At 40.2% G+C, this 70,877-nt stretch overlaps 4 protein-coding genes and 1 long non-coding RNA gene across 6 annotated transcripts; 3 read left to right on the forward strand and 2 right to left on the reverse strand.

Moving 5' to 3' along the window:
- Positions 1-15,090: 15,090 nt before the first annotated feature.
- LOC146522012 (uncharacterized) lies at positions 15,091-19,440 on the forward strand. The gene is made up of 5 exons (XM_085149934.1): positions 15,091-15,349; positions 16,946-17,040; positions 17,224-17,324; positions 17,997-18,152; positions 18,251-19,440. The coding sequence occupies exons 1-5, from the start codon at positions 15,204-15,206 to the stop codon at positions 18,725-18,727; spliced, it is 975 nt and encodes a 324-aa protein (XP_085006060.1). The 5' UTR covers positions 15,091-15,203; the 3' UTR covers positions 18,728-19,440.
- Positions 19,441-20,287: 847 nt separating this feature from the next.
- LOC146522013 (uncharacterized) lies at positions 20,288-42,021 on the reverse strand. The gene is made up of 8 exons (XM_085154117.1): positions 40,494-42,021; positions 40,017-40,111; positions 39,735-39,879; positions 39,296-39,402; positions 38,757-38,843; positions 33,727-33,742; positions 23,601-23,810; positions 20,288-23,257 (listed from the first exon to the last, which is right to left on the reverse strand). Exons 1-8 carry the CDS (start codon positions 40,705-40,707, stop codon positions 23,118-23,120), a joined length of 1,014 nt encoding a protein of 337 aa, XP_085010243.1. The 5' UTR covers positions 40,708-42,021; the 3' UTR covers positions 20,288-23,117.
- LOC146522014 (uncharacterized) lies at positions 33,753-37,879 on the forward strand. Its single transcript, XM_085149989.1, has 5 exons — positions 33,753-34,021; positions 34,256-34,335; positions 34,523-34,623; positions 35,596-35,751; positions 35,849-37,879. The coding sequence occupies exons 1-5, from the start codon at positions 33,885-33,887 to the stop codon at positions 36,296-36,298; spliced, it is 924 nt and encodes a 307-aa protein (XP_085006115.1). The 5' UTR covers positions 33,753-33,884; the 3' UTR covers positions 36,299-37,879.
- A 175-nt stretch (positions 42,022-42,196) lies between the features above and the next one.
- LOC146522015 (uncharacterized) lies at positions 42,197-46,813 on the forward strand. The gene is made up of 2 exons (XR_014872232.1): positions 42,197-45,135; positions 45,717-46,813. It is a non-coding gene; the product is annotated as an uncharacterized LOC146522015 (long non-coding RNA).
- A 154-nt stretch (positions 46,814-46,967) lies between these two features.
- Positions 46,968-58,955, reverse strand: LOC146522016 (thialysine N-epsilon-acetyltransferase-like). 2 transcript variants are annotated; one of them, XM_085150166.1, is made up of 6 exons: positions 57,949-58,955; positions 53,383-53,434; positions 50,285-50,368; positions 48,852-48,953; positions 48,720-48,760; positions 46,968-48,561 (listed from the first exon to the last, which is right to left on the reverse strand). In XM_085150166.1, exons 1-6 carry the CDS (start codon positions 58,009-58,011, stop codon positions 48,394-48,396), a joined length of 510 nt encoding a protein of 169 aa, XP_085006292.1. In that variant the 5' UTR covers positions 58,012-58,955; the 3' UTR covers positions 46,968-48,393. The 2 variants fall into 2 exon arrangements, with proteins under 2 accessions (XP_085006292.1, XP_085006300.1); XM_085150174.1 differs by lacking the exon at positions 57,949-58,955 and adding an exon at positions 55,689-56,343 and having other exon boundaries at positions 53,383-55,448.
- Between the last annotated feature and the right edge of the window lie 11,922 nt (positions 58,956-70,877).

Below are 70,877 nucleotides of genomic sequence, written 5' to 3' on the forward strand. Positions count from 1 at the left end.
TGCAGAGCATTTTTGAACTGAAATAAAATGAAATGTAAAAAATATAGTTTGAATATATGTAAATCAATTACCTGGCTTCAACACAAACATATTAGTTCATGTTAATTTGGTTCGATGTGAATATATTAGGTTGGTTAAATTTCAATATATTAGCTTGGTTCAATAATTAAAATATGGTTCTATGTAAAAAAATCAATTTGGATCAATGCAAAATTTAAAGTTTCAGTCAAGTCTAGTAATATTGTTTATATCAACATAAAAGTATCAGGTCATATCAAGTGACTCAATTTGGATTCTATGAAGTCAAATATTTTGGATGTGACAATTGGACATCATTTTTTTTAATTTGAGTAGGGTTATTCTTTTTACAGTGTGGGAATGCATGTCTGTGTCTGTGTGTGCCTGTTTGTCTGTGTCTATATGTCAGGTCGGGTCTCCCCTCACCACACTCCCTGCCGGTGACTGATGCCCTCAGGGGTCGGTGCATTGTTGGTTCTTGGTGTCCAGGGCTGGGCGCTCAGGTCATGTGCCAGCTCACTCCCGGTGGCTACTTGGCGGGGCCTGGCGCCTGCTGCTCGGTCAGGCCTCTTCCGGGGCGCGGGGGGCCCTCGGGCCTCCGGCCTCTGTGCCTGCGGCTCGGTTCACTCTGGCACAGCTGGCTGCCGGCGGAGCCGGCGGGCACGCCGGTGCAGCCCCCTCTAGCTTCTGCCCGGTGGCTACTGGGTGACCCCTCATCTGGGGATCCTCAGCCCTTCCCATGAAGGTGGCACGGATGCCCCTCCGGTGGTCCTCCTTGGGCTCTTGCACTCTGGGGCCTCTGGATGTCTGGGGCCTGGATCTCCTCCATGCCTGCTTCATGCCCTGGGGGACGGGGCTATGGCTCTCTACATCCTCTAGCAGACCATTACATGGGGAAACCATTTGAATACAAGCGCGCCGATCCACACAGGTGTGCACATGGGTGTTCACTGTTCGTAGACTTAAATCACACCTTTCTTGGCTGCTACTTCAAAGCACATTGTGCGCTGTCTGTCCTGCGTGCTGCACAACAACATTCAATATTTAGTATTTACTGCTGTTTACACTTAGCTAGATTAATGCGATGGTGTTGTGTATAGTATGTTGCATTGTTTTGTTTTTTTTGCTTGTTTTCTATTCTTTTTCTCTCAACAGGTGATCCCGGAGATATTTTTTCTTCCCCCCTTTCTCACTGTCCCTCTCCCCTTCTGTTTTTCTTTTCCTTCCTCTTTCTTTCTCCCTTTCCTATCCCTCACTCATGTCTGTCCCGTCTGTAACAACTGAAAATAAAATAAATAATAAAAACAAAGGTCGATCAAATGGACCAATACGGCAATGCCATGATGATCCATTTGGCAAAATAAATCCATTGGGTATCCTTGTTGGTCTTCAGACAACAATTCTGACGGCTAAAGAACCAAATGGGACAGGCGAAAAAAACAAAAAAAACAAAAAACCAATCCTCTCCACACAGACAAGCTTAAACACACTCGATTATCACTAAATCAAATTTAACACAAGTTTGTAATGATGCTAATTCAGTTTACAATAGGGTTCATTCGCTCAGTCAGCAGGTGGCGGTATCCTCGTACACTGGGGAGTACACTGCCATTAAACGAATAGAAGAAGAAGAAAACCCCTGCACATGCGCGGTAGACCCGATTTGTACGGTCCAACTTTGCACATGCGCAGTAAGAATCGGGAGTTCCGATCTGTCATTATCTTCTTATTTTTTTTGTTTTTGTCTACATTATATTAAAGGTTTCATTATCGGAAACATTTTAAGAGATACTTATTATTCTTAACATCTTAACAGATACTCTGACCTGTAACTATCGTAAAACGCTTCGACTGGAAGTAGACACCTTTCGCGCATGCGGGGTACCGATCGGGTTTTCGGTACGGATCGGGTAGTGACACACTTGGGGCCTTTCTCAATATTCGTACTTGTGCGTACTTGCGTTCTCGTGTACTCGTGATACGTCATCAGTCGGAAACCAAGTACTGTTCCAATTTGAAGTACGCATCAAGCCGAGAACGCGAAAAAGTCCCGGATGTGTTCTCGCTCCGCCCGTTTTATCGAGCATGCATCGGTAGTGACTTGTGTGGACTTGGTACAGCTAAATATCCCAGAATGCATTTCGTCCAAAACTCAAACGCGGCAATGGTGGACGAGCGGGGCTAAAAACTTTTAAATATTACTCTTTCATGGGTCACAAAATAAACTTTTAAGTTCTTTTCAAGCGAGAATGTAACTGTGTAAACTTCAAATATCTGCTCGATTTATCAAGATATCATATATTTCCAAACACGCTCCGACGTTTTCGGAGACGTCTGTGACCCGCCAGCTCCAGAGCAGACAGCGAGGTCGAGGATCATTACATGCGGCGAGAACAGCGGACTCCCGGCACATCGTTTTCAACCCCCCCCCCCCGCGGTCTTTTCGCTACTCAGGTTAAACAAACCCCAAACCCCAGTAGCTGTCTATTGTATTGAGTGTCAACTAAAATAAAAATAAAAGCGTTCTAACATCTCACTTGCTTGTTTTTATTAAGGTATGTACACGTATGTATATGTACACTATTTTTATTAATAGAGATTTCACTACTGAGGTTAAACATGATATATAAGTCACTTAGATCACTTCTAAATGTTAATGTTTGGTTTATTTCAGTGTTTTATTTGTTCCTGAGTAAACCGGTTTGGCTGTGATTAAAGTTAAGCTTCATAACATATTACTCACAGTTAAATTAAGAGGGGACGGCAGTAAAAACTCCAGACCTGTGACATCATCAAGTACGCTGGTGTTCCAATTGTACAAATCGCGAGTCCGTACTCCCGTGCGTTCTCGGCAGGTACGTACTAGCCGAGAACGCGAGTACGTGCTCGCATACTTGAGAATTGAGAAAGGTCCTTGTTAGCATGTTTTGGTTCGTGTAACTGGTCCGTCCGGTTATTGTCTCCCCAGAAACATTTCCGTTGTGCTTTGTGTGCTTTTGCAGCGTTTTTCTTTTTGCAGCATTTTTCTTTTTGCAAGTGTTTTTCTTTTTGCAGCATTTTTCTTTTTGCAAGTGTTTTCTGAAGTTGCAGTCCGTTTGGCCTCTCAGGGCCACCGTAGAAAACATTTGGAGATTACTATTTTAGTGCTGCAGCGTTAGTCTCGTTAAAATGACGTTAACACCATAACTGTATTAACGCGGAAAATCTCTGTTAACGAATTACCGCGGATCGGCCCGTGCGTGGGGCTGCACGGTGTCAAAGCGCTGCGGTTAGTGGTTAGCGGTTACCTCCGTGACGCCGTGCAGCTGGCACTACTAGTATTTTCACCATTTACAATAGCGCCATAAAGTGCAAAATGAAGAGTGTGTGAAACTGTGCTGTATCCCAGACGGCGAAGTCTCCCAGCCTCCTGCCCCGAAACAAACTACCTTACAAAACTCATATACCGTATTTTTCGGACTATACCTTACCTTACACTAAAATCCTTTTGTTTTCTCAAAAATCGACAGTGCGCCTTATGTATGAGTTGTGGTTGTGCTTACTGACCGCGAACTGATTTTCTCAGTTCTCATTGCTCAGCAATGTGTCAAAAATGCGTGTTTTGGAGTTTTTATGTGCTTCTGAGTTTTTACGTGTTTTGGTGTTTTTACATTTGTACACTGAAGAGAGCCATGATATTATGTTCTTTACAAGTGTATGTAAACTTTACATAGATTCCTCTACCAATGTGACTAACCAGAATCACTACTTCATGATAGTGCTTATCCAATGAATGAGGAATTTAACTCACTTATGTTGCAGAAGAAGGAACTCACAGGGGATAAAGGCAGGGGAAAGCAAATCACGAAGCTAATTAAATGAATTGCCTCATTATTAAGACTGAGAAATAATGATATTGCACAGAAATGTGTGGAAATGTAAATGTCTGAATAAAATGCTTAAAATTCCTGCTTTAAGCATGTTTAGGTGTATGTTTTATTTCATCAGGGGCAGATATGATGCATCACAGATTATCTTGCAGTATTAGACTATGTTTCACTTAATTCTTGTATCATGATTGCTACTGTGCAAAATGTATTTTGATAGCAGTGCACTGTAAGTTTTCCGCTGTGTGGCATTCTGTGTATGTTCACATCTTTGTTTTTGTTTTTACCGACAGCCCAGATGTGCAGAGCAGATTCTCGAGGCTTTGGATTCTGGCAATCGAAACAGGACGCAGCACCCAATTGATATGAACGCCACCTCTTCTCGTTCCCACCGTTCAATCTAAATACCCAGAAATCATAAACAGCATGAAAGCAACAGGTGTTATTGCGTTACATCAGAACGCAGTTTCAGAATGGCCTTAATGAAGTTAACCACTAACCGGCCTGAGACGCCATACGTCCGGCCCCCACCCATACACATCTGGGTGTTAAAATTTGGCGACCAGCTCAGGGTGATCAGCTGGGATATCCAAGATGGAGTGGTTAAACCACTGCTAACCAAAAGAATAAGATGGCAGCCATCACTGATGGAGAGACAGTGATGAAAATTACTCTGTTTTACTTTAGACGAGAATTCTTCAAAGAAGGCATGTCTTACATGATGAGGGGGCATGAGCTGAGGAGCCAAGCTCCCCATTATCTGACCAATATTACAGCAAGGACCCAGTTTTTTAAGGCACCTGCCCTTACAGTAACAGAGGCCCTCATGAAAAAAGCAGAGGAGCTTCTTCATCCACCTGTCCCTGCAACACCACTGAAAATGAGTGTAACGTTTGGAGGGCTTATGACAGTGGAAGGGGAGGTTGTGGAGGTAAATATTTTTGGTTCCATCAAAATTGATATTTCTTTAGGTTTTCAAAGAAACCATTACTTTTTTATGTCTTTAAAAGTAAAAATAATAATTTTTGTTGTTGTTGTCAAACAAACACTAAATTGTGAGAACAAGATCAACCGCTGTTATTTTGTAAATGGTTGTAGATTTATCATTAACAACAATAATAAAATAATAGATGTAGTAAGTCAAGAAAGAAACGCCTAGATCTACACACACAGGTTTATGCAATCACTATAACTGACATTAGATTTTAATTGAATTTTCAGTGTTCAGCAGTGAGGAAAGTTGTTGCAGGCAAACAACAAGTGCCTATAAGAAAGCTGCAGCTGAAGCAGGTAATGGTGCAACTAAAGTGTAATATTGAAAATGGTGAAATTTAGCATATTTGAGATTGGTGTTAGATGAGCAGATTGTATTAGCTTGCAGGCTTTTGGTAGTTAGTGACTGTTTGTATTAATGAATAAATCTTTCATTCTGTCATGTTTGTGATATCAGGATGGGCACGACACCATGACAGTCTCCTTGTGCAGGGAGGCATCAATTCATGATTTTCATGTAGGAGATCACATAAAGGTCTCCCACGTCAAACTGAACCGCTCAGCTTATGGTCTACAGCTGCAGACGACCTGATATACAAAGACTGAGGTATGACGAAGCCATATGTTTGTACCAACATGAAATAGCAATGTCATTTACCAAAATGTTTAGAGTTATAGGTGTTCCAAAAGATTGACTCTGTTCATCTGGACGTAGCGTTTTCAGTGGGAAAAACCTTTCGTCACTCATCCAAGTGACTTCTTCAGTCTCAGCTGACTGCAGGTCTCAGTGGTCTTTGATCAGTGGTTGATGATCAATGGTCATGACAATTTGCATATTATTGATCAAGGAACTGACCTCCCAGCCCATTGTTCCTTCAGTGGTGCTAGTTTCAGTCATTGTGCAAATGTATTGTTTATAAAACTGGGGAAACCTGCAGTCAGCTGAGACTGAAGAAGTCACTTGAATGAGTGACGAAATGCTTCTAATAATGCAGAGTTCATCATATAGAAATAAAAAAAAGTGGTGCGCTATTTTAACACCTTGCCTGCCTGCAGCACTAAAGGACTCCGTGAGAGATGTCTGTCTCGCTCTAGCAGCACCTGTCCCTGTCCTCCTCTTCAGGTCGCCTCAACATATGCTCGTCATATTATGTGATATGATTACCGAATTTCAGTGCACCTCCCGAAAATCTCCCGGTAGCCACCATTCTCCCGAATTTTTTCCGATTTTTCACCCGGACAACAAAATTGAAAAACCATATCGCAGAATTTATAGCGCGGCCCAGCTAATTCCAGTTTCCAACAATGGCTACTACTACTGCAGCTACTTAGTTTTAATATTACTCTTATTTCTCTTGCTAGGTTGCAAAAAAACTTTTAACATATTTTCAGGTGAGAATGTAGCTGTGTAAACTTCAAATATCTGAGCCGATCAACACATCGTTTTCAAACTCCCGCGGTCTTTCGCTACTCGGGTTAAACATGATATATAAGTCACTTTGATAACTTACAAATGTTATTGTTCAGCTTTTTCAGTGTTTTATTTGTTCGTGAGTAAATCGGTTTGGCTGAGATTAAAGTTATTAGATTAGATTAAATTCAATTTAACTTTATTAATCCCTCAGGTGGGTTCCTCTGGGGTTTTCACACAGCTGAATAAACGTCAAACAGAAAACTGATTAAACAGAAGTGTGAGACGGTCGAGAGTTTAAGTCAGTGCCTGGTTATATTTTAGATAGCAAGGAGCAGACGGCAGAGTTTCAGTCCACCGAGGGAGCTCGTGACGTACTACCCAGCTTTCTTTAGACCGCGAAGGCCGGGTCCTCAGGTGGAAGCAGCCTCTGAATTTGGACACCCCCGCTGTTTCTAGGCCAGCCAATAATAACGGTGACATTTAACGTATTTTATCCGATAAATAAACCCTGAAAAATGTATTTATCACACACACCCCCAACAGCCCTTTTGAATGTCTCCCTAGCAGTGTTGGTCAAGTTACTTGAAAAAAGTAATCAGTAATTAATTACTGATTACTTCCCCAAAAAAGTAATCCCGTTACTTTACTGATTACTTATTTTCAAAAGTAATTAATTACTTAGTTACTTAGTTACTTAGTTACTTTTTAAAAACATGATTTACAACCTGAATAGGTGATAAAGCGATAGATCTTTCAGCCCAATTCTACTTTTTCTACATAATCATCATACAAAATGTAATCAAATGGAAAAGTCTCTTTTTAAAACTTGTTTTACTAGTTTTAATCTTTTAACTTTATGCATGAAGCAAAATTTTAATTATATGCAACATTATCTGACTGGAAGAAATTAGTTTAACATTTAAACCTATTTTCTGCACATTCCAGCACATAATATATATATATATATATATATATATATATATATATATATATATATATATATATATATATATATATATATTTTTTTTTTTATTTTTTTTTGTGTTTACACTCACTCTTTCAGATGCAAGTAAAACACAGCAGAAAATAAATAAAGTCAAAGACTAGCGGTCCTTTTGCTCTATTTTCACCTGTAAAGCAGGAGTAGAGTAGGCGGAGGTTTATCCTGGTGCAGGTGTGCCGCAGCGGTCAGTGGAAGGATACCGCAGTTTCTCTGTGAGTTTCCCATTACGTCGTAGCTACTCGGTGCTTGCTTGGAAGTTTAGGGGGTTTTTTGCTGTAAAAAGAAGTTTTCTTCCCACGCACAGCGGACACTAATGTTTTTGTCACTTTTTATGGAATCAAACTCAAAATAAGGTCAGTACTTCCACGCTTTAAACGCTGCACGCTCATACTCTCTCCGCACTCCATATATGATCCATTGTTTATCTGCCTACAGCTGTTGTCACTAACGTCGCACTCGCTTACGTCACTGTCATGAGACATTCTCGCATGAAAATCACGGTTTTAGTAACGCAGTAACGCAGCGTTCCTACGGGAAAGTAATGGTAATCTAATTGCCGTTTTTGCAATAGTAATCCCTTACTTTACTCGTTACTTGAAAAAAGTAATCGGATTACAGTAACGCGTTACTTGTAACGCGTTACTGCCCATCTCTGCTCCCTAGTATGGCCACAACACCTCACTCTTGGAGCATACATATATGCCACATATATCGCAAACCACGTCTCAGCTGTTTGTGGAGGTAAAATACGTCCACACATGACTCCAATTACACTCAGCCATTGTTGTGGGTGCGCACTAGGGGTGGGTTTTTATAATCAATTTATCGATTAAAATTCTGGCTTGGATAACGTAAAATCGATTCATTAAAATCCTGAATCGATTTTTTAATATACATTTATTTTTCCCGAAATGCCAGAATCTCTTGTGAAATCTCACAAAATTTCAACAACCACCAAACAGCTAAGACAGTAAATGAGAGCAGGAACACGGATTCTGCACAAAGACGTAAACACACAGCGCGGACCCGCAGATCAGAATCAGTTAGATGTCACCTTTCTCACAGTCGGGGCTGAAAGCCGACAGCTCGCTGATTCTGATCTGTCGGCGGGTCCGCGCTTTGTGTTTACGCCCTTTATGAGCTGATTCTAAAGCTCTTAGTTTGATGTCTCTCCAAACAATATTGACCGAACCAGCAGCAAAAGAAGATCCAAACTACGCGTCACATAAACATCGTCATGTTTGATGTTTGTCACTCTTACTTTTACTATTTTGCTTCGACCACAATGCACAGCTCTCTCTCTCGCTCTCTCCCTCTCCCCCCTCTCTCCTTACTGTTTTCTGCATTATTCGCTTGCTTGTTACGCACAAGTCTACCATTGTTTACAGCGCTGTCAGCCGACGTTTTTTTTTTTCATTTTATATACTTCCGAAAAGAAAACCCAATTTCTGCCGTTCAATACTGAACAAACTTAAAATTTTTAAAATTATGCAAAATGCAAAACGCTTAGCCGTGTCTCTAATAAAACCGCTGTAACTTCAGAGGTAATGTTCATGTGTTGATTAATGGTTTTCTTTCGTTTTTGATGTACTGCAGAATATTTTTATAAAATCCCAGGCCAGGAAAATCGCCTTTATGTTTTTCTGTGTTTCATCTTCAGCTACTTTGACACAAAGGCATCTGCTGTGATGCTTACACCTTTGATAATGTGTCAGCTTCCTTTTTATAGATACAAAAATATGTAAATGTACTGATCTGAATTATAATATTTCTGACTGTCAAAATTTCCCAGATTCGAATCGAATCGAATTGAATCGAATTAAATCGAATCGTGAATCGAATCGATTCGGGACCTTGGGAATCGGAATTGAATCGATTCTAGAAATCAGTGACGATACCCAGCCCTAGTGCGCACGCCAAGGGGCTGCGAGACATTTATACAGCCGTATTTCGCACATGACTATGAAAGGCGGAAGAGGAAGTAGTTCCTTTGAATGTAGACAATCCGAATGTTATAGTTTCTTTCCACTGTGTTCCTGTTAATGATAAACTACAAATTTACTCTAAATTACTAAAATATCGATATTTTAATGTGAGAATCGATTCTAGGACATAAATGATTGGTATCGGAGGAATCGATATTTCAGGATCAATCCACACATCATTAGTTGGGAGCCAAAAGATCCGGCTCCCTTTAGATCTTTCGGCTCCCATCACTAGCAGCATGGCCCTTTCTCAATTCTAAGTACGCGAGTACATACTCGCGTTCTCGGTGACACCGGACTTGCCGAGAACGCACGGTAGTACGGACTTGCCGAGAACGCGAGCAAGGCCTTGCGATTTGTACAATTGGAACACCAGCGTACTTGATGATGTCACATGTCTGGAGTTTTTACTGCCGTCCCCTTTTAATTTAACTGTGAGTAATATGTTATGAAGCTTAACTTTAATCACAGCCAAACCGATTTACTCAGGAACAAATAAAACACTGAAATAAACCAAACATTAACATTTAGAAGTTATCTAAGTGACTTATATATCATGTTTAACCTCAGTAGCGAAATATCTATTAATAAAAATAGTGTACATGTATGCCTTAATAAAAACAAGCAAGTGAGATGTTAGAACGCTTTTATTTTAATTTTAGTGGACACTCAATACAATAGACTGCTGCTGGGGTTTGGGGTTTGTTTAACCTGAGTAGCGAAAAGCAGTAATTTCTTCTGCTTTGGATAATTTCACGCTCTTCTATACACATTCCACATCAGTGCGATACACATTCTTCTCCACCCAAATCAACAATGCAGCCATATGATGGCACTTATCTTTGCCAATCGGGCACTCACAGGAGCTGAACCTCACTGACTGACCCTCAACATGCACGTACATTGAAAGAAAGTTAATGCTTACCCTAAACATTCTAACAAACACTTGCAGTGCTGCTGTGTGTACTGGCAACACTGTAGCTTGTCACCCGGCAGATAGATAATCTCAACTAGGCTAACATAACTAACTCTCCAAAAAACTCTGTTATGGAGATTTTCAATTTTGTTTACTTCCACTGTTTTAGCAGTGTTGTATGTGTGTTTCATTAAATACATTAGCCGGTACAAAATATATCATGTCAGCTGGCTAGCTTACTTCTAACTCACCTCAACCTTATAAATCTTCTTTTTCATGGATGCCTGGATACTACCCTTTATAATACTGCCTGGGAGAACAGTAACACTGACCACTTTATATCATGGCCTGGATCTGGGGACCCAGGACTTATGTCTTTTTGTACCTCGGGCTGGCGATCCTCATGGGTCGTCCTCCTCGGGAGGTCCTTATAAATATGTTTATTTTCCATGTGTAGTAGTGTTTTGTTGTTTTCTCTGCTTTCCCCCGTCTCTGTGTGTGTGGTTATTTGTGTTTATGCTTCCGGATGTTTTGGATCTAATACAATTATTTAAATATGTTTTGGAGTCTGATTCACTTTCACATTTTTCCTCTCTTTTCTTTTATACATAAAGAATGAACTCGTAAGCTGTACAGACAAGAATACTCGTGATTGAATTCGAATTGAATTGAAATTTTTATTTCAGTTATTTCACAACAACAACAACAGATTATAATTGCCCCAGTTGTTCAACACATGCAGTGTGATGGAGTGGATGACATCTCCTTTGTGATCCTGAGACACAAAAAAAACCAAGATGGGTTAAAAAGAGTTAAAAAGTTTTTTAACTCTTGAAAGGATGGTAAATTTAGGAATACTGTGATTACTATGAGGGAGGATATACAGATAGCAGCGGGTGCTAATCTTGAAGTACTCTGGATTGAAAAGTCTATTTAATAATAATACATAATAAACCGGCATTATCTGAGTAATTTTCAGGGAATATATTATGAGCTTCATATGATTTTCATACCTCACTCATGAACAGGGTGGAAAAGTCCATTTTCAGCCCTCCAATACTGAAAATCAATCCTGGTGGATGAAGAGAAACAGAATAAGAAGAGAAGCTTAATCCAGAAGAAAAGCACGTAGTACTACCACAAGGCCAGCAGGAGGACCAAAAGTCCCAATGCCTTGATGGCTCTAAAGAGACCTCTGCTGCTGTCACTACTGTAGTCAACAAAATCATCAGTGTTGTAGTCCACAGTGTCACGGTCGTCAGTGTTGTATTCAACTGTGTCTTGGTCATTATTGTCAGGGACTGGACGGGGCCGTCGCCTTTTGAAAATTCTGCACAGAAAAAACAAAATCACGTAAGAAAGAATGTACATGGAAGAACAAATGGATTATGATTACAAAACATGCATCTATGTCAGTGGATGACAACAAAGAACATGTAGACCAACACTAACCTGTGTAAAGTCTCCTTGTAGGAGATTAAGGGCTCTCCTTGGCTGCCGTAATAGCCGTTAGGACACGAGCCAAACATTAGCGGGCATCATTCTAGCTTATAATCAACAGCGGATCCGGGTCGGATGATCTGGGAAACGACCGGATCCAAATCAAGTTCCAGACTCGCTGTGCAAGTGGATTCCGATCCGGACTCCGTTCACGGATCTGTTAAAGAGCCTGCAATGTCTTCTTTATTTTGGTAAAACACATTAGTCCTTCTACGCCAACTAAAATATCTTTATTGTTATATTTGTTGCCATTTCTGCTATCCTCTTGCAGGGCTCTAGAGTGCGACCAATTTGGTTGCAAATGCGACTAAAAAAAAATATTATCAAAGGATTGATCTTAAGTGTGCCGTATTTTCCAAAAAACACGGTAATAACGACAGCCCTAGCATGCGCTATCAAAATAGTGCTTTGTTGTGTATCTGACGGACGAAAGGTAAGCCAGTTCCACACCACTGAAGTTGCAGCATTTTTACAAACCAATTCTGGTTCATCCGTTTCATTCTTCTTCATTCAACGATCTACTTTCGCTCCTCTCATTCTGCGTCGCCGCCATGTGCGTATGTAAACAAAGGCACTGGGCATGCACGTTTTACCCATATTCTATCGCGATATTTCATTTTCTTATCATTGCCCAACATTACACCCGTATTATCGTGAATGGTATGATATGGTCCAGCCCTACCCTGGAGTGTGTCACGGGTTTATGTTAAATTGTTACTTCTCTTCTTCTTTCTTTTGTTTATTTTTCTACAGTTTATTTTCTATTAATTGCAACTGAGAAATAATACTTACCTCTTTAGCATTTATGGAGCCTCACGTCTTCAAAGGGATAGAAGGGATGATGTCATTCACGAGGAAACATTTGACATATGTTTCATATATTCTATACCAACAAGTCATTTACAGTAGAATAAATATGAACAGACAATCACTTTTTGGTACAACACCGGTCCAGAGTCATTTTGCTATCCAGGCTGGGCTGGATCACCCAAAGGGCATGCTGGACACTTGCCCAGGGGGCCATGCACAGTTGGGGGCTCATCCAAGAGATTAATGACAAAAAGATCAGAATTATCTCAAATATTAGATGTTGAAAAACTATTATCAAAACATAGAGATATAATTTTTTTCTTAACACTTACATAATTGGTAGAATACCATAATGTGTATTCCACGTGCACCTTTCTGCCCTTCACTGCTGAGGCTGATGGTCTCCCTCAGAGTCAGCTTGCTGGTGGATATGATATTTCCAACATGAATGAAGCAGCCAAGACAGGAAACGGCAAAAATAGGGAGGCGTAACTTTTATAAAACTGCCATTTTTATTCAATCAATTCAGGATGAAAACATTGACATTGACATTACAGTTTCTGAGATCTTCTGTGTGATGATGACATGCGAGCTAATCCAGAGGTTAGCAACTCACAATATGACCTCAAAGTCTGACCAAATTTAAATGAAGGAGCCAGGCTTCCCTCATCAGTACACACCCTGCTGCACCTCACTACCATAGAAGCAAAAATCCAGGAAATATTTCTGTTTTACCTACATTATTAGTTTATTTCTCACTTTTGTTTTTAAACAAGAAAAGAGTGCCTTTTATTAGTGGACACATCCCAAATGTACTTTTTTGTGATAAAAGCTTCCTTTGTTCTACTTCATTGTTGTTTCATCCAAGAGTGGGACTGTGGTACTGTCGGGAGGTGCTGAAATAAGGAAAAAGAGGAGGAAATCGTCAGGGGAGAAGACAGAGAGAGAATGAGAGAGGAAGAAGACGACAGCGGCCATGTTCATGTTCGAATGTGTGCTAAAACTGACATTAAATATTATTTTCATTTTAAAGTACATGAAAAACAAAGGTTCAATTATATTTAATACAAGGTACTTTAGAAGTTTTAGTTAAATACTACTGTTATGGTTTCATTTCATTCAAGCTATTCTGTGTACATGTATGCACACATTGCAGTATGATATGTGTGATTACTCAAGAAAAAAGCAAAAACAAAAAAGTCTGATCCTCCAAACATGGTGGTTAGGGTTTCCTGTGTTTCTCTGTTTCTTCCTCTCTATGTGTTTGATTATTGTTTGGTTGAAATTGTTCTTAAACTCTGAAATATGAGAGTATATTCTTTAAAGGTGTATACCTCACAGGAGGCTGTAGGGGGAGCTGCTTATTCAGATGTCCTCATATTGCACAAAAGACTTATTGGCAGACATCTCTCCAATTATCACCAGGATACAAGTTTGCATGTATCACTGGTTGACTTGGCTTCATAAGACAGTGCTGTCTCCTCCCAGCATCCACAGCCAGCTTGGAGGGTTGTAGTACATCAACCAGACGTCCTTCCACCTCCACCTCTTCAATTTGATGGCTTCAGGAGCCCACCATCTAATACTACGCATCTACAACAAAAGGGGGATTATTTCTTTTTTACTGTTACATGAAAGTATGAAAATCATTTCCAAAAGGCTGTTAAGGGTTGTCCATTCGTTGTTTCGTTTCAACCTGGAAATAACTTTGTAAACATATAAACATGGTATTGATCTGATCTGATCTGATGTTAGTCATTTTGTATAACCATATAAAAAATTTAAACATTTTAACATCCAGTTTGATGCATATTCAGAACACCACAATGAGAAAAACAACACATGAAGCCCATGCACAAACTCAGATAATCCAACCCAGAGTCTCTGATCTGTAGATCGGGTACTTTCCTCAACTTTGGCTGCATGATGCAAGGTCCCAAAAGTAGTGCAATCAAACCCAAACAGATTTATTTCTAAAATGAATAAATAAACCTCAAATTCCAGTAGCACTAACACGGATTATGTGAAATAAAAGTGTATAAAATAATCAAGAATTCTAATCTGTAGTCACGTGACTTCTCATAACTGCTGGGTTGAAATCGAAAGGAAAAAATATCAAAACAAAAAATCTTAGGGGCATTCCCTGGTGTGTGCAGAGGGTAGGTTTAGTGTTTAATGTTTCTTCAAACAGCTGAATGGATAACTGGTGAAATCCAAATGAAACGATTGGGAAATCAGTTTTCCCAGGAAAACTGAGAGAACAGGGGAAGGAGGGGGGAAAGGGAAGGACTGGGAATTCACCCTCTTGATTTTTCAAGAGTTAAATAAAGTGTGTCATCTATTTACTGTCTTTAAATTCACTTTCATATAATCGTTCACAAAGGTTCTACCACATCACACCTTTTAATGCTGGCTGGAGGATTTAATAATCTTAATGAAAGTCTCAAAAAGTTTTATATCCCAGACTTCAGGTAATTGTTTTTACTTTTTGCCTTGCATTTACCAGTTTGGTAAGGACTTTTTCTTCGCTCTTTTTAGAGGTCCGAGCCTGAAACACACATAGGCGCGCACGCGCGAATAGAGAGAGGGAGGAGCATCGCTGCCTGCATTCAGCGCAGACAAAAGCAACTCTCAGTCCGTCGCAGGATATTCTTCCGTGACCAGAGACAGAACGCCGTGACAGTAAAATCCAAGCCAGATGTTCAACCGGACCACAGGTGTGCCTTCACCTTACCCAGATTTAGGTGTTGCTCCGTTCATCAGCGTGCCACATGTCTATCGCCTGTATCCAGAGTTTCCCGCGTACAGAGCGACGATGGCCCCATACCCGGCTCCGCAGCACAGGTAACACTGCGTGCACCTGTTGCTCTGATTCCACGGGCTTTTTTTGTTATTGTTGTAAACTGCGCGATGTGATCGTTCAGTGTCACAGTCTGGCGTTACAGCAGAGGCGGAGCCAGACACTTTATACACCCGTGGCTTAGCCCTAAAGGGTAGTATGCATGTGGGATTGGGGGGGGGGGGGGGGGGGGGGAGAAAAACATGCTGTGAAGTTGAAGATTTATTAGGCTGTGTTTTGAGTTTTGTTCGAAATAGAATAACTTCATATAAGAAAAAGAATATCACACATGCATGACATATGTGTACTTGTATATCTACTTTTTCTACCTTTTCACCATATATCTACTTTTTAAATTAGGCAGCAAGGGAGAACAAAATCAGGGCTTTATCAAGGCACGAGGACTAAACCCCAATTCAACCAGACCCAGAACTGATCTGGAATTAAAACGGGACTACAACAGTTCAAAATCAGGACTACTTAGGACTTAAAACTAGATGATAGTCGCACTGAAAATCATTATAGACCTGCACTACAGTTATTTTTTTAATTCTACCAAAGTCCACTATTTAGATTCAGAAAAGTTTATTTAACTATTTAGCCTTGTTGTGCTTATCATCAACTTATCATAAACCAGATTTTTACATACTCTCCGGATAAAAACACAAACACTTTTTTAATTGTAAAAAATCAAATCAGTTTTGGTTGTTATCTCTTGTTATCTCTGGATTTTCCCATGTCAAAGAAACGGGCTCTGTGTTTTGCCTTATATGCATCCACAGGTGTGCCACCAATTTACTCACATGGACTTTACTCCTTTACTCCTAAACTTAGTGTATATGTACTCTTAAATTTGATGAAAGTGATACAAAAATAGACAGCTCTGTCTCTCTTTATTCTGACATTTAACTAATTTAAAGGTATTTAAATATTTATTTATCTAAAACAAAAAAGTTTACTCTAAATTAATGTTTAACAGTAAAAACACTTCCCTAAAGTGTATGTAAATATCTTGTTTCAATTGTGAATATACTGCTGTGTATTGAAATTTCTCTTGTTTTGCATAGAAATGTATTGAACAACATACAGCATAATATATAAAATAACAATTACCTGAGTAAGGTAAGGCTGGGTGACCCCCTGGTAGGGTCTCCCATGGCAAATTGGTCCTGGGTGAGGGACCAGACAAAGAGCGATTTAGAAGACCCCCATGAACAAAACATCAAGGGAACAGTTTACCCTGCCCGGGATACCGGGGCCCCGCCCTGGAGCCAGGCCCGGGGAGGGTGCCCAAGGGCGAGTGTTTGGTGGCCAGGCCTTAGTCCATGGGGCCTTGCCAGGCACAGCCGAAAAGGGGACATGGGCCCATGCTCCCGCAGGCCCAACACCTGCAGGAGGCGCCATAGGGGCCAGGTACATTGTGTGCCGGGCGTCGGCCAGGAGCGGCGTGATGCCCGGCTGCCAAGACTGGCAACTGGGAAACACAAAGCCACTGATCACAAACGTCATGTTAAAAAGAAGTATCTGCCTCTAGGAAAAGTGTTCTTCTTTGAAGTCCAACTGGAAGTGTTCATTCTGATCTGTTTGTTGTTGTTTCTCAGTGTGATGCCTTCAAGCGTGCCAACAAAACAGGAGAAGTGTTACAACCCTCACGACCCCACACTTACATTTGTAGCTGGAGAGGATGATTTGGACTGTAAGTATCATGTGGGCACTTTTCAAAGTGACATCGAACCAATTCAAATCTAAAATGAAAAATAAAGAAAAGAATTTTAAAAAATAGTTTTACGTGTTTTCACACTAACCAGAGTAAAAAAGAATGCATGCGCATTTATTCGTGTGTGACATTGATTTTTTACTTCTGTGTGATTGTTCTCAGTTTTGTATGAAGGCTTCATATCTCGCAGAGCTAAGATGTCCTGTGGTCACGCTGTGACCCCGACCTCTCTCACCAACTGGTGTCGCAGGTTGTTGGACCAGGTAGGCCACTAAAGGTTGGCTTTGTTAAAATACACAAGCAAACAAATAAAAACAGCATCCAGCAGGGTTGCGTTGATTCTTAACAGGACTATGTTACATCTACGTGAATAAATAAAGAATAATGAAAACAGTGGCCAATACATCATTGTTTTTTATTGGTGTGACTGTAACGCTTAATGCCATGTAGTGGAGACAGAAAGAAGCTACGCTGACTGAGATCAACACACAGAGCGTTGAACTGCTGTAAATTCATGAACTTCTCTCAGCAGAAACCTGCTGTGCTCTCAAGGAAATAAATAAAACAGTCAGAAATGTTCAGCTTCTGTCTTCTCTATTGTAACTTGTAGCATTTAAATGATTTAAGTTAAATTGCCTCTGCACTAAACCTGTAATACATCAGTGAGGCTTCAGTGTAGCTTTGAATTCCACCTGTTCTGTTACAGCTGTGATAATTTCAGTGTTTCTCTAACGTAAAGAGCATAAATGACTTTCAGACAACATATAGCAACAAAACTCTGTGTTTCATCAAATATTTGTACATATAGCAGGACACTTCTGATGTATAATGAAATATTTCTTAATAATGTAACTTCTTGAAAAAAACTCATCAACTTGTTTTCTTTCCGACATGTGAGTCTAATCATTCTCTCACCTCTCCATATTTTAATAAAGGGTAGAAGCAGGTTTGTGTGTGGTGGGTCTGGTTGTAGTGCTGAGTGGACTTTTGCAGAGGTTTGTAAAATGGCTCTTCTGACCCCTGAAGAAATGGAGTACTTTCAAAAAACCATGGAATTCAATGCTGCCAGGCAGACACTTACTACTAAGTTGGTAAGGGTTTCATCAACATGTTATTATATACTGTGAATTTAGACTTGATAGACATTTTGCTATTTATAAAATGTTGCCCCACCTCTGTCTCCATGTAGTGTCCTGGATGTGGATTCGCTGTGACGAGAGAGAATGGGTCAGATTTGAATGTCCTCTGTAAAGTGTGCACAGCAGTAAAAGGACGGCTGTTTGAATTCTGCTGGCAGTGTTTGAGGGAGTGGAAGGGTGCACGGCCTCGGAAAGACCGCTGTGGAAATCGTGGCTGCTGCAACCCGTCACTAGAAACACTAAAGAAATGCCCAGATATCACATTCCATGGGTATGACGATGAGTTTGAGTCCGAGTATGAGGATGACGATGAGTTTGATTCTGGAGTCCTTGTTTGTCCCTCGGTCCGTGCCTGTCCTACCTGTGGTTTGCTGTTGGAGCACAGCACGATGGCTTGCCCATCAGTTGATTGCCCTCGATGTAATGTGACATTTTGTTTTGTGTGTCTGAAAAACTCTGGCGAATGTTTGACCAGTTGCATTGCTGCCCCCAGACAGACCTCTATACCTGTGTGGAAGAAGAAATAATGGGAAAGAAACAAGGCTGATAAGTTTTACTTTCTTTTATTGAGAGTGCCTTTTCTAAATGAATTCACTATGCCATGTTTTAAATTCTCTGCTTTGAATAACATCACATAATAAATAAAAATCGTTGTTTTATTACTGAGAAATTTACTACCAGATGTGATCTTTACAGTTGTGTCATGTCTGAAGTCTAATGATAAATCTGAAAAATGTTGTTCATTTATAAACTTAGAGTAAGATTAAACATTCTGTGTGCACATTTTGTCCTCTGGTTAGTTACATATGTAACACAGGTTGTTGTCTCCTAATCACACATTTTGATTGTATTCCTAGCTACACATTGATAAATTGCTTAGAGAAAATGTTTCTTTTAGTAAAATTTAGTTATGTTTAATCAGTATCAATGTGTAAATGTAAATAAAAATGTATCTCTTGGGAAGAAAAGCCAACAAAACCAACTTCAATAAAATCCTGTGGATTTTTATTTATTCCTTAGGTCTTGCAAGTGAACACTGTCATGTAAAATGTGATCCTTCATTATAGATTATATAAAAATGGTCCAAATGAAATATTGACTTAACAGTTAAATTAATACAGTAACTGAGTTAAAATGCAGATATTGTCATTATTGTTAGGTTGCTTATACAGTATCAGTAGGAGAACACTTCATCACTTTGTTCTGCTGAGTTGGGAAATGCAGGAAAATCAGTTTTCTTTATTCTTCATTTGTACAAAAAAATGATAAAGACAATATAAATATATTTAACTCTTAATCTGATTAAAGTTTAGTTAAATTTTTTAGTTTCAGTGTGATTCCAGAGGATCAGTATTTTACTCTGTTTAAGTTATTTAAAAGCATTGTTAACTTATTCACATGGATTGCGATGAGGTAAACATTTTGTAGAAGAACTTCTATTACCCCAAATCCAAGTTATGATATGTGATATTCAAAGGAGCAGCTTCCAGAGCAAAGGAGCTGAAAGGTGTCTCTTTCTCAAGACGATTGAAGTTTACCGGGTTAGCCAAAACATCTGTTCTCCTTGCTCCCAAAGTCCCACTGCTCTGCTCATTTCCTGCTTGGCCACACCTGCTTTGACCTCTTCACTTTGACCACTTTTACATGGTCTTGGTCTTGTCTCGGTCTTAGTGGTCGGGAGATTTAGGGTCAACAGTATCCACGACACACAACGTAGCGTTCGATAATGTGTCGTGCGCAAAAGCATCAGCTCTAAGAGCCGTGCTTAGAAGAGTGTAGTGAATCAGAACAATCGACTCCCATTGAGCGAGAGCCAGCTCCTCACTTAATTTCTTTTTGCTGCTCAGCTCTCACACAGTGGCTGAGCTATGCTCCAATCCCTCCATATTGTGGCCTACCACATGCGTGGGATAATATCATTATGTGAAAAACAGAAAGGGTGAGAAACGCGACAGTCAAGTGGAGCGTGCGTCTGTCCTCTCAGTAAGTGAGTGAGACAGCAGACAGCGGTGAAGAGGAGTGCATCGCAAAAACACATAAATATGCCTGACACTTGTAAACGAAGCAGCATCTGGCTGCAGTTTAAAGACTTTTTTGTCTCGGTCTTGGTCTCGTCTCAACTTTGTCTTGGTCTTGACTCGGTCTGTCTTGGTCTTGTCTTGGTCTCGATACCCTCTGGTCTTGGTATTGTCTTGGTTTAGGCGGCCTTGAATACAAGTCTACCTCTTTGCCCCATCACCAGGTTGCTCACCTGGGCCTTTAGTCTCAGATGTCTACTGGAAACTAGAACTGTCCATGTCAGTGTTTGGTATGTAACCAGAACAATGTTTGGTTTGGTTTTTTTGCTTCTTTACATTCTGGTTTTTGTGCCAAATGAAGGCTAGGAGTGGATTCATAAGTCCTGTTGTACAAACATTCATATTAAATATTTTCAACACCCAGTTTGACACACATTTAGAACACTGCAGTGGCAAAATTAACACAATAATCCTCCAAACTCTCCAAATAAAGTAATAACTCTACATAATGGTAGAAACTCAGCGCCACTGGTCAGATCAACTTAACTGTGTGGTGCAAGTTTACCAAAGAAAAAGTGATAAAACCCATTAATCATCACATAAATAAATAAACCTGTAGCCTTAGCAGCAATAACACTCTGATTGTATCAAGTAATATCATATGGACTGATCTGCTGTCATATGACTCCTTGTAACTGCTGGAGAGAAACTGAAAGTGAAAAAAACAAAATAAATAAAACGATTTTGGGGAAGTTCCCTGGTGTGTGCAGAGGTCAGTTTCTTTGTTTACTGCTCAAACCTGAGAACGATAACAGGTGGGATCCAAATGAACAGAGTGCGGATAATTCTGGGAAAACTGGAATTTTTAATTTGTCCCAAGATGATGTGGTTTCACTATGAAAGCAATAAAAGTTTGACTTCTACAGTTTAGCATGTTGTTGTTTGCAGGGCAACATCTAAATTAATTTTTCCTCTTTTTTGTGCAGGTAATGAACGGCTTTACTGTGTTGTGAGCGATGCACCGATTACACAGTTTAACCAGTTAAAGAAGTAGCAATGTTTTAAAGATCCTTTCACACATTTTCACTTTACATCAGGGACTGTAAGGCCACAAAAGCTTCAGCTTTGTCTTTTGGAGAAGGAATTTTCAAAACAAGCTTTTTCATAGCTCAATCATTTTCCAGGTAATGAAGCTGAGTAGGAAGAAGCTGGGATGAGAATCAGCACCTCCAAGTCTGAGGCCATGGTTCTCAGCTGGAAATGGGTGGAGTGCACATCAGCACATGTGGTCAGGGATGAGCTGCTGCCCCGAGTGGAGGACTTCAAGTATCTCGAGGACTTGTTCATGAGTGATGGGGGACCGGAGCGAGAGACTGACAGGCACTTTAGTGCTTTACTGGTCAAGTGTGGTGAAGAGAGCTGAATGTAAAAGTGAAGCTGGTGATTTACATGTTAATCTATGTTCTTCCCCTCACCCACGGTCATGAGCTGTGGGTAGTGACTGTGAGAGTTAGACTGTGGATACAAGCCACAGAGTTTTGTCTGAAGGGTGAGGGCTCAGCCTTAGAGATAGAGTGGTATCATGGTTGTTGTTATCGTCATTTTATTAGAATCATGCAATAATAAATGTGGGGAATTCCAGTGGTTTTGTAGATGGGGAAATAAACATGACAGAGGTTTTTAGAGTCTCAGGGGAAATCCTGTGTTTAAAGTACTTTCACTATCACTTTCTCTTCAGACATTTAGAATACATCACATGAGTTACTGTTAAATAATTTGTAAAAGCTGAGCATTACATGGTCAGTTTATGTCATTATTCAGTTCGTGTAACTAATGTTGCACCTTTTAATATTTTACTGAATATGAAAGACTTGCACGTAACTGTAAAACATATTATTATTATTATTGATATAAACCTGTGGCTTTTTCTTCCTTCCTGCCTCGTTATTCATCATATAATGATCATGTAAAATTAGATTCTTTATAATTCTTTATAATTCTATTTCTTCATTTACACCTGAGGCATTTCACATCTGAAAAAGATTTCCTGTGTCTTTGTAGTGGAACATAACATGTCACAAAATAATAAACAATTAGATTTAAAATTATAATCCAAGATCGTTTGTGAACCAAAATGTTCAAATTAATCTGAAACACAGAAATAATACTCATCACGATGCACGGCAGATCAGTTTAGAAATAATTTATTAAACATGATTTGAAAATTATTTAAAATGTTGCCATTGACATAAAAAACCGGAAACTACCGAACACAGGCTACAAGAATCCTTCTTCTATTCATGTACATCATAAAAGGATAATGTTGTGTAAAATAGGAAATTGAAAACAAATTTCTTTTTTCAGCTTTTACCTTGTGGATGTTGCTCTGTGTACTGCTACATTTATTTTCATTTCTTCCTAAAATTATAATATATGAGGTTACACACACACACACACACACGTTTAAAATTTATATTCGATATAAAGGTGATATTCTCTTTACTTATTGTTTAAGTGATTCATGTGAGCGAAAAGATCAGAAATGTAAAATGCTCTGTTTCAGACTGCGGATCTGTGTGATGTCAGTGAGAGGAGAAAATCCTAATTTGTCATCTCTGGAACAGAAGCCCCACCAACGTATAAAATAAAATACATTTTTTTTTTTAAAAAAAACTTACGGGGGCATTAATCATTGTATATTCCGAGCTCCTCCTGAGAACCGGACTATTCATTTATGCGTGCGAGTGAGCGAGCTCCATGTAAAAGCCGTAAAATGAAGAAATGATGAGAGAAGGAAAGTCGGAGATGCCAGACTTAAATCAAAATGATGCGCTTTCTCCTCTGCGCGTATTTATAATTCAGTCCATCCTGTTACTTTGACGTGGTCACATGAACTCCTTCATCCTCCTTGAACCTTCCTCACCACCTGCACAGTCGAGCCGGCTTTGATTCCACAATCGGCCAGTGATGCAGAGGGCCTGTCCAGTGGCTTGCCATCAACGTGCAGCTTGACATTTTCCTCAGTGCATCCTAAAACACCTTAAGACAGGACAGAGAGGATTTTACAGTATCACACTGATACATATTTAAGTAGGCTAACTGCGTGTGTAACATTTCAAGCAAAACAAATCAGTTTAAGATGTTTGCGCGTTTGTTCCACATTTTGCCCACCCCCCCCCCCAAAATAAATAAATAAATAAATAAATAAATAAATAAAAAAATAACATAAAATAAAATAACATAAAAGCATACTAACAAAAACAAACAAACAAAGTAAACAGAATATGTTTTATAATATTTGCATGTAGATACTATGCTATGAAACTAAGCACTGATAATTACATTTTTAAATGTATTTGTTCTCACATTTTAGGTCATTTACCTAGGATGACGAACGTCTTCAGCACTTCCACTATGAAAGAACTCACAGCCATATTAAGCATTTCGGTGGGCAGCGGCATCAGATGCCCCTGACCTGCAGGCGTGACAACGACGACTCCTGCCATTGCTTTGTTTATGAGGCGAATGTGCCTTCCTTCCAGCTTCTCCGTCCAAAGATTACGCAAGGTGTTTAGGCTACTTATACCTCCCACTCGGGGTTAGAGGCAGGCTGTTGTCAGTTCGTTGTTTCGTTTTAACAAGGAAATAAAATGCTAACGTATCATCATTGGGGTTTTTTTCAGTTATGATGATATTCAAGCCATTATTAACATATTTTTTAAAAAACGAAGTGAAAGCATTTCTGTCTTCTTTTGTATTGTTTCGCAGGCAAAAATGTACATGTACAAAGACATGGGTAATTAGGTAAGATAGTTTCAGTTGTTTAATCATTCCTTATTTATTCTTATTTAATGTTTTTTCTTTATTTCCATGACTATTTACATTGTAGATGAACACATATGGAATTATGTGGTAACCAAAAATGTGAAATAACTTAAAATATGTTTTATATTTTAGATTCTTCAAAGTATCGGCCCTTTGAGCTTCATAAGGTAGTCACCTAAAATAGTTTTCCAACAGTCTTGAAGGAGTTCCCAGAAATGCTGGGAACTTGTTGGCTCTTGCCCCTTAGCTCGATCAATCTCATCCCAAAGTAATTCACCTGAACAGTAGCGGTTTTTGACATGGGCGACATGGGTCGTTGCCCAGGGCGGCATCGTGGTGGGGGTGGGGGGGGGGGCGCCATCACGGGCATGGGCATAAAAAAGTTGATTGCACCCATGCTGCACTGACATCATGCCAGCGCATTTTTGGGATTGCATGGTCACCGATCGGTTTTCTACCGCGCATTAAGGGCGCCGTCTGTTTGCAAGGTGCGCCTGCTGCTTGCGGGACAGGGCGGTGGGGGATTCTCTGGCTGGCTGAAGCGGCATCTAATAACCAGCTCGCAAAATAAAACAAAATGAAAACAAACAAACACGAAACCACCCAACATTATGATACAGACTTATATTTTGCATTTAATGATGGCCCGGCTAAACCGGATAGGATGGCATGTTGCTGCAGGATAGCAATCCTGTGGTAGCCATGCTAGTTCAGTGTGCCTTCAATTTTGAATAAATCCCCAACAGTGTCACAGACAAAGCACCCCCACACCATCACACTTCCCCCTTCATGCTGGGAACCATACATGTAAAGACCATCTGTCTGGGCCGATTCTAGAGATGCATATATGAGCAGGCAAACAGAAATGTAAAAGAGGCTCATGGTAGCAACGGAGGTGAGAAAGGAGTGGGGTGCACTGTATAACTGTTTTTATGTAATTGGATTGCACTTTGTCTCGTGTTGACAGTGCTGCAATATTTCCGACAGGGGAAACAGAAGCATGTATCCTATACAACTGAGTACTCCAGCCACTGTCGAGTGCAGTACCATGCAGGATTGAATGATCTTAATGTTGTACCACCAAATACACATTTGGGGTAATTGCCCAGTATTTGCTGGGATGGTGTATTGCTATTTCAGTCACTGGGTAGCTGAGTGGGTTGCTTTGGGTTAGCAATTTCTTCATTTTGCTCTGCCCTGCCTACTGAGAAACCTGACACATACTAACAGTGATTAGCCGAGAGTGATATGTTTAGCCGCGTGTTCTCCTTAAATTGCTGGCTGTCTGAGTGGTGTCCAAAAAATTATGTACAGGGCTTTATAGGTAATTGGGAAATTTTCTGGAGGAAACCTGGTCTTGTTAGCACAGTCAGCATCCATCCCACTTTGGATGGAGCAGCTCTCATTTCTAGAAATCTGGCCTCCCCAAAATATCACTATCCAGAGTTGGGACCAGGAAGCAGAGTTGAAGTCTTACACGCCTCTCTGCAGCTTCTCTCCTCCTGTCCCCCCCCCCCCCCCCCCCCCCAACCCTATCCCTATCCCTGTCCCTTTAGAGACTGTGTCAGCTCCCAAACAGACAAAAAAACAAACTAAAAACCAGCAAAAAACAGACTTAAACTTGACAAATTACAAATAAAGAACAATACAGTACCCACATCTACACCAAATAGTAAAACAGTAAAATGTGGATTAATAAACCGTAGTTCTCTCTCTTCCAAATCTCTGTTAGTACATGTGTTAATAATTGATCAACAAATTGATTCACTCAGCCATACAGAAACCTTGTTACTGCAGGATAATTATGTTTGTTTAAATGAATCAACACCGAGTAATACTAACTATCAGCACCACAGGCCTTCAAGCTGGCAGCAGTTAACCCGTTACTTCAAAGGCCATTTCTTGACCCAGTGGTCTAAGCCTTCCTTCCTTTCATATTAAAAATTCTTGAAAGAATAGTTATCAAACAGATCTTAATGTCAACGTCACGTTAGGTCACAGAATTTCTGCTATTGTTCAGATTCATGTTCATGCTCACGTTTAGACTTTTTTTTCAACGTTTATGTTTGCATGTTCCTGTTATATACTATACTGTTGATGGACATCTGTTGTTGACACAAAAGATTTGTTTTGATCAGACACTGGCAAGATTAATATTGCTTTTGGAATAAGCCACATGCAACCAAATAGATCAGGGTGAAAACCCCCCAAAAAGTAACGACTTTTCTCTTTTCTTTTCTAACTATAGGGAATGTTCTCTGAATTCCTATTACTTCATGTTCATGTCTCCAAAGAAATTTTGAGAAAACTGACTTTATTCTCACACCCAGAATCTGTGGATGAGCTAAAAGACATTATAAAAGAACAGTTAAAACTTGACTATGACTTTAGCTTATCATACGAAGACCCAGACTTTGACAGGCAGCTTTGTTCACTTCTAGATATTGAGGAGCTTCTGCAGAAAGCTGTTGTAAAAGTTGGTAGACCAGATAGTGGAACTATCACCACTATCTGGTCTACCCCATGCCATGACTCCAGACAAGGTTTAAAGATGGCCTCAGGATTTCCCAATTCCTACATTTTCCTATGAGATAGAACTCGTTCTTGGTGAGGGTGATGTTGCTTATGAGAGAAAAGGAAAGGCTCTCAAGTTGTTTAGGGAACAAAAGCATGACATTCTTGAAATTCTTGCAGCTAAAATGCATAGTTTCAATGCATATCCCAGTGATCGGGACGTATCAGTGGTAGCTGAAGCTCTTATCACTAAGCATCCTTGTCTAAAGGAGCCTGGATAACAGACAGGTCGGCATGGGTGCAAAAATAGGATGTTTAAGATGGGGAACTTAATGCTAAATTGAGTTGGGTTTAATCTGTAAACCTAAAAGTTCAAATAAAGGTTAAGCATGTAAATGATATTCACCACAATGCCCATTATTCAGTGTAGAAATGAATCTCCTTATTAAAAGCATGATTTCAAATGTTGTTCAGATGAATACTGGAAACTACCTAACACACCCTCATCAGTTTGATATGTAACCAGAACAATGTTTGTTTAGTTTATTTTTTTTGCTGCTTCACATCCGGCTTGTGCCAAATGATGGCTATGAGTGAATTCATCAGTGCTGTTGTATAACCATATAAAAAATAAGACATTTTAACATCCAGTTTGATTCACATTCAGAAAACCACAATGGTGAAAGCAACACAACAAGCCCACAAAATCTCCAAGTAAATCACCCAGAGTCTCTGATCTGTAGATCAGGTACTTTCCTCAACTTGACTACATGGTGCAAGGTTCCAAAAGTAGTGTGATAAGACCAATAAAGTCATAAAATAAATAAATAAACCTTGACTCTCTGCAGCACTAACAGGGATTAACTAAAATAAAAGTGTATAAAATAATCACGACTTCTAATCTTTAGTCGCATGACTTCTCATAACTGCTGGGTTGAAATCGAAAGTAATAAAGAACAAATAGAAAAAAATCTTAGGGGCATTCCCAGGTGTGTGCAGAGGGTGTTTACTGTTCATTCAAACAGGTGAAAGATTAACTGATGAAATCCAAATGAACTGATTGTCAACAATCCCAGGAAAACTGAAAGGACAGGGGAAGGAGAGGGAAAAAGGAGGGACTGGGAATCTGCTGACAGAAAGAGAAGTGAGGTGAGGCAGATGGGGGTGTGCAGTGAGGAAAGAATTTGGCAGGTTGACACAGCCTGGTGAAGCATTAGCACCATAACACCAATGCCAGCACACAGAAAACTGTCAATAGAAAACCCAATAAAGATCACAGCACAATGGCAAGATGAGAAGATTCAACAGCGAGATAAGCCTTCAAATTTGTCTGAAGATTATGTGGTTTTGCTAATGTTATGGGAATTTTAACAGTAACCTGCAAAACACCCAGTGAGCATGATTCGAAGTGCGTTTAATAAACGCACTGCAATGTGGAGAGAAACATCCCAGCCAAAACACTAGGATCATCTCTGCCCATGGCTGCCACCCTGAACTCTTTTATACACACACAGACAAATACATTACATGCTGGCCCATGTCACGGGAGGCTGTACCTTCATTTTGTGCAGGTAATCAACAGCTTTACTGTAACATGAGGTGTGCACTGATTACAGTTTGGCCAGTTAAAGGAAGAGGAGTAATTATAATAGTGTCTGACATATTTTCACTGATATGCAAAAGTACTGTGAGCTTCAGCATATGTTATTTTTTTGTGTAGTTTTTATTGAAGTCTAATGTCTGCCTTGGTTCATTATTTGGTTCTAGGAGTCATCACATTCTCAGTTTTCAAATTTACAGGCCGTAAAAGAACCTCAGTATTTTCACCCTGAAGAACAAAGAGTAAAAAGTGTTCTTTCATCGAAAGCTGAACGATGAGTTCACTGCATTCAAATCACCCCTTTCTGAAGTTCTGAAGGTAAAAGGGGGTTTAATCCTGTGAGTGTATGTGTCTTTCTTAAGAGCTCAGCTCACACATTGGTGTACAAGCCCCACCTTCTGGAAGAAGGAAAATAACTATTTTTTTTTGGTACTCCGTTAACTAAACAAACGGTTGATTCTGTTCATGTGTATGTAATGCTTTTAGTGGGAGAAATGTTTTATCATTCATCCAAATGATTTATTCAGTCAAAAGACCGAAGACTGAATAAGTCAATAAGCTAAAAATGAAAGTTCACTGCAAAAAGTGGCATCAGAGTTCAACTGTTTGAATCATAATCAAAGGAAACTGAGAAGAGTAATAACAGAATTCCCTCATTCAGAGGATTTTAAATGAATCTTACAGCTTTTAGTGTTACCAACAGTGAGGACAGGTGTCACAAGTTAATCTGGCTGTGTAATAAACAGATAAAATGACCAGTGTTGTCTTTGCTTAATGACTGGTTCTAGTCTTGACAATCCACATTGCTGGCATTGCATCTTTTAACATGTTTATGGGTAGATTTGAATGCACCAGATGTAAGTGCAGCCACTCAGCCTCTACTCAATGTGGTCATAGAAGCAGGTGCAAATGTGTCACAAGTTAATCTAGTAGTAGGCTATGGCACTTGGCCATAGGTGGCAGTAGTGGACTGACCTCCATTTGAGAATGCTCCAGCTGTTATGTGATAGTCAGTGAACCTGCTACAAATTGAAGATCATATGCACATTTTGGAAATTAAATCATGAATCATCCTAACTTAGATTTAAAACAAAAGATTTCAAACTCTCCTCCAGACTCGATAACACATGACAAACAAACTGACACACCTAAGTCACTCACGTTCTTAAATCCACTCACTCTCACAAGCTCTACTAAATCACAAAGGCGCTTGTTTATTACTAATCACTGTGTAACTGCTGTAAATCCACGAGCTTCTGTCTTCTCTATTGTAACTTGTAGCACATAAATCTTCTCTTTGCAATATAAACCTGTAATGTATATATCAAATGTTGCACCTCTGTCTCCATGTAGTGTCCTGGATGTGGATCCACTCTGACGAGAGAGAATGGGTCAGATTTGAATGTCCTCTGTAAAGTGTGGACAGCAGTAAAAGGACGGCCGTTTGAATTCTGCTGGCAGTGTTTGAGGGAGTGGAAATGTGCACGGCCTCGGAAAGACCACTGTGAAAATGAAGACTGCTCAAACCCGTCACTAGAAACACTAAAAAAAATGCTTGTGCAGATATCACATGGTATGGGTATGGAGTCCATGTGTGTGCCTCTCTGTCCGTGTCTGTCCCACCTGTGGTTTGCAGCAATTAGAAATGCCCATGTACATGTTTGTTAACCAGTTGCATTGCTGCCCCCAGACAGACCTCTATACCTGTTTGGAAGAACAAATGATTGGAAAGAAACAAGGCCGTTAAGTTTCACCTACTTAGTATTGAGAGTGCCTTTTCTAAATGTAAATGTCAGCATGCTGTGTTTTAAACTCTCTGCTTTAATAGTGCTTTAATCTTTAGTAAGATATGATCTATACGGCTGTGTCATGTCTGAAGTCCAGTGATAAATCTGCATAAATCTAATGTCATCCATTTAAAAAATTTAGAATAAGGTTAAACTTTCTGCGTGTATATATAACACATGTCGTCTCCTTATCACACATTTTGTTTGTATTCCTAGCTACATGATGATAAATTGTTTAGAGTAAATGTTTGTTTTAGTAAATTGTAGTTATATTTAATCAACGTCAATGTTTAAATGTAAATAAAAATGTATCTGTGGGGGAAGAAAAGCCAGCAAAATCCTGTACAATAAAATATTGTGGATTTTTATTTATTTCTTATATCCTGTAAGTGAACACTGTCATGTAAAATATGATCCTTCATTAAACATTATATAAAAAAAATGTTATAAATGAAAAATTGATGTGACAGTAAATAAATACAGTAACTGATTTAAAAGGCAGATATTTTTATTGTTGTTAAATTGCAGTATCAGTAGGAGAAAGCTTCATTACTTTGTGCTGCTGAGTTGGGAAATGCAGGAAAACCAGTTTTCATTATTTGTTTTTCATTTGATAATAGACTACATTTAACTACATTAACTCTTAATCTGATTAAAGTTAAGCTGTTTAAATGTTAACGTGAATTTCTAGTCTTAGTGTGATCCCAGAATGACTATATTTTTTACCCTGCTTAAATCATTTAAAATCATTGTTAACGTATTCACATATACAGGGTGGGCCATTTATATGGATACACCGTAATAACATGGGAATGGTTGGTGATATTAAAGTCCTGTTTGTGGCACATTAGTATATGTGAGGGGGCAAACTCCTCAAGATGGGTGGTGACCATGGTGGCCATTTAGAAGTCGGCTATCTTGGATACAACTTTTGTTTTTTCAATAGGAATGGTCACCACCCATCTTGAGGAGTTTACCCCCTCACATATACTAATGTGCCACAAACAGGACTTTAATATCACCAACCATTCCCATTTTATTATGGTGTATCCATATAAATGGCCCACCCTGTAGATCACTGCATGAGGTAAACAATTTATAGAAGAAATTCTGTTTGCCCAAATCCACGTTATGATATATGATATATAATACACATATATAATACACATGTCAAAAGAGCAGGTCTGAGATTCTGATTTGAAGCTAAACTCTAAATCACTGCCTTCAGAACCTGATTATGGTGCCACAGATAGCGGCCATCGTGCAGAGTCTGTGGGCAGCTGCTAAGTAGATATTCCAAGGAGCTGCTTCCAGAGCAAAGGGGCAGAAAGGAGTTTCACTCTTTCTCAAGATGATAAAGGTTTACCAAGTTAGCCAAAACTTCTACTCTCCTTGCCTCCAAATTCCCACTGCTCTGCTCATTCCATTTGGCCACACCTGCTTTGACCTCTTCCTGAAGTAGGTGGTAGGTGGTGTTCCTTTTTGCCCCAGGCCTCTAGGCCCATCATCAGGTTGCTCAAGCCATCTTAGACCATTTGTCTCAGATGACCATGATGAAGGCCTATGATTCCATGATAAGCTTATGAGTTAACCACTGTAAACTTATGTGCTTGTATTCCCAGCATGAATGCTCTCCTTTTACCCTTAATGCTGGTTAAGTGATACATTATGAAGAACATTACCTGCATTGCTTTGGTTCCCAGCAGAAGAAAATGTATAACAGAAAATACGCACTAAGATTTAAATATCAGTGTTTGTTGTGTAACCAGAAAAATCTTTGGTTTGGTTTTTTGCTTCTTTACATCCTGGTTGTTGTGCCAAATGAAGGCTAGGAATGGATACAGTCATATGACTTCTTAAAGCTGCTGGGGAGAAACTGAAAGTGACAAAAACAAATGAAACAAAAATATACTGGTGACGTTCCTTGGTGTGTGCAGAGGTCAGTTTCTGTGTTTACTGCTTAAACCTGAGAAGGATAACAGGTGGGATTCAAATGAACAGAGTAATTAAGAATGATTAATTGGTAAAATTAATTACCAATTAATCATTATTTATTTTGCTGTATTACCTGTTTTACTGCTGCCGGACCCGTGGCAGCCCCTTTAACTGTTTTGCCATAGTTGCGGCCATAATGACTGTCTTCAGCCACCGCCAGAAGTACGGTTGGTTTTTCTGTTTTTTGGAACTATTGGAGTCAGACTGTTTTTTGGGGGGCGGAGTTGCTGATCAGGATCATTGGGAAAGCTATAGCAGTATGGCTGAGTGCTCCTCGACGCTGGATTATTGACTACCCGTCAGTGTTTCAGCAAAGTCTGTGAGTGTGAGTCTGTAGCTATTTAGGTGTGTTAATGGCTGTCTCTGTGGATTTTCCATCAGGAGTGCGGGAACGAGAAGGCAGTACACATGAGAATCACAGGAGTGGTGACACATAACATTTATATATGCACACACACACACACACACACACACACACACACACACACACACATATATATATGTATGTATTCATTCATCAGTGAGGGGACGTCCCAGGCCTGACTATCTCAAATTCTGAAAGTCCGTCCAATGGGAAGCAGCATATACATTTGTTTCCAGCATGCACATTTGAAAATTAAATTGCACATTAGGTGAGTTCCTGACACCAGCTCGAGTGGAGAGCAGGTCAGGGGTGGTAGCCCTGCCAGGGCCAGGTGACTCAGGAGCCCAGTGGAATTTTCCAGCCAGGCTCTGCCAGTTCCTTTTGTTTGATTTACATCTTTCATAATTTTCCTGAAAGTAGAAATGTGTCTGTGTTCTTATTGGTTAACATTGTCATGGCTGCTTCACCCCCTAAAAAATGCCTGTGGAGTTGAGTGGATGAAGCTGTACTTCAGAATTGGTTTTAGTTAGAAAGAAATAATTTCTCGCATAAACATAGTGTAGTGATCAGTATGAGGATGCTGAAGAGACCATGCAGAAAGCTGCATCAGCTGGTCAGAAAGAACAAAGTAAAACAAACTAGAAGATCTGTGCAGAATGAAACAGCTGCAGTGGATAGATGCAAGGATATCAATGGCTGATAGACTCGTGCTGTAAAGAGAGTGTATGTTGTATGTGGACCCAGGGCTCCAGTGGTAATCTGGCACTGAGAATTTGCTCTGTGGGCCGATGGGTCAGTTAAAGGGCCCACCAAGGGTGAGCAGCCCATCAGTTCATTTTCGTTATCGACACTGTATTGTCCAATCAGATCTCTTTACACCACCTCCCCTACCTTCCCCGTGGATCTCGTAGAAGAGAGTTTAGTGTGGAAAAAATTGGCGAAAAGATGGAGCTGAAATGCAGAAATAAAATAAAAATGAATTAAAAATAGATGTACCAGATGTGTCAAATGAACTGACATGGGGATGTTTCTTCACCGTCTTCAGCAGCATCAGCAACAAAAGAGTGGAAGAGACGAAAGAGGGTGAAAATAAAGGGGTGGGGAGATAAGTGACACATTCAAGGTTCACTAAAAGCTGAAACGTACTTAATCATTATGCGGCACTGCAGTGCAACTAAGAATTAATTCAACAACAACCAATGTGATTTTTTACCTTGTTTTAAACGTAATTAATTTTTAAACTTACTCAATTAATTAATTAATTAATTTTATTTTTTAATTTTTTGCTGAGCGGTCATGATAGGCCTTCTGGGCCAAAGGCTAATTTTTATTTGTATTTTTTTTGTTCCAGTCCAGCCCTGTGTGAACCAAATATCGTTGTTGTAAAATCAGGTGATCAGCCTAAACTGGAATTTCTTCACACCTTCAGAGGCATTACCCTGAAACACACGCCCGAATAGAGAGAGAGAGGGAGGAGTATCGCCGCTTACATTCACAGCGGACTAAAGCGACTCTCAGTCCATCGCTGGATATTATTCTGTTAACAGAGACAGTCCGCCGTGACAGTAAAATCCAAGCCAGATGTTCAACCCGGCCTTACGCGAGCATTTATGTTTCCGAGATTTTTCCCCGAGACTTGCTTCGTCCATCGACGTGCTAGTTGACTATCACCTGTACACAGCGACAGTGACCCCAACATTCCCGCCTCCGCGACACAGGTAACACTGCGTGGTTCACTTACTGTTGTGTGTGTGTGTTTTCATCTGCTGCTCTGATTTCACTGACTTTTTCTATTGTTTTAAACTTCGCGCTGATCACAAACTTTATGTTAAGAAGAAACTGTGTGCAACTATCTGCCTCCAGCGAAATTATTTCTCTTTGAAGTAAAACCGAAAGTGTTCATTTGAATCAGTTTTTTTGTTTTGTTTTGTTTTGTTTTTCACGCCCTCAAGCGTGCCAACAAAACAGGAGAAGTGTTACGACCCTCACGACAAGACACTTACGTTTGTCGATGGAGAAGATGATTTGGACTGTAAGTAGGCCTATTACCTGGGCACTTTTTAAAGTGACTTCGAACAGGCATACATATACATACATATTATATATATATACATTATATTAAAATATTTTACCTGCGTTGGCACTAAGGTTAAACAAAACGCATTAGCATTCATTTATGTTTGACATTGATTTTTTTGCTTGTGTGTGATTGTTCTCAGTCTTGTGTGAAGGCTTCAAATCTCTCAGAGCTAAGATGTCCTGTGGTCACGCTGTGACCCCGACCTCTCTCACCAACTGGTGTCGCAAGTTGTTGGACCAGGTAGGCCACTAAAGGTTGGCTTCATTAAAATAAACAAGCAAACAAAGAAATAAATAACAGCGTCATGCAGGGTTGTGTTGATTTCTAACAGGATTTTTATGTTATGTCAACGTGAATAAATAAAGAATAATGAAAACAGTGCCCAATATGTCATTGTTTTTTGTGGTTGTGAATTGGATTGCAATGTTTACTGTCATGTAGATGAGAAAGAAGCTACGCTGACTTAAATCAACACACAGAGCGACACACTGCTCTGTAAATTCATGAACTTCTCTCAGCAGAAACCTGCTGTGCTCTCAAGGAAATAAATAAAACAGTCAGAAATGTTCAGCTTCCGTCTTCTCTATTGTAACTTGTACTTGTGCATGTTGGCTGACTGATCTGCCCTCTGTGAGGCCTCAGTGTAGCTTTGAATTACACCTGTACTGTTACAGTTCTGATCATTTCAGTGTTTCTATAGAGTAAAGAACATAAATGACTTTCAGACAAAATATAGCATCATAACTCTGTTTCATCAAATATGTACATAATTTGTACATATAGCAATACAGTTGTGATGTATGAGGAAATATTTCAGTGTTTGTAGTTTTAACCCTTTCATGCATAGTGGCCAGTTATTCAAAGGCTGTTTTTTTGTATTTGTGTCAGTCTTGATGGTATACTTGCACATATACCACTACATTGGACACTGATGTGTCACTTCATAGTCAATTCATAAGTCAATACGTATATTGAGTTTATAAAAACTCTTTCAAAAAAGAACATGTTTGAAAAAGATGAAGGTCAAAAATCTTTTTTTCATGCCTGAAGATGAATAAAAATACTTAAGAAAAAAAAAATCCAGATTCAGGTTGTCATAATTCATGCATGAAAGGGTTAATAACCTACTGAAAAAAACTCATCGAAGTGTTTGGTGTTTTGTTTCCAACATGCGAGTCTATTAATTCTCTCACCTCTCCATATTTAATATAGGGTGAAACCAGGTTTGTGTGTGGTGGATCTGGTTGTGGTGCTGAGTGGACCTTTGCAGAGGTTTGTAAAATGGCTTTGCTGGACCCTCAAGAAAAGCAGTACTTCAGAAAAAACATGGAATTTAACATTGCCAGGCAGACACTTCCTACTAAGTTGGTAAGTGTTTCATCAATATATTATATATACTGCGAATATAGACTTGATAGACATTTTGCTATATATCAAATATTGTCCCACCTCTGTCTCCATGTAGTGTCCTGGCTGCAGATCCGCTGTGATGAGAGAGAATGGGTCAGATTTGAATGTCCTCTGTAAAGTGTGCACAGCAGTAAAAGGACGGCCATTTGAATTCTGCTGGCAGTGTTTGAGGGAGTGGAAGGGTCCACGGCCTCGGAAGGACCGCTGTGGAAATCGTGGCTGCTGCGACCCGTCACTAGAAACACTAAAGAAATGCCCAGATATCACATTCCATGGGTATGACGATGAGTATGAGTATGGAATCCGTGTGTGTCCCTCAGTGCGTGCCTGTCCAACCTGTGGTTTGCTGTTGCAGCACAGCAAGAAGGATTGTCCATCAGTTTTTTGCCCTCAATGTAATGGGACATTTTGTTTTGTATGTCTGAAGCACTCTACTATATGTGGGAGGATCAGGTGCACTCCTGCCCCCAGACAGACCTCTATACCTGTTTGGAAGAAGAAATAATGGGAAAGACACAAGGCTGATATGTTTCACTTTCTTTGTATTGAGAGCGTCTTTTCTAAATGTAAATGTCACCATAGCTGGACTGGCCATCGGGCATACCGGGCATTTGCCCGGTGGGCCGCTGGCGATTTTTTGTTTTTATGGGCCGATCGATTTTTAATTTTTTTTATTTTTGGAAGGGTATAAATAATCAAAGGTGTTGGATTGGCCAATTGGTCATGATCGACTCTGGGCTGGACCAATTACAGCCGAGGAGGTCGGATGCACCCTCCCCCTTGTTTAGCAATCTTATAGGCCATCCATCGGCTCTTTGTTACTTCGGAAACATGGCTTAAACAATTTCCACGACGTAATCCGCCGTAAACTGATCATAAACTGATCTCTTTACCCGTCGGCTTCCCGTGGATGTTATGCAACAGGTGTTGTGCCAAAAACTGATTGCCTGCCAAAAACTGATTTCCAATGTTTGCGTGTATTTTTTATGTGTAATATCTATGTTGGTAAATAGACTTCGGTGAACAGCGTTTACAAAGGGGCTATATATGGAATTAAAAAATTATCTGTTTTTTCAAGTATCTTTACAACTCTGTGTTATTGTACTTACATTATAACCAATCCGGTCTATTATCCCCACTTTAAATATTTTTACAGAACTATTGTAATATTTGAGCCATTTCTGCTGTCCAACTACTTCTTACAAAAGACATTTTTAATGTTAATTAGACTTTTTTTTAACAGCATAAATAAAGGTTATATAAAAGTCACTGCCAAAGACTGCTTCTACCTTGTTACACTAATGTTGTTTGTAGCTCAATATGACTTTATGTCATCCATGAGGGATGCATTTGACATATATTTCACATATTATAGCCCAACAAGTTACTTATAGCAATTAAATACGAGCAATCCGTTTTTGGCAAATACCGGAAATCAGTTTTTGGCAGACAATCACTTTTTGGCACAACACCGGCTATTGCAGTTAATAATACAACAGTTTCTTGCCATTTTTTGTGTTTCTTTTTATCGCTGTGTAACTGAGTTCAATTGAAAGCCTGCATGCGCTAGTACAGCTTGCCACAAGTTCCCAGAATCCTTTGCGGTTTTACCCCTGAATGACGTCACATTTTTGGTGGGCAGGTCTCTAGTCAAAATGCCCGGGCCGATTTTTTGTCCCAGTCCAGTCCTGAATGTCACTATGCTGTGTTTTAAATTCTCTGCTTTAATAACACCACTTTATGAATAAAAATTGTGTCTTATTAGTGAGAAATTTAATATCAAATGTGTTCTTTATAGCTCTCATGTCTGAAGTCCAATGATAAATCTGCATAAATCTAATGTCATTCATTAAAAAAAAACTTTAGAATAAAGTTAAACATTCTGTGTGTGCACATGCTGTCTTCTGGTTAGCTACATGTATAACATATATTGTCTCCTTATCACAAATGTTGTTTGTATTTCAAGCTACATGGCGATAAATTGTTTAGAGCAAAGGTTTCTTTTAGAAAAATTTAGTTATGTTTAATCAACGTAACTACTAAAATGTAAATAAAAATATATCTGTGGTAAAGAAAAGCCAGAAAACTCCTGTGGATTTTTATTTATTCCTTAGTTCTTGTAAGTGAACACTGTCATGTAAAAATAAGATCCTTCATTATACATTATATAAAATGTGGTACAAATGAAATATTGACTTTACTGCTAAAATAATTCAGTATCTGAGTTAAAATACAGATATTTTCATTACTGTTAGGTTAGGTTACTCATACAGTCATTGTGAAACCTGGCCCCACCTTATCATGCGAATTCCTGAGGTCAGATGGCCCAGGATGTGAGTGGGCGTTAAGGCGTCTGGGGAGGGAACTCAAAACTGGATTATAGATGGCAGACAGTTGGTGTCGTAAACCACCGCCTCTGTTCAAAGATGGTCGCTCACAGTAGACATAGATGGCTTCTTTCACTCCTCTTTCAAACCATCTGTCCTCTCTGTCCAAAATGTGAACATTGGCATCCTCGAAAGAGTGTCCTTTATCCTTAAGATGCAGATGGACAGCTGAGTCTTGTCCTGTGGAGGTGGCTCTTCTGTGTTGTGCCATGCGTTTGTGAAGTGGCTGTTTGGTCTCTCCAATGTAGAGGTCTGGGCATTCCTCGCTGCACTGTACACCCACTCACATCCTGGGCCATCTGACCTCAGGAATTCGCATGATAAGGTGGGGCCAGGTTCCACAATGAGCTCACCCGAAAACCTGGCTGATTGGGACCCACACCCAGTTTCACACCTTGGCTTAGGCGATTAGAGGATCATCAGGGGGTCCTTTTGTCCCTTTGCGGGGGGGGGGGGGGGGGGGGGGGATACTCCCACTAGGTTTATATCTGGGACTCTCCACCATTTGACCTTAGAACTGAAGAAGCTTCTCGGGTGAGAGGTGAAACGTCTTCAAGTAACTTAAAGAAGTCCAGACGCTTTTCTTTGCAAGCTCCTTTGAATGCCGAGTTTACAATTTTCCTTGTTTAGGGGGGAAACTTGTGATCTTTCCAGGTTCTCTGTCTGAAGGTTATGAGAGGTAACAGTTAGTACCTTTGCTAAACAGCGCTTAACATTTTTTATACCACATATCATGGAGACAAAAGAAAACGCAAATATTTTAGAGACATGTCACCGCTTTTCAGTGAGCCTTCGACGTCCAGCTATTTTGAACTGTAGTGAGGAACTTCAGACTTAGTTCATGTTTTTTAAAAAAATATGATATTAAAATAAAGATGTCAGATAAAAATGTTCACTTCAATGAATTATTATCTATTCAGTTTAATACAGAATTAGCATAAGTATGACAGGAGCCGTAAAATGCGACAAAAGTGCAAAGGGGAGCAAAAGCAAAAGATGCCACACTTCAATCAGAACCGTGCATCTTTTTCTTTACGTGTATTTATGATTCATGAATTTGATGTAGTCAGATGAATTAATGATGGACTCCTTCACCCTCTGTTAACCTTCCTCACCATCTGTACAGTTGAGCCGGCTTTGATCCCGTATTTTTTCACTGGTGCAGAGTCATCATCCAGTGGCTTGCCATCAACCAGCAGCCTGATATTATCCTTATTGTATCCTAAACACACATAACACCAGACAGGGAGGATTTTACTTTGCAGCCTTTAAACTAAATATAGCTACAAATGTGTCATAAATAATTATATTATGTTCCCTGCATGAGAGATTGATTGTAAATAAAGGTGATCCTTAGCAGTTAGCAGTTGAGCCGTTTTATTAGTAACTATAATATAATATAATATAATATAATATAATATAATATAATATAATATAATATAATATAATATAATATATGAAGAGATAAAGAAATTATTAAGAAATTTGAATATAGTTTTTAAGTGCTGATAACTATAATTTTAATGTATTTATTTTCAGTTTTACGTTACTTACCTTTCTTGATGAGCATTTTCTGCACTTCCTCTTTGAAAATGCTCACAATCATTACTTGCAGCTGTATGGCGCTCAGGAGCATCAGACACCTTTGACCATTAGCCAAGATAACGAAGATTTCACACATTGCCTTGGTTAGGAGCATCTGAAGGTTATGAGAGGTGACAGTTAGTATCTTTGTTACCATGTAGTATTAAATCAGTGCTGAGTATAGGTGTGACAGGAGCCTTAAAATGTGAAGAAAGCTCAAATTAATGATGTACTCCTTCAGCCTCCATTTACCTTCCTCACCATCTGCTCAGCTGAGCCAGGCTCGGCAGTGGACAGTGGTGCAGAGTCATGGTCCAGTGACTTTCCTCCATATTTCTTAGTGTATTCTAAACACACATAGCACAGAACAGAGAGAATTTTACTTTGCAGTTTTTAGACTAAATATAGCTACAAATACGTTTTAAATAATTATACCATGCCCCCTGCATTAGAGTGAACCACAACAGAGAATATTTTAAAAATAAAAAAAAAGAAAATAAAGGTGACCAGTAGCAGTTAGCAGGTCAGCAATTGTATTCATATTATCTGATACCTAAGTGTATCCGTAGGTACAATATTACAAAAAACAAATATGTGAACGTGCTTTCGCTTCACAAAATTTCACAGATTTTTTTGTAAATAGCAAACAAACACATTTTCGGACATTTGAATATAGACTCATTAAATTACTAATAATTACACATTTATTTCAGTTTTTATATTACTTACCTTTCAGCAGATTTTTCTTCAACCCCCACCGGTAGTGGGGGTTCATAGCATCGACTGCCGTCATTGCTTTGTTTAGAAAGTGAGGCTGCGATCCTTTCAGGTGAGTCGACGGCGTGTTTATATTATTTCTAGACTCGGGGTGGGTGTTGCCTGTTCGTTGTTTCATCTTCAGAGCTAGGGAAATAACATTGCACACATTATCATTATCATTCATCTGACTCTACTGTGGGTATTATCAACACACCTTTAAAATTCAAAGTGAAAGCATTTTTGTGCATTTTTTCTGTTGTTTCCCATACAAATAGTTTCTTAGTAAATGAAAAAGACATGAGTAATAAGAAAGACATTTTCAGTTGTTTAAACAGTGCTTATTATGCCATGTGCCATAAGAAAGAAAACGCAAACCTGTCTCTGCTTCTCAGTATGTCCTCGATGTGCAACCATTTTGAACTGGAGTGAGGAACTTACACTCACTTCATAGTTTTATACCAAAATATGACGCAGCACATTGGACTACTCTGAAAAGCCAGAAATTAATCAAACACAAAATTCAAACACTGAAAACATTCAGTTTAGCAGTTCAGGCAAGCAACTATAATTTGGGGTCTTATAAATAATAATAGTGTTTTATTATTTTTTCTTACTTTTTGTAAAACAGTAACTTAGCAAACAATGACTGAGAACCTTCACAGACATATTTCACTTTGGGAGGAACACCCTTCAATTGGTGTGGAAGTATGAAAAGGAATCAAGGAAACTAGCGGATTATAGGAACAATCTCCGCATCAACCTAAGATACAGACAAACTAGAGTCGTTCCCAAGAGTTTGTGCCTTGGATTCATGGTCAGGGGACACAGAGCTGAGTTGATTCTAGGGAGAGCACAAAACAACTTCAAAGTGAAAGGATAAGACAGGTTCATTTCACTGTTGATGCCCTCCGGAACAAAACTAGCCAGACTCTGCAGGAACTGAAAACACTTCTACCCTCCCCTATCTTGTAAACAAGGCTCAGCAGGCCCACCTCACTAAAGGAAAAGAAAGACAACTCAGGAAATTTCACACTTTACTAACAAAAATTAGAGCCTACGCCACACAGAGGAGAACAGGAAGACTTCACAACTGAAGGCAGTCAGGAAAAATTCAATAATAATGTGGGCTGTATTCTTAAATGAAAAGAACAAGTAACTGCTTTGGAGAGGGGAAAAGCATGTCGCTAAAAAAACTAAACTAAACTCCAGTCCAGTGGAATAGCAAAGAAAGATGACAAAAAATGATTACTTACCCGTGTTCTAGAGGGTCCCACCTGAAAATGAAGCAGCTAATGAAAGAGGTGAAGAGAGAAAGATGGCAGCTTGGTCAGCACTAGTGGCCTCTATAATGTATGCAAATACATGTGGGTTGGAATCCCCGCCCCCCTCAAGTGCGCCCCCAGAAGACAAAACAGAGCCAGCAGATTGAAACTGAACAAAGAGAATTGTAAGCAAAACAAATAAATTGTAAGCGGAAACAAAAAAATTATAGTTTCAATTATTTATTTTTTTTTCACTTTCAATACAAGATTTTTCAGTACATTTATTTCAGTTACAATAATTTTTTTTTTCAGTTTCAATATTTTGTCAGTTTCATTTTAAGTTGGCATCAATGCTTAATCAAAATTTAATAAATAAAACATGCAGTTCATTTACATAATTTAATTTCAAATTACAAAACAAAGTATCCCTGAAATTAAAATTACAAGTAACACGACGTTTAATATAAGGTTTAGGGAATTCGGGGTGACCATTTCTATTCTGTGTTAATCATTTGTACTGCGTGATTCGGGCTAAACGCGGCAAAAAATTTAGGAAATTTGCGTTTGGGTCTGGTTAATTATTTCTTTTTTGTGCTTCTTGGCAATAAAGGAAAACAAATTTGTGGGTTGAGCAGCAAAGTGAGTATCAAATCTTCTGAGCCAATGCTAAACAACTCCAAACTTTGACCTTTCGATCCAGCTGCTATAGGCAGAATCTGGACTCACTGCGGAATATAATGTTCCACCACATCTTCTGGTTCCAGTGAATCATTTTGGGAATAACAATACAAGCAGGTCCGAGTGCAGGGCAGTGACTGACTGTGTAGAGAGCCGTCTGCCAGATCATCCTGCAAACCTTGACCATAAATCTGTAGCTACAGCCTACAGTTCTCCTCAGTGCTGACACTGAGAGCAAACTTGTTCACTTTGGGGTTTGTCTCTGACATTCCCCTGTTATACTTGGCTTTGAATTTGGAGATGGTACTGGGGCTCGCTCCAAATAATGCTGCAGCTTGGTTTTGCAGAGCACCAGCTTGAAGTTGCTCCATGGCAGTAATGTTGATCACAATGCCTGGAAAATCATTGTAGAAAAAAATCTCCTTATTAAATCAAATGTTGTCATTCAGATGAGAACTGGAAATTACCTAACACACCCTCATCAGTCTCATATGTAACCACAACAATGTTTGGTATTTTTCTGGGTTTTTGTCTGCTTCACATCCAGCTTGTTGTGCCAAATGATGGCTATGAGAGAATGCATTAGTTGTGTTGTATAACCATATAAATAATAAAACTTTTTAACATCCATTTCGATCTACATTCAGAACACAACAGTGGCAAAAGCAACACAATAAGCCCACAAACTCTCAGAGTAAGATAACTACATGGTACAATGTTCCAAAAGTAGTGCAATAAAACCCACAAATCATAAAATAAACCTGGACTCTCAGGAGCACTATGAGGGATTAAGTAAAATATGTATAAAATAATCATGATCGCTAATCTGCAGTCACATGCCTGCTTATTACTGCTGGAGAGAAACCGAAAGTAATAAAGATTAAATAAATAAAGAATTTTAGGAGCATTGCCTGGTGTGTGCAGAGGGCAGGTTCAGTGTTTACTGTTCATTCAAACAGGTGAAAGGATAACCGATTGGCAGCAATCGGAGCAAAAAGAAGGGAGACTTAACACAGAGACATGACTGTCTGTGTTTGTGGTTTTGCCATGAAAACAAACGTTTCATGTGTGCAGCAGAGTATGTTGTTGCAAAGAGCAAGGTAATGAATGGCTTACTGTGACATGAGGCATGCACCAATTACAGAGTTTGACCAGTTTAAGGATTTGTAAGATCTTCCCACAGATTTTCACTGAAATAGAAAAGTAATGTGAGCTTCAGCTTTTCTTTTTCTTTGTATCTCCAAAAGTTGATTCTGTTCATCTGGACGTAGCAAGTGACTTCTTCAGTAACCTGCAGTCAGCTGAGACTGAAGAAGTCACTTGGATGAGTGACGAAACATTTCTCCCACAAACGCTACGTCTAGATGAACAGAATCAACTTTTGGAGATTGACTTACCTGGATGGTTGAGCATGCATCAAGACGTTCTTTTTGTTGTAGTTTATTTTGAAGCCTAATGTCTGGTTCAGGTCATTATTTGGTTTCTTACTGTTCAACTTTACTGGCTGTAAAACAACCTCAGTATTTTCCCTCTAAAGAACAAAAGTACAATATGTTCTTTCATCAAAAGCTGAATGATGTCTGGTTAGTGCATGTCTTTCTTAAAAGAAGTTCACATGTCATTTGGTGCACAGCCCCACCTTGTGGCAGTAGGAAAAGTACTTTTTAGGTAGTCCGTGAACTATAAATGTATATGAACTGCAGTGTATCCTGTATCTGTGATTAATGGTCCTTTTATTAGAAAAAGACTGATTCAGGTACTAATGTGATATGTGTAATGCTAACTGACACTGATAAACCCATCAAGACTTTTAAATGTAATTAAATAAGCTTTAGTTGATAAAACTGCTGGTGGTGCTTTATTGTAGTTTTAATATGTGGATGTTGAAAAGAATCAGCTTGGTTGCAAGAGTTAAATAACTTTAACTGTGTTCAAAATAACTTCCATGTAGTCATTCATATTAACTATAGACTAGAGGACTTAATGAAAGCCTAAAAAGAAAAACCCCAAAAGCATTATATCCCAGATTTCAGGTCAGTCCTTTGCAGTAACCATTTTGGTAAGGACATACAAACAACAGCTCAGAGGAACAGTTCATAAACATTTCAAAGCCACAGTTTTAAATTCGCTTTCAGAAAGATTTCTGAAAGCTGAGCCCACGTCCTCATTTTAGGTTTGACAGCTTTTAGTTGGTAAAGGTGAACTGCTTGGACAAGAACTGAGCTGTCGCCTGATCATTGGGATTTAAATTTTAAATAAAATTGAAGTGAATTGAATTGAAATATTTATATATTTCCGAAAACACATTGTAGTGACGTATACTGAACACAATAAATTATATAATGTAAACAACTACCTGAGAAAAAGCAGATAAATTAATTACAGGCATTTGCTTTTGTATCAATTATTGCATTGATGGAGGGAGTGATGTATGCTGGGTAATGGTACAGCTAGTGACTGGGTGACTTTATTCATACCCGCTTTGGATGTTATCAGGCCAGAAAATGCGCGTTATTAGCACAAATCTGTCCCATAGATATGGGCCATCTCCACCTGCTAATTTGTTCAGAAGGTTGTTATCATCCATCCAGATGGAGGATCACTAACAGGAGCGTGGAAAGACTCCAGAATCCACTCTGGCTGGAATCCGATGAATACAGCAGTGTTTACAGGTAAGGCCATTTAAACGGACAGCATATGTCCATATAAAATGACTATTAAAAGTCAGCGAGTGTCAAAAATGTTAATGTGGTAACGTTTATGGTGTGAACATTTGATTATATTGTAGTAAAGCTGTTACTTTTTAAACCACGTTCGGACAGAAATATTAGCTTCTGTTATGGACTAATGAAGTTACTAGTTAATAAAGTTTCCAGTAAAGTGATTTATCGCTGCCACAGATTGACAGTAAATATCCCAATTAGCTTCATTGCATCAATGCATCAGTTTCAGTGCTTCATTTAAACTGTATGGCACTTATACTGACCCAGAGTCAGTGTAAAATACAATCCTAGCTGTCTGAACAAATTCTGGCTCTTTTAATCCTGCATGACAAACCGCAGGATGCAGGTTTATTGAGCCTCTTTCCTGCTAGCACACCTGTCACACCTGAGAGTCAGCTACAAACTTACAGTAATGTGTACATCTTGCAAAGACTGCCAGACTCTGTTATACTGTAAATGATCAGTGACTCGGGTTAACACTAAACCTTAAACAGTCCCTCTGTGTCTCTGTGTGTGTGCTGAACATCTAGAATCAGGATGAGTCAGGCTGCACATTGCTGGCATTGCGTCTTTCAACAGGTTTGTGGGTAGATTTGGATGCACCAGGGGTAAGTGCAGCCACTCAGCAGGTGCAGATGTGTGTCACAAGTTAATCTAGTAGTAGGCTATGGTTCTTGGCTACAGGTGGCAGCAGTGGACTCACCTCCATTGGAGACTGCTCCAGCTGCTATGTGATAGTCAGTAGATGGATTCCAAATTGAAGATCATATGCAAATTTTGGAGAATGTTTATTACTAATCACTGTGTAACTGCTGTAAATTCACAGTAACTGCCATCTCCTTACAAATGTTTATTGGATTAATCACACTTATACAGACTGTATATAACTACCACCTCTAAAATGTTTGTTTGCAGAGAAAAGACACAGACAGACTATGCTTACAGGCTGTGATGTGACAACACTAAAGAAATATTGTGTCATTTTTGTTCAAGACGTTTTTCTTATGGGCAAAAATATTAAGATCATGATGAACAGGGGTGGTGAGTCCTATGACTTTAATAATAATGGATTGGATTTATATAGCGCTTTTCAAGGCACCCAAAGCGCCATAGGCGCAATATGGCAGCCTCGCGGGGGCCGGCCCCTCTGGCCAACACCAGTAGGCAGTAGGGTAAAGTGTCTTGCCCAAGGACACAACGACCAGGACAGAGAGCTTCCGGTTACAGATGCACTTCCCAACCCCCTGAGCCACGGTCGCTTTGTGTATGAAATTTGGAATTTTTTTACAAATGTGGTCCAAAATAGATACATAATATCATTTCATTCATTTCAAAGGTTTATTTGCATGACGCACAAACAGAGACAATTGAAAGGTACAAATGTGTTGTGCATGAAACGAATCCAAACGTGCTGCAGATGTGTGTCAAAAGTTGATCTGGCTGTAGGCTGTGGCACTTGGCCAGAGGTGGCGCTGGTTGATTCGAGTCCATGTTAGTGCTCACAAAGGAAACTGCGCGCTTTAGTTGTGCAGCAAAAACGCTGAAACCGGAGAAATAAAACATGCGAGGGGGACGATAACGACGAGTCTCCCGATCGTTTACTCTTGCTGTCCCGTGAACAGCATCGGCGTGGTGTTAATTGTTTGCTGTTTTCGCGATCGCGTCGCGCATGAGGATATCACCAGGTAAACTCGCGACATTTTTAAACATTTTGTTGTTCAACGGCATCAAGACTGACGGAGTGTGTTTGAGATAACCTCACAAGTGTCACAGATGACACATTTGGTGTTTTTTTTGCTGGTTTGTTGGTAGCAGCTCCTGAAACGCAAGTCTGCCACACATCTGTTCGACCAACGCCAGTTGATCTAAACGCCAGTTGATCTGGAACACCGGTGTACCCGCCGAAACGCCGTGCATTTGTCGAGACTTTCAACCCCAGGTAGGCCAGTTATGGATCTTCGGATCCACATTATGTCAGCAGCTGTTCTCCACCGTGAACTATGTTAAAAACAAACACCGCTCACGCCTCACAGACGACAGCTTACAGTCCTGCGTGAAGATGAAAGTGACTTCGTACAGCCCCGATTTACAGACGCTGTGTGCAGAGGTCCAGGAGCAGAAGTCCCATTGTAAACATACCATGGCTGCTAAAAAATGGTTAAAATAAAACATTTCAATTCATTCAGATTTTTTGCATTCAAAGCAGAAAAAAATATTCAATGGTCAATTTGAATGAGGATACCAGTGCAATTTTAAGTACCATATTGTTGAAAAAAAGATTTGTTTTTGCAGGTTATTTAAACATATCGCGATATATATTGTGTATTGTGACATAGCCATAGATTTTCCTCATATTGCCCAGCCCTAACTGCAACCACAACTTTCATATATCTGCATCAAAAATGCTGTCCCGGATTGTTCCAGTCCACTTTAACACCTGAGTACAGCTTTATAAATGATTTCAACTCATCATGTGCAATAAGCGCTGATGATGTATAAAGCAACAGGACTGTCTTGTTCTGTTGATGCCATTCAGGTTCACACTTAAGTTTGATGTCTGGAAGGTTGTCAGTGGAGTTAAATAACTCATCTAAATGTGTTAAACTTAAGGTAGTGAGCCTGTTTTGAAACTATAAAGACTGTAAAGTAGAGATATTTGTGTTGCAATGCAGACGGTAAAAATAAAACGTTTTTCTGACAACTTTTTCCTGCAAGTACAGATAGGTAGAATGTTTAGTTAAATACAATAATGAAGTATTAGTACTTTATTACTTCCCACCTCTAACAACCGCTAATTATGGAAAAAATTGTCTGAATTGTGTTTTTTATTGGTAACTTGACACAAAAACATACTCAGGAGAAATGTATAAAATCAGCTTTATTCTATGTTATAGAATTATACACATTATTATAAAAATCCTTCTCTCATGACTGGAACATCAACTACCTGAGAGTAAAAGTGTAACTGCAACTAAATTAGAAAACCAATTTTATGCCATTTATGTGGATATAAACATATTTGAACTATATTCATTTTAAAAGGCGTGCTGCACTGTAAGCCTATGAGCACAGACCTTTAGACAGCCTATGTAGTGGTAGCAGCTTAAGTTGTCAAGTTTTGGAAAGAGGCCACTGCGTGGTGCTCCATCCCTGCAATGTGTGGGCTGACTTCATGGCTGCAAAGGCCACAAAGTCATGAGGGTTGTTTTAAAGTTGAGCCAGCTGCTTCAACGCCTCCCCCTTGCAGCGCATGCAGTGGTAGCCTATGGTAGCAGTAGCATCGAAGCAGCCCTGGCTGAAGTAAAAGTCCATCGATGGTTTGTTCCAGTTCAGGACGGTGAAGTCGAGCTGGTGGCAACCAGCAGCCAGACCCAGCTACAGGAGGGCAAAACCAAGAAGGAAGACAGGAATGACTGCTGAGCTGAGATCTGTATGCTACCTCTGAGACACTGTTCATCATTTTTTCGTGCAAATATTGAAAATAGGAAAATCCTCAAGGTTTATCTTCTACAGTGTTCACATGTTTTACTCACCTGTGCCACCTTGCTCATTAGTGCTTTACCAACACCCTTCCCTGAAAGACAGATCATGTGCATTACTTGAGATTTCCTGCAAATACAGATGCACAGCGATGATGTGACATCTTCTCAGAGGCTGTACTGTACCTCTGAACTCAGGCATCACATACAGGTCCTCCATATAAATGGCTCTGCCTACAAACGAGCTGTAGGAATAGAAGTAAAGTGCATAGCCGACCTTCCTGTGTCCTGAAAGAAGAAAAATATCAGTAAGCTAGCTTACAGTTTACGGTTTACAGCTTCAGTATTCTTAAATCTTTATATTTCTTTTGTTGTTCCTTCCCATTGAGTTAATGTCGATGAATATTCAGAACACTGATTATTAATAGCATAATGTTTTATTGTAAACACATAACTATGTAACATTTCCTTTATATCAGTGAAAAAAATGATCAGATTTGTCGTGTTGCTTAAACTTAATGTGCAACAGCCTTTATAAATGTAACCTCACAAGAAGGTGACTGTTTACTATCTCTCGTATTGTCTTTCCCTGATGAGCGACAAAGACTTCATCTTCCCTCTAAAACTTAGAGGCACACTTAGTGTCAGTGCACTGAAAACCACGAAATCTATTTTACAGAGAACTGAATTTCTCAGTGGGACAAGATCTTTTACATGCTGATGTTTTGTCCTAAACATACTTGCTCCACAGCTCCTTTAGCTGTAATGCATAATTTACCATGAAAATATACCCTGGTCAACATAAACTGCTTTAGTAACCCTGAAAATCCAAGCAAATCCTACTTCTTTTGTTTTGTCCTGAGTGTCCCTGTTTTGTTTTCCTTTTAGATCAGTGCTGGCTAGGTACTTTTAGGAGTTTAAGATTTTAGACAGCATAGGTTCATTTTAAAGTTTCTTCTATTTAACAATTACCCATCAGTTTCGAGTTTGTGTAAGTGTTGGGTCTGTGTTTCCACATGCCCCGCTAGTTTAGAGACTTATTCCTCATGAAGAACACAAGACATAACAGAACATCTTCAACCGGTCTTTATCTCGCTAACGAGGGAAAGGTTTGGTCTGAACCAGGCAGTGGAGCATAATGCTCATCACCTGTCTCTATCCTAAATCCTTCAAAGAGCAGCTGTCCTCGTAGCCTTTTTATTGACAAACTGTTACAATACACATCATAGCACCTCCCTCCGTAAAACCCCCCTTGGGTACAAAGACAAGGCACTATGTGTGTGTGTGTGTGTGTGTGTGTGTGTGTGTGGTGGGGGTGCGTTTGTGTGACCTCCTGCTCACCAAAAGGATCATAAAAGCAGGAAGCTTGCAACACAAGAAACAGATCGGTCAGATAGGATGTATCTGCAATAAAACCTCCCCCAGCACAGAGTGGCTGGAGAGGTGGTCAGGATCAAAGGAATGGATTTGATCCTACTGCTTGAACTAAGACTTCACAAATTTAAGAAACACAATGACACATTAAACAATTTGACTTAACAGTAAGTAACTGGGTTAGAGTTGTTAGATAGTAGCTTGAAACAGTGTGTGTAAAAACTGTGTAAGATGATCTCGCTCACCTTCTTTTGTTCTGTGCTGCTCTGGCACCTCAGCGATGATGACATGAAAGAACGGGTTATTGGTAAAGCCATATTGCTCCAAGTCTGAAAAGAAATTACAAATAACTAAACATAGTAGATCTAATTTTTTTTTACTGACATTAAAGTTACACATTACAGAATATTTTCAAAATGGGAACATTTAATTTATATTTAATATTGAGAACCTTTTACAGTTGTAGCTCTGATGGGTACCACCAAAACTGGTGTTTTTGGACAGAATAAAGAGGGCAAAGACACTTGGTGGTGGAATGAGGAAGTGTGAGAAAGTATGAAAAGAATTTCTGCTCTAATTCATCCCGAAGGTGTTCTGTTGGTTTAAGGTCAGGACTTCAGGACTGTGCAGGTCAGTCAAGTTCTTATGCTGGTGCCCAGTCAGTCACTTTGTTGTAATACCAAAAACAGCTGACAGTGGAATATGGGAATATGTTGAAATGTCATGACTGGACTTGTTGCACAGGTGGCATTCCATCACGGAACTATACTGCACTGAGCTCCTGAGAACGACCCGTTCTTTCACAAATGTTTGTAGAAGCAGTCTGGAAGTCTAGGTGCTTGATTTTATACACCCATGACCATGGAAGTGATTTGAACACCTGAACTGAATGATTTGGATGAGTGAACTAATATTCTTTGGCAATACAGTGTACCTGTTGAGGTATAGAGATGACTAGGAGAAAGCAGTGGAGTTTTTAACCAGACTTATGAACCAGATATTAAGAAGTCTCCGGCAAGAAGGTTGATTGCGCAATCATAGGGCCTGCAGGGTGGTACTGACAGTGCTTTATGCTTACTGAAAACTTTCTGGAGATCATGATACTCCTTAGGGACAGATGAGCGATGCAGTGGCAGGCCTCAATGGGTGACGGTTCTGAAGGTCTTAAGGGAAATGCTGAGGTGAAACAGTTAGCAAGACAGAAGACATTCCAGCTAGTGATATTTTGCCCAGACCAGTCAATATGTGGATTAATAGAATTAGTGGGTTGTCAAAGGACATGAATGTGAAGAATGCGAGCATCTCCCGGTGGTTGCCAGACGTGACTAGGGAGACGGGCTTGGTTTGGAGGGTGATAAGGGCAAAAACTTGATTCTTCGGCGCCGTGGTACGTATGTGGGGATTAAGCAGAACTAGGGGCAAATGCAACTGCTTGGCCAGCGTAGTGTCTGTTAGATTTGGCTCGGCCCCAGAATCGATGAGGGCATGAAGGGAATTAGTGGTCTGGTTCACACTGAGAGACACAGGTTTTAAAAAATGGTGTTTGAAATGAGTTAGAGATCCACCCGCCCATATCCCCAGAATTACTGGTTAGTGGAGCCTTTTGGCCCAATTGGGCAGACTGCAAGGTAGTGATTGAGAGAACCACATAAAAACACTCGCAGGTGCGAAAATGTCATTCCCGCTCCTCCAGAGAGAGCTGAGAGTGACCAGTTTGCATGGGTCCGACCTTGTTAATCAAGATATCCAGAAGAGGTGAAGGTAGGTGGACACGGAGGTGGTGAGGAGTTAATCCGTGACAAAGAGTCTTGGTGTAGTAACCAGTGTCCAGGAGATGGGAGCTGCAGGCAACTTGAGTGAGGGTCCCATGAGTTGACTACAGGCACAAGGAAACTGAGGTATATGCAACACAGAAACAACGAGCATGATGCAATGCTGCCTGCTACTGGCAGAGAAGAGATGTGGATGCTGTTCTTAAATACTGTACTATACTGTTGATTGTCCTGAATCTCCATCAGGTGAGCTGAGCAGTTGGACTGACAAGTGGTCCGCCCAGAGGTGAATACACAGGGAAGTAGTAGAAAAACACAGACGGCTCACCCAGACCATGACAGTGCCTAACTTAAGGGATCAAACCAGTAACTTAGCAACAATTTAGCAACAAACCTATCTTAAATTCTAACTTTAGCCAGTTTATGAGCCTGTTGTAATCATTGTAATCATCACCAAGTGCTGCTCCCACCAATGGTAATTTGGCAGACAGAAAATAGAACTTTTTGCACTATTTGCACCTTTTTACAATGTGACTTCTAAAGAGCTATTACCCCAAACATTGGCATATCTCAGCATTTTGTGCAAAGTGTCCTTAAAAACAGAAGAAAAGAGAAGTGTGACAAAGTCAGCACCTGAAAGACATTGCCTTCAGAAATTGTGCTCTTCAAGTAATCCTTCTACTGTTTACTGAGGCACATGAAAAATGACGTATTTGCATGATTCAACAAACTGCTGCACCCATTTCCCATTTTTCCAGCAAAATAATAAGAAATGAGGGGTGGATTAAGATTTTCAGTACTGTTCTTTTAATGACCATTGACATGCAAAGCTTAGCTTTCCTGAAGCAGCTGAAATACATATTTAACAAAATGTCAGCTGAATATTTTTTGGTTCACAGTTTATTTTACAGCTGCAGATAAAGATATTAAAACTCTTCTTTCTGTGTTTTACAAAATATTTTTTGAAGGGCAAGAATAAACTCTGAACCATGTTCGTATAGTTAATTTAAAAAAACTAAAACATAACATGAGATGTGGAAAAAAATAGTTCACTAAAATAAAAATAAAAACTAGACTTCTGAGTTTGATTGGTAAAAATGTGGTTAAAAAAAAAAACGTTATTAGAACTTGCCTGCTTTGACAGATGTGTTTCTTGAGACTCTGTGTGTCTACGAGACTGTGAGCTAACTGCTTTCATAATGATGTGATATTGTGTTTGCGTTTTTATTGTCATACCTGTAATAATTTTCCTAAATCTGGCCTCTGACATATGTCCTCAATACAGTTAGAAAAAGACTAAAACTAAGACTGAAACGAATAAATAATCAACTAAAACTAAACCTTTTCAAACAATAAACACTAAAGTGAAATAAAATCAACTCTGTAAACTAAACTGAATAAAAAGAAATAGTCAAAATAAAAAATAAATAAATAAAGTAAATAACAGAAAAAACTACAATAACTCAGCTCTGAACCTCTACTGAGATATCACCTTGGATTTCATGTTTCTTTTAAATAAAACAATATATTTAAAGTCAAGACAGAAACTTGAGACATCGCTACATAATTACCTTTCTGGGTCACTTTCACATGCTCTGCCAGGTTCTCATGCTCTGCCAGTTCCTGGAGAAAAACATAAATAGGATCAGCTGCCATCATTTATTAGGACTTCTCAGCCAACAATAAAAAACATTATTTACAGGGAGTTTATTAGCCTGTTTGCAATAAAACTAACAAGCAGGACAAGCACAGGTTATCCAATAATATCTCAGTAATCTAATAATGACTGCAACGTTGTGTTTTTAATACGCTCAAACATGTAAAAATAGATAAACATGTAAAAACATCAACAAAATAAGGCACAACAATTCTAATTTCCTCATTTCAGTTTTTCACAACATAAAGCTTTTTTAACCAATGCCTACAGTAAATCATAGGAATATATGAACATTGCAAACCATTTCCAGTGACAAGATATGCTGTAAACTTTATATTCATCTTTGATCCAAATGGCACAGCAGCCTCAGAGAAAACATTTAAATGAGGCAACTTCAACATATGTTCATACAAGGTTGCTCACTTTACCATAAATTGTATGGGTGTGCATTTTTTTCTGCATATTTAGCAAAAATGTGCCATTTCTTCACTCAGTGAAGTGATGGTTAAGCTTCAGCAGCAGTTTGCTCCCATGTTTCTTTCTGTGAAGCTGTAATTGTTTAGCAGTGAACAGGAGTGCTGCCTGACTAAAAAGTCCTTCACAGGCTCCAGATGCAGGAAGAGCTGTATTGATTTTGATTGACAGCTTCTTGATGTGAGGAAAGCTATGCAATAGATCCAAACCTTCAGTGAATGGACATGAATGGTACCTCTCCAGCTCCCCTGCTTCTGGCTTTCCTGACCCCATGGATCCAAAAAAAGTCATCTTTGTCGGACAGGCTGCTGTTTGTGCTGGCTAGTGATGTGTCGGTCGCGAAGGAAACGACTCTTAGAGCCGGATCATTGACCTGAACGAGGGGAGCTGGTTCCTTATTGGGAGCTGTGTTTGTTTTTTTTTTCCCTTTCTCTCACACTCTCTTTCTCACTTTTTTCGCTTCATGCTGCACATGAGCCTTGTGTTTGTGCTGAGCAGAGGGGGGAGGGGTGGTAGTTACAGTCGAAGTAGCACAAGAACAGAGCAGGACATAGAGAGAGAGCCAGGGGCGACAACAAGAGACAACAACGTCACATTAGAAAGGTATAGTAATCATCCACAAGTATTTTCAGTTGCGGATGATAAAGGATTCAGAAAGTTTATTCATGCAGTGAATCCTATGTATGCAATTCCAAGCAGGAAAAAACTCTCCCAAAAAACCATCCCAGGCCTATATGACAGAGAATGTGCATCTTCTTTTTGTTTTGCAAATTTAATTTATATTTTATTGTGTTGTGGTTTGCAGTGTTTTGTGTTGTTTCACTTTAAATTTGTTTAAAAGGAAAAAGCTGAAAATTTAAATAGTCAAAAAGTTAAAAGTTGAAATGTAAATAGTTGGGTTTTTTTGTATTTTATAATTTATTTTTTAAATTTTATGTGGCGTGAATAAATAAAAGCACATTTATATAATAAACATATATAAATGAAACCCACATTTTTTTACATTGTAATTCATTTTGTGCATCATTTTATATTGTTGTTGATAATAAATTAATTAAAGCAGCAAAACAGCCTGAAGAGCGGTTGGGAGCCGAAGATCCGGCTCTTTTTAGTGAGAGGTTGAACAGGATGAAGAGGATGAACATGGTTTGTTCCTAGGTAGTGTTAAGTGTGAGGGTGAGCCGTGGACTGTCAACTTAAGCATAAATAACAAGAACATGTCATTTAAAATTTATACAGGTGCCAATGTGACAGTCCTAACCCTTAAAGTGTTTAAGCAATTCTACAGGCACAACCATCCCCCCAGTCTCCACAAACCAACCAAGGCTGTGGTGGGTCCCGGGAGGACCAGTCGTTGGTGTCAGTGAGCTTACACTGAGGAAGGGAGACAAAGAAATACTAGATGATGTCTTTGTCATCAGACACCTGCACACTGCTTTGCTGAGGAGACCTGTCATTAGTAAGCTGGAGCTTGTGGCCCGTCTGGAGAGCATAACTATAGTGACTCTCAAAACATCCTACCCAAGGACGTTTTGAGTCCAGATTTAAACCCACTAGGTCTAAATCTGGACCTAGTAGATTTAAACCCACTAGGTTTAAATCTGGGACTCCCCACCATTTGACCTTAGAACTGAAGAAGCTTCTCGGATGAGAGGTGAAATGTCTTCAAGCAACTTAAAGAAGTCCAGACGCTTTTCTTTGCAAGCTCCTTTGACTACAATGACCTGGATGACTGAGAACCTTCACAGACATACGTCCTACCCAAAGCTATGCAGTGGTCTCGGAGAAGTACGTCAGCCGTACGACATCAAACTGAAACCTGGAGCTCAACCTTTTTCCTTGAAGACGCCACGGAGAATCCCGTTGCCTCTGATGGACAAAGTTAAGCAGGAGCTGACTTGTATGGAAGAACTGGGGGTGATCAGCAGGATTGAAGAGCCAACTGATTGGTGCTCAGGCATGGTGGTGGTACAGAAGAAGACCGAAGCTGTATGCATATGTGTCGACCTTACACACCTCAATGAGTCTGTGTGTTGAGAGAAGTGCATACTGCCATTAGTAGAGGAAACATTGGGCAGATTTGCTGGAGCCAGCATTTTCAGCAAGCTGGACACTAACATGGGATTCTGGCAGATACCTCTGACGGTAAACTCAGCCAAATACACCACTTTCATCACACCGTTTGGGGGTTATTACTTTAAGAGACTGCCCTTCGGGATTGCTTCAGCACCAGAGCATTTCCAGAACAGGATGGTCACAGAGGTCACAGATGGTATGGAAGGGGTGGTTTGCCACATGGACAACGTGCTGGTCTGGGGCAGAACGCAGGAGGAGCATGACTCTCACCTACACGCTGTGCTGGGCAGGATCCAAAAAGCTGGCGACACCCTGAACATTGACAAGTGCAACATCGCGAAACAGCAGGTGACGTTTTTAGGTCATGTTCAGTCAGCCAGCGGTATCAGCCCTGACCCAAGCAAGACCCAGGCTGTGAGGGAGATGAAGGAGCCACAAAGCGTGAGAGAGTTAAGGAGCTTTCTGGGAATGATTAGCCAGCTTGGGAAGTTTATCTCACAGCTCACAGAGAGAGACAAACCTCTAAGAGACTTACTGTCTAAGAAAAACTGCTGGAGAAGGGACATTGACCAGGCTAGAGCATTTCAGGTCCTGAAAGATGCGCTGGATGGTGCTGGCCATGTATGACCCAAGCCTTGACTGCAAGGTGTCAGCACATTAATGACTTACCTCGTATTGTGGATGGATTATCTCAGTTGTTCTCCTGACTGAAGTTTGGTCCATTTACAGCGTCCTGCCATGCGATTGCATTTGTCCCTAACCTGTGGGGACCCTAAATGTAACTTTTATCGAGTGGAAAAAAGTTAGCATTCGTCCTCCAGCTTCACTATGTTTATATTATGCTAATCATAGCTGTGTAGCTAGCCACCATGCAGCACATCATTATATACCAACTAGCCCAATTTCAGTATCCCTACAAACACCACTGCTGTTTAGTTTTCTGTCTTCATTTATGTCAGAAGTAATAGCAGAGCTGTACCTTTGAATTTTTGCTTAGGCAGTTAAGCTGCTGGATATTTGGCTTCATGACCCTTCTTTGTGGTTCGTATACGTTGCAGCTCAGTTTGCTGTTCTTCGTGGCATTTCAGCCAATGACACAAAATACCATCATGTGGTGGCCTTGCTGGATCCACTGTCCACCCGCCATGTGATGACCCTCCTCTGGGATTCCCACACCCAAGGGAAATACACTGCTCTCAAGGCACTGCAGCTGTGGTGCTACTCCCTCTTGGATGTAGAGCGGGCCTGGCTATTCGGAGCGTTGGCATCCAAGAGATATTTCCTGATTTTCCTGACTCAATTGGCCCGCGCCCCCACCAATTCTCCTGGGGGCCTCCGACTCATCGATGGTGGCTGGGATCGCGGCACGGCAGCACTGCGGAAAAGGCCTGTGTTTTTACCTTCAGCGTGACAGTGTCTTTGTAGTTTTAAGGCCCAAGGAAACACGCCCGCCAGCCCTCTGTCGTGTCCATGACCGCTGGCGATAAGGAAAGGCTGCTCTTCATAGAGGACTGACGCTCGGGGAGACGTTTTCTGGTTGTCTCTGGCTCCTAAAAGAGCCTCAGTAACTCACGTGTTGTCGTTGCATACCTCCACAATGGTATATTATTTAATCTCCAGAAAAATTTGGAGATTTCCCACGTACTACCACGTACTACCGTGTACCACTAGTGGTACGCGTACCACAGTTTGAGAAAGACTGATCTAATGTGTAAAAAAAAGTAATGAGTCAAATATTGCCAAATATAGTGGAGTAAAAGTAGCGTTTCTTCTTCACAAATGTACTCAAGTAAAAAGTATGGTACAATAAAAGTACTTTTAAAAGTACATTTTTTTTCAAAAACTTACTTGAGTAAATGTAACTCGTCACTACCCACCTCTGATCACACACACACAGGTGGACTGCATGAGTGAGGACGTGTCAGCTCACCATGATCATCCGCGCGATGTCCTTGCAGTCATCCAGGTTTGCCGTGCGGATGGAGAAGTCCATGTCAAGTGGATGCGATGAGGTTTTGCTCCAGTCTGTTAGAGGACGGACTACTTAAGAAGTAGGTGAGCTCTTTATCTTGGCTCGACATCGTGGGTGGGCGGATTAATCCAAATGTTGGATACTTTAGTTTGCTGTTACTGAATGTTTTTGCTCTCCGTTGTTAATTATTTAAGACAACCAAAACCTGTTTTTCACATTTTTGAAGCGTTTTGTTGGTACTTGGTGTTTTCAACACTAGAACACTGAGTTATTTTGACCCACTTGGCATTCCAAACATTTCTGACTTTTCCTAAATTGGGCTTATTCATTAAATACTGAATTTTGGGGTATGTGGCTAAAAATAAATAAATAAATATGAAAAAAGTCCTTTTGAAAACATCATTGTGAAACCATATAAGTTAATGTTGTTTGTGTGTGTGTGTGTGTGTGTGTTTTGTTGTTTGCTCATTTTCTTTTCATCATTTTATTCTCTGTCCTGGTTCCACACTTTGCAATTATAAGTGAGTTTACAGCAGAGTAGCTTCAAAAGAAGTGTTTTGCAGTGGCCCGGCCAAAGTAAAGACCTCAATCTTACTTAAGTGCTGTGCATAAACAATGTCAATTCAATTCAATTTTATTCATATAGCGCCGAATCACAACAAGTGCCTCAAGGCACTTATGTCCACAAACCACAATGAACTGAAGCACCGTCGTTAAGAAGAGTGGGCGCAATAGAACCATACAGTAAATTATTACTTCAAGTTATTGCTGCTAAAGGTGGTTCTACAAGCCATTGATTTAATACTATGTGGGTTCTCTCGTTAGATTAAATGGTGACTCTTAAATTGGACGCAGATGTGAATGCTGGTGTCTGAGGCGTACCTGCTTCGCGCCCCATGCACAACTGGGATAGACTCCAACCTACTTCCATACTACTCTCAGCAGTGTCCTTGAGTGAATTTTAAACTGAGCTTGAAATAATAGAAGAGCAGATCAGAATTGTTAAGGGATTATTTTAACAAAAGGTATTCACTTGGGGCTTCATACTACAGAAAATGAATGATTATTGAACCTGATAAAGAATATCACACTGCTGAGAATAATACTGGAACACAAAATGAGTCTGGAGAACCTGGGGTCAGTTCATTCAAGGTTTCACTCAATCTTTTCACAAAATCAAATTTATAATATTTCTGTCTGTTTTTTTCTGAAAAGTTCTTGTGTTCTTTTAACTAATAAATTTAATTAAGCTTCTAAACATTACACAGGTCTTCAGTTATTTTTTCAACACTGCATTTTCTTTTCATTTCCATTTTACATATGATCAAAGAATTTTTAAAATAAAAAAGGGTAAATTTGCAGGCTCGTTAGAACAAACTATGAAGTTGAGTGAATGGCCCACTGTGCATCTGTTGAAAAAACAAACTATAAAGTGCTAAATAATAAATGTGCTATATTAAGGCAACTGTAAACATTGCCAGAAAGCAAAGTGGTCTGGATGAATAGATATTAACCAGGCTTCAGTGTTTTTAACTGCACTGATATGAATATAAAAAATATATTATAAAAAACAACAACAACAACAACAACAACAACAACAACAACAACAACAAAAAAAAGAATTTTAAATGTTAGATGTATGTTGAACACCAAAACAAAACATCAGATCTAAGAGGAAATGTAGCATCAAATATAAGTCTAACAGGATAAATTCATAGATGTGTGTTGGTTAATATTCATCTGATGCGTTGCCTGTTTTTTGTTAGTTCAATACACATCGGTTGAACTCATCCAAAAAAAAAAAAAAGTTTAAAATGACTCTTTGGTATCCATCCAAAATCTGACAGTCCAGTCCAGACTGGCAGGTGAAAGTCCAGCTTATTATTAACTCCAGTGACTGGTGTCACAGTTCCAGGCGATCCAGAGTTTATTATAATTCAGAGAAAACTGGTCAATCACATAACCTGTTAAATCACTTACAGTTTTTTCTGAATGCTTAAACCCTAACTGTGATTCTTATAGCACAATTCCTAAAACTATTAACACTTATAGCAAAACCACTCACTGAGTTTGCAAAACTAAAAGCACAAACACTGCTTTGCACTCAGTTTGCAATTTTGTAACACACACTTTGCAAAACTGTAGGCACAACTCACTGCTTACACTCAATTACCAAATTTCCAACACACTCCTAGCAAAATTATACACATGTATGGCTATCATTAACACTATTTTGCCAACTGTCTGGCACACTTTCACATGTGAAAACTGTTTTAGATAATTAGTCCACTTTGCAATCAGCCTAAGCACTATAAACAGGCCACAGGTAAGCTGTCTATGTGGAGTACAATGGAAGGAGCAGTAAGAGTGAGAAGAGTGAGAATCAGAGGAGGCCGAGGGAGAGGACGTGGAGGTGAAGAAGTTGGAGGAAGAGGACGTGGAGGTGAAGAAGTTGGAGGAAGAGGACGTGGAGGTGAAGAAGCAAGAGGGTTAGAGGAAGTTAGACGAAGAGGACAAAGAGGAGCAAGAAGAGGATGAGGAGGGGAAAGAGGAAGGGTAAGAAGAGTAAGAAACAGAATAACTGATGACATCAGGGCTACAATAGTGGACCATGTCATCAACCATGGGATGACCCTGAGGGAAGCTGGCCAACGGGTTCAGCCTAAACTGAGCCGCTACACTGTGGCAAGCATCATTAGGACATTTCGAAATGAGAATCGGTAAGTACTTTGTAGCACTGCCATACTCTAATGAGAAACACAACAGTACCATACATGCAAAAATACTGAAATTGTTACTTTACAGAATTGCTAGACGTCCAGATGTTGGGGGCAGAGGCAGAATGTTCAATTGACATCTGTACACAGAGAAAGCAAAAGCCAGATGTGTTTTGTATTCATACCATCAGTGTGCAGTTGGCGCATTGTGTGCTTAGTAGATGATGGCTTGTGTGTACTGTTTGATACGAAAACACCATTTTTACGAAGGTGTGAAGAGTTAATCTAGCTGTGTTCGCTTTTGCAAGAGAACTACAATGTTTTGATAATTGGGTGACAGGTTTTCTTATTTGTGTGTAGAGTTTTGCAAAAATAGCCAATAGTTACAAAAAATGTGCTTAAGCAATCAGAAAAAACTGTAATACAAACACACATTACACAGCAGTATGATGGTAATTTTTCATCTCTGTTTATGAAACACAAAATAATAAACAGTAAAAGATCCATGTAAAATCATTTTTTAAAAAGAACAACCAAAGTTTGACACTCAAGTTTAGGTAAAGTAGTAGCATCATATAAAAAAATAAAATACAATTTTAGTCTAACAGTGAGGGATTTGTTTCATGAAGATAGGCTTTATCTACCAAACAGTGAGCCACTCTACCATGATAACAAATGCTGATATCTTCTAACTACAGGTGCTAAATTAAAAAAAACAACAACAAAAAAAGCCAGTTTTTTGTAATTTTCAGTAACCCAAGAACTCATCTTTTTTTTTTTATCACTACAGTGCAAATTAAACCGTTGTTCATGTGGTGAGCAGCATGAACTTGTTTCGAGAGTTCAAAGAGTCAAAAGTTTTACTGCTGCCAGTGCTGAAAGTGTCACTGGCTCTTCACACTGTGTTGTCCACCTAGCTGAACAAGTTTAAAAGTAGCATGGCAACTGCTAAATCAGTGTTTCTGAACCACTATGCCACATAAGTGTGCCATGAGAAATGATCAGGTGTGCCGTGGAAGACTATCTGGTTCCATCTGATTAGTACCAGCGTGAGTAATGGGCAGAACAATTAGATTCTCTTCCACTAGAGGGCAGTACAGCTACCTGCTCTGATTAAATCGGTTGCCAACTGCCAGTAAAACAGAAGAAGACAAAGAAGAAATCTTCTAATAGTTATGCTCTGAGTGAGACAACACAGTGCATAGAGAAACATTGTAAAAGAAAAACTAGTCAATCTGTTTTGGAGGAAGGTTCAGAGGAGGTTGGAGATAGTTACCATCATGAGCTCATCCGGTCAGGATGAGAATGAACAGTCAGTAATCATTTGCAGGGTTTTTCGTTTTATTGAATAATGAGCAAAAAGAAAGACACACATGGACTGCTATCTCTGAAAGGAAATAAAGTATGATTTAAGCAGTGTTGGGTAAGTTACTTTAAATTAGTAACTTAGTTACATTACCAGTTACTTCTATCAAAAGTAACTCAGTTACTCCAAGTTACTCGTTACTTTCAAAGTAACTAGTTAATAGGAAAAGTAACTTTGGTTTTACTCAGAATTCTCTTGTTAATTTGTTGCTTCCGTAACTGGATACCCCGCAAGATTGCCAGTCTTCTAGCTTGCTTACTTGCCACAAGTGCACTGTGCCACCTACCAAAAAAAGGAAAAAATAATGTGCATATTTCCATGAGAGAAATCCCACGCCTGGACCATCGTTGACCGCCGCCATGATTCTAGCCTACGTCACAGCGTTATGTGTGCTTTTTACATCCAACACAAAAACTGCAGTCGTGGTGCTTTCGATTGTACCTAGAACTCGGAAATTCTGCCTTCTGAATAGGAAGATGTAGGCAACACCAGATTGCAGATAAGCTGCATACAGGGATGGACTGGGACAAAAAAATCAGCCCACCATTATAGGGCTTTGGAGTTGACGTCACGCCGCAATGCATTGTGGGAGCGTGGCACCATTTTCGGGGTCTACGAATCAAAACAAACACACTGTGTTGGAACGACGATTGATAGGTTTGTAGTTTGAACCTATTCGCTGGAACGTTGAAGACAATGTAATTACACAGCAAAGCAATACACGAGTAGGCAAAGTTCTTCATGTTTCTCGTGCACGGGAGAGAACTGGACAAACGCCGTTCCTTTGCTTGACCCCAGTTGCTCTCGTCCGCTCCCCCGTAACACTGCTCTTTTATTGAGGTTACATGAATATGCATAGGTTCATTAACATACGACGTATACATACACACAAAGAGTACCTTGCCTGTGTGTTGTGTGTGTGTGTGTGTGGGAACAGTGTGTGACCCCATAAATGACTTCCCTAAACCTGCTGGTCTGGAAGTCCAGCAGTTCATCTAAACAAAAGGCACTTAGACTAAAACAGATATAGATACGTTTATCCTACCATAAAACAATAAGAGAAGGTACGACCTCTCCCATGCTCCCAGAGTGCTCTGAAATTAAGGATCAAACCTCTACCAATCTAAAACTAATTATAAAACTCTAAGCATATATAAGTAGATATTTCTAAGCATAAATGACAATCAACAATACAAAACCTAACAACGATTACAAGATGCTTAAAAGCAGCTCAAAAGAGAATGGACTGTATAGAGACCGATTTCGTTCAGAGGCGAAGCGGCGGTACTTGCAGAAAATAGCGTGCATTGGAAATGTGGACCCATATGAAATACGGCCATGGAGTAGAAACCCTGAAGACCAACCGCTATTGACGTAGCCTGACATATTTTCGTACCTTGTCTGTGGAATCAGCGCGTACAAGTCGTCATTCAAACAAAGGTAAGTCAGCTCGAGTACTGCGTGTGAAATGCGTTTGATTTCCCTGCAAACATTCAGATTAGTGCAGCATAAATTCATTCATGAGGGGAAATTACAGTGAGAACATGTGGAGGCTGTTAGAGGGATAACATAGTGAGTTCAGTGCATTGATGTGACATTGTCCTGAAGGATTTAGTTATTCTTTATGGTTAAAGAAATTGCAATGATTTATTCATATTTATTATAAATAATCCTAATTATACATCTTGCTTCCATATTTGTATCCTGTGTCACTAAAAATACATTTTATTTGAATTGTATACATTGATTAATGACCTGATGATTTTTGCCTCTTTTTTTATTATTAAAACCACTTTATAGAGCATCACATCAGTTACAATGATGATGTCATTTATAGTTTACAAATGACAAAATGTTTACATAAAATCATGACAGTGTTTACATGATATCACCCACTACTAACATTACTTTATTTACTGTATCTGAAAAAAAAAATACTGCTATTTATACAGCAAAAGACTTAAGAATATTTAACAAGAGCAGGTTTCATTTTTCCCTGGTTTTATTATCACACTGTTCCCCAAACGCAGCAAACCTTCACCATCTTATCCAGAAGGGTCACCTCTTCACCCTCACATGGAAGAAGTAATCTGATTGGCATGGTGGTATGTTTGAAGCAGGTCCCTTGTGTAGCGCTGGAACCCAGTCATGATGTTTCATCCATTTCATTGGCTGGTTTGCTGCAATAATGCCAAATAATTAGCAACTCTATAAATAGAAGGTAGTCATGCAAAATCACTCAGTAGGGTGTTTGTTCTAATTTGCTATGAGCTCAGAGCGCATCGAAAATAAAACTAATAGGCTATAAAGAGAGATATGAACATATTTAGAACTTACGATGAAACTGTCTAGAGCACCAACAGATGTTTGGAGATGGAAGAGAACTGGATATCAGCTCGTCTCACAGCTGCTATCCAGGCTAGACGCCTTCGTTTGCTAACATCGATACACGAGCTGCCTCATGTTGCTTCCAGGTGGGGAAAGAATGAAAAGATAAACTCTTTTTAAGCTTATTCTCTTGCCGGTCGTGCGATCGAACATTGCAGCCGACCACACAGCAAATACAAACCGTGGCTGTGTTTTGACCCCCAAAATGGCGGATCGGGCCAAAATCCTTTCCACGCCCACACCCGTGACATCACGCTCCAAAGCCCTATAGGAAAAATCATAAAGCCTTTGAATGAAAACAAACGCTGTTGTGACAGTGATGTACACTGTCTTGATGGCATATATGCATCAATCTATCAATCGTTTGTTGTAAGATTCAGATTATTATTTTTTAATTCAATTCAATTCAATTTTATTTATATTGTGCCAAATCACAACAAAAGTCACCTCAAGGCAATATTTAAAAGCTAGATATTTTAAATGAGAATAAGAAAGAAAAGTACTTTGTTCCCCCCTCTCCCTGTTTATGCCCTACCTGGCCCCCTGGCAAAACTTTGCTAGACCCACCCCTGCACAGTTACCAGGACAGCTCCTGGTTTCATCTTCATGTTTCCCTCTCACCACATATCCAAACCGATATCATGACCAGCAGCTCTTACAGTTGTGGCTCCAGCAAACATCAGCTGATACTAAAGGTAATACATTCTTTTTTTTTTTTTTTTTTTTTTTTTTTCGCCTGTCCCATTTGGTTCTTTAGCCGTCAGAATTGTTGTCTGAAGACCAACAAGGATACCCAATGGATTTATTTTGCCAAATGGATCATCATGGCATTGCCGTATTGGTCCATTTGATCGACCTTTGTTTTTATTATTTATTTTATTTTCAGTTGTTACAGACGGGACAGACATGAGTGAGGGATAGGAAAGGGAGAAAGAAAGAGGAAGGAAAAGAAAAACAAAAGGGGAGAGGGACAGTGAGAAAGGGGGGAAGAAAAAATATCTCCGGGATCACCTGTTGAGAGAAAAAGAATAGAAAACAAGCAAAAAAAAACAAAACAAAGCAACATACTATACACAACACCATCGCATTAATCTAGCTAAGTGTAAACAGCAGTAAATACTAAATATTGAATGTTGTTGTGCAGCACGCAGGACAGACAGCGCACAATGTGCTTTGAAGTAGCAGCCAAGAAAGGTGTGATTTAAGTCTACGAACAGTGAACACCCATGTGCACACCTGTGTGGATCGGCGCGCTTGTATTCAAATGGTTTCCCCATGTAATGGTCTGCTAGAGGATGTAGAGAGCCATAGCCCCGTCCCCCAGAGCATGAAGCAGGCATGGAGGAGATCCAGGCCCCAGACATCCAGAGGCCCCAGAGTGCGAGAGCCCAAGGAGGACCACCGGAGGGGCATCCGTGCCACCTTCATGGGAAGGGCTGAGGATCCCCAGACGAGGGGTCACCCAGTAGCCACCGGGCAGAAGCTAGAGGGGGCTGCACCGGCGTGCCCGCCGGGTCCGCCGGCAGCCAGCTGTGCCAGAGTGAACCGAGCCGCAGGCACAGAGGCCGGAGGCCCGAGGGCCCCCCGCGCCCCGGAAGAGGCCTGACCGAGCAGCAGGCGCCAGGCCCCGCCAAGTAGCCACCGGGAGTGAGCTGGTACCCGAGCGCCCAGCCCCGGACACCAAGAACCAACAATGCACCGACCCCTGAGGGCATCAGTCACCGGCAGGGAGTGTGGTGAGGGGAGATAGGCCTCCACACTTTGGAGGGCCTGGGAGTTCCCAGAGAGGTGGAGTCTAAGACCCGACCTGACATATAGACACAGACAAACAGGCACACACAGACACAGACATGCATTCCCACCCTCATGCCCACATATACAAACACTCAGCACTCACCCAACGTAGGAATAAACGTAAATGGACATGTACACACAATCACACTCCCCAAACATACTCTATACCCCGGGTCCAGGTATCCTCACCCCCAGAGATGGAAACGGCACCCAGACCCAAGAGATGTTACCCTTCCCTCCGGGGTGGAGGCAAGCAGACCGCCCCAGGCTCCGCAGCAGCAGGGAGGCCAATCGGATAGCCAGCATCTCTTCCCAGCCCCCCCGCCCCGATGGCTAGCAGAGAACGGGGGTGTGTTAAGACCCCATACCTCCCTCCTCCCGCTCAAGTGTAGTGTTGCTGCGTGTTGCTCTAAAGTGTATTTAAAACAAGGGAGAGCATGGTGCTGCTGCCAGAGAGCAGCAGGTGTTAGCACGGCCCCTCCCGAGAACCCTCAATGTCTACATGGATTTAAAATTGAGAGGTGGGCACCGGCGCCAGAGGTAGGTTTGAATACACAGACCGTCTACTGGACGCCGTTAACGTGCCCACCCTCAAGGCCCTATATATATATGTGTGTGTTATGAGAGTGTAAGTAATGTGGATGTCTAAGTTGTGAGATAAAATTGAGGCACAGGTGGCCAGAAGAGGACAGAGGGGGGGGGGAATGTCTCCCCTGCACCCTGGTGACACACCCGCACCCCAAAGCCCTACCTGTGTGGGTGGGTGTGGTGGAGCGGGAAGAGGGAGGCAGCCGGGGATGGGGAGGAAAAGAAGGGAGGGGAGGGTGTCCCTCCCTAGGGCCAGCTCCCCCGCTGACCCCAATATGCACCCCCGTCCTCTGGTATCCACCAAGGCAAGGGAGCCCAGGCCCATCCAGACCGGGGCCTACGGCAGCAGCACCGCCAAGCCCCACAGGACCCGGGGCAGCCCACCCCACCCCACCGCAGAGGAAACTGTACCCACCCCAACATTCAATCATCTCCCAGACTACACAAGACACAGACACCCAGGTTAAGTTTATTCTCCACCTCTCCTATGTCTCTCCCCCACCTGCAGAGTGGACTCCTGCAAAGATGGAACAACCTCCCTGCCGGTTCAAGAGCCCCCCGGTTAGGCCGATGCACAAGAGGCCCCCTGCGCCAGGGCTGAGCCCCCGTGCACCCACCCGCCCACAACCTCGGCGACACACCGACGAGGACCGAAGCCCCCAAGGCCCAGCCAGAGCCCCAGCACGGGGCTGATCAACAACAACAGCTGATCAAGCTTAAACGTGCTGCTGTTGTTTAATGCGACCTCCGCTGGTTTTCTCTTTCTGGCGCAAAGTGAGCGATAAACAAACAAGATAGACAGGACTTGCGACAGAAAAGCTGATCAGCGATCAGTTTCATGATTGAAGTCAAAACAGGAGAGAGAGGGGAGAGAATGAGAGAAGAAGAGGCAGCTGTGCAGCAAAGACACAGAATACCTCCAGCTTTGTGTCTTTTTCATTTTAGCTGAAGTCCGGGACAAACTGCGTTCCTTTTCACCTCAATATAAAACGTGTAATATTTTTTCTGAATACGAGACGATTCCGTTTTTTAGGGGACGGTTGGCAACTCTAATAATTAACCATATGAACAAAATAAAATTCAACAACAGTAACATCATAGCACCCACTCAGCTGTATAGAAACTCCGTCATGCTAGCTAGTACCCAGTACGAAAAAGTCAGCATAAGGAAAATAAACTACACTTAAACTTGGTTTATATCTGACACAGATAGACTGCAGGTCATAACGTCTTACCTGAAGTTCAGTTCACCTGACACTCGGACGGGCGGCCGCCTCGGGTGTCTCCTGCTTCTGCATCCCCTTTCCCTCATCCACCTGCTGGCCTCCACCACTTGGTAATGTTATTGAATCTGTGGAAGCTCCGCGATAGCCACCACACGAAGTAACGAATAACAAGCCTGTCTAAATCCCAGTAACGATTAACGCGTTCCTGATTTTGGCATAATAACTACTTACCGCGCTCGTTACCACAATAATAACGTAGTTACTGTAGCGCGTTACTTAATAACGCGTTAGTCCCAACACTGGAAGCCACATGCATCAATTCTATTTAAATGAACATCTCCCTTCATGCTAACTGTATGTGAATTCTTTTTCTAACTCACTAGTTTAAAGTTCAGTTGTGCAGTGACTTTGACCAACAGGAGTGGGATACCTGTATCTGCTAGTATCTGCCCTTTGGAGAATTTAACAGACAAATTACATGACTTGCTTTATAGGTAATTGCGATTTTATTTGTATTTATTTTTTACATTTTTTTATGATTTGGCATTCAAGATTCTAGTATGGCTATTTTATTTGATATTCTGAGAGGATTTAGCTCAGGATATCAAATCAACACTAATGATTTATAAGGAAAAGGAAAATGGAATAACTTTATTGATTTTACTTAGAGGTTGCAAATGATCCCTAAAGCACCGCGACATGTTATATGAAAATATTATGGGGCCTGTTGATAAAAATGTAATAGATTTTCTTTCATCAAATTATATTCCAAGTCATATATAATGGATATGATTTAAGTATAATATGTCGGCTCAAGAATGATCAAGAATATGAAGTTTGTTGATAACAACTTGCATATGTTATTCCTGAAATATATAAATGTGCCCGTATAGACCTGCGTGCTGTAAAGAACAAGACAACATAACAAGTTATTTATTTTAATAAAGAAAAATACAAAATATAAATATATCTCAACGACCTTCTTCAGTAGTGGGGTAGAATGCTGAGTTTACAAGGTGTATCTAAACGCACCACACAAACCTACAGAACCGTGCAAACTGATTCTTAAGAGCAGACAGTATGACAGCACGGCATTTTCGCATAAAAACAAATCATGTAACACCTGAAGGACTAGGCAGATGGCAGTTTTTCTAAGATTAACTGTAAGGCAGTAATCTGTAAGTGAATGAATGAAAGTTTTAGTCACGATCATGCAGTGTTTTCCCAGCGATTTCAGGCCTCCCGAGAGAAATGCCGTCTTTCTCCTTTATTTGAAGCTTTAAGTAAAGTCTAATAAGTATTTATTACAATATAAGAATATGTGCTCCATTTTGTAATGATAGTTGCTATTTAGGAAGCTACCCACAGGGGGCGCTCTGGAACAAACAAGTTTATAGAAGAAGACAGTGAGCACAAGTAAAAAATAAACAGCTAGCTGTAGCTAGCACAAGGAGCAATTCTTGACGTTTTATTCATAGAGGAATAAGAACATTACACATTTGTCTGCAATAATCACTAGTGATGTGACATTCTGTATCGAGGCTTCGAAGCTTGTGTCGAGTAATTGAGGGGGCGTTTCTGCGATGCGCGTGTCGAGGCTTGGTTCATTTATGGGAGGAGCTGAAAATGATGACGTCCAAAGCCTCGCTGCCCGGCTGTACCACGTGACTGGTTCAGGAAGTGGTTCGAACTTTGCCGCGAGTTATGACAGCGATATAAACCCCTCAGACTTCATTCAAAAATGTGGGTGTTTGATGGAGAGTTGCGGTTAGTGAGAGTTTGGAGACAGTTAGGAGGTTTATGAGAGTGAGGAGAGAAAGTCAGGAGAGAATGGAGCCAGCCAAGAAGAGGATGTCCTCCCCTGTGTGGGAACATTTTGACTTTATTCCTCCCAACAAGCAGTGTTGGGGAGTAACGGAATACATGTACCGCCGTTACGTATTTAAAATACAAAATATGAGTAACTGTATTCCGTTACAGTTACCGTTTAAAAAGGTGGTATTTAGAATACAGTTACTTTGTTGAAATAAATGGATTACACAGCGGTACTTCCCTGTTTCATATTGTCGCGGGTCAGGACTGTTTGGGTTTTGTTTGACAGCTACGTTCTGTTGTTCCAGGTGGCAGCGTTACGGTTGCCATGGTTACAGGGTGACGCTCTCTCTCTGCGTGTTTCCTGGGTGAGAGAGCGCCTGTTGTTGTTGTGCTAAGCTAATAGGCAGAATGCTACAGGTATAGCTCTAAAGAATGTAGCATCATAGGCAGTGTAGTCCGTGCTGCAGGGAGAATGGACTGCTGTACCCGTTATGTGTCTGTGAGTGAGGGAGGGAGAAAAAGGAAAAGTACGAGCTGTCACCGAGCAGAAACGGGAGCTGGAAGCTTGTAAATATAATAATAACCACTGCAGCCAAGAAGAGAGCCTGACGAGCCCAGTTGTAAGTAAGCTATTAAGACTCGACTGTACACCGTGTTCGTGTTTTCCTCCAAAAACAATAAGTTCCGTTGGAGCAGCCTTTCAACGCCTCTCTCTGTCTCTCGCTGGCAAAGTTGACCCAGACAACAAAGTAAAGCTAGTTTTCGGCTACGAGCCCGACACAGAACCCACCGTATTAGTCAGAGGTCCCTTTACTACGGTTCGGAGCCGCGGACCTTCAGTAACAGTAATAAATCACAGCAATAGTACATTCATGTAGTTGTAAACAGCATGATAATATATTAAGTAATCCAAAGTATTCAGAATACGTTACTCTCATTGAGTAACGTAACAGAATACATTTTGGGGCATGTATTCTGTATTCTGTAATGGAA

This window comes from Neolamprologus multifasciatus, chromosome 3 (genome assembly GCF_963576455.1).
Source record: "Neolamprologus multifasciatus chromosome 3, fNeoMul1.2, whole genome shotgun sequence".
Classification (NCBI taxonomy): domain Eukaryota; kingdom Metazoa; phylum Chordata; class Actinopteri; order Cichliformes; family Cichlidae; genus Neolamprologus; species Neolamprologus multifasciatus.

What these genes read in the sequence shown, in the direction of transcription:
- LOC146522014 (XM_085149989.1), top strand. Translation starts at nt 33,885, where the DNA reads ATGTTCAACCCGGCCTTACGCGAGCATTTATGTTTCCGAGATTTTTCC. An exon ending in TTCCCGCCTCCGCGACACAG is followed by an intron (nt 34,022 to 34,255) that starts GTAACACTGCGT and finishes CACGCCCTCAAG; the next exon opens with CGTGCCAACAAAACAGGAGA. An exon ending in GTCGCAAGTTGTTGGACCAG is followed by an intron (nt 34,624 to 35,595) that starts GTAGGCCACTAA and finishes TATTTAATATAG; the next exon opens with GGTGAAACCAGGTTTGTGTG.
- LOC146522013 (XM_085154117.1), bottom strand. Translation starts at nt 40,707, where the DNA reads ATGAATGATAATGATAATGTGTGCAATGTTATTTCCCTAGCTCTGAAG. An exon ending in CTGAGCAGATGGTGAGGAAG is followed by an intron (nt 39,880 to 40,016) that starts GTAAATGGAGGC and finishes CATAACCTTCAG; the next exon opens with ATGCTCCTAACCAAGGCAAT. An exon ending in CCGGCTCAACTGTACAGATG is followed by an intron (nt 38,844 to 39,295) that starts GTGAGGAAGGTT and finishes CATAACCTTCAG; the next exon opens with ACAGAGAACCTGGAAAGATC.
- LOC146522012 (XM_085149934.1), top strand. Translation starts at nt 15,204, where the DNA reads ATGTTCAACCGGACCACAGGTGTGCCTTCACCTTACCCAGATTTAGGT. An exon ending in TACCCGGCTCCGCAGCACAG is followed by an intron (nt 15,350 to 16,945) that starts GTAACACTGCGT and finishes GTTGTTTCTCAG; the next exon opens with TGTGATGCCTTCAAGCGTGC. An exon ending in TGGAGAGGATGATTTGGACT is followed by an intron (nt 17,041 to 17,223) that starts GTAAGTATCATG and finishes GATTGTTCTCAG; the next exon opens with TTTTGTATGAAGGCTTCATA.
- LOC146522016 (XM_085150166.1), bottom strand. Translation starts at nt 58,011, where the DNA reads ATGGACTTCTCCATCCGCACGGCAAACCTGGATGACTGCAAGGACATC. An exon ending in ACATCGCGCGGATGATCATG is followed by an intron (nt 53,435 to 57,948) that starts GTGAGCTGACAC and finishes GTTTTTCTCCAG; the next exon opens with GAACTGGCAGAGCATGAGAA. An exon ending in TGTGAAAGTGACCCAGAAAG is followed by an intron (nt 50,369 to 53,382) that starts GTAATTATGTAG and finishes ATTTCTTTTCAG; the next exon opens with ACTTGGAGCAATATGGCTTT.